The sequence below is a fragment of the Humulus lupulus genome, chromosome 2 (genome assembly GCF_963169125.1).
Source record: "Humulus lupulus chromosome 2, drHumLupu1.1, whole genome shotgun sequence".
Lineage (NCBI taxonomy): Eukaryota > Viridiplantae > Streptophyta > Magnoliopsida > Rosales > Cannabaceae > Humulus > Humulus lupulus.
Genome location: NC_084794.1, coordinates 193,039,545 through 193,111,633, shown reverse-complemented (window position 1 = coordinate 193,111,633; position 72,089 = coordinate 193,039,545). Strand labels below are relative to the sequence as shown.

Sequence of the window (72,089 nt, the reverse complement as noted above, 5' to 3'; positions counted from 1 at the left end):
GGGATTCAGAATTAATGGTTGCCTACAGAAAAACTGATAACCTGAAGGAATAACTCATACTTTGAGTATTTTACTTCATATATGTGAGTTTTGGGACCTTGAGGTAAATACGGTCCTTGGAGTGGATTGTCACGGTGGTGAGTGTCGGTCGACAGCTAGAGTGGCTCTGAGTAAGATATTGTGAGATATTGAACGAGAAGTACCTATTATGGGAAAATGAAACCAAAGACAAGAAATATCCTGGTTCATAATTTGCTCGGAGGACTTGTGAAATTATTAAGGATCATTAGGGCAGGAGTGTCTGCGTTATTGAAAGGACATAAAAGTTTGCAAATCTAAATACGGGAACATGAAGTTCCAGGATTGGAGACCTTGCATTTTTCTGAGTATTATGAGCTAACAAGGATACGATGGTTCAAAAAGGATATAGAAGTTTTACTCTGGATTTGATATATTTGTGAGATCCTAATAAGGATTAGGCCAGGGGCCTATAGATTAACCTTACCCCAGCATGGGTAGAGGCTTATAAGGTGTTACTGGTGCCAATGTTAAGAAAATGGGTGTCGAGTATGACCCCTGATTGGGTGAGGAGACCCTAGAAATTCAGTGAAACTTACTATGTAAAAAAACACCTGTGGAAATTTTTGATAAAGAGATAAAGTCATACAGAATAGGACTATCCTTCTTGTGAAGGTGTTACAAAAAAGTGGCAAGGTAAAGGACCTGACTCTGGAGTTACAGTCAGGTTTGCATAAATAATATCTCGAGATGTTTGAATAAATTTTGAGGATGAAATTTCAATAAGGAGGGGATAGTTGTAACGTCTCGAATTTTCTATTAAGGCTGAGTGCCTAGGTTACTGTGCCAGGAGGGCATAATCAGGCTTATCTGTGGAATTAATTTAATATATGTATGATTATGCGGTATAAAAAATTTATATGGTAATGTAATATATATGCACGTTTAGGTGAATTAAATATGGCATGTTTGTAATTTTGGCCCATTGAGGGCATAAATGTAATTATATATGTGTTATGAGTGAGACCATAGTGTTAGGGGGATATATTTGAGATGTGTGGTCCAAGACAATCCTAGTGGGCGGATTAGCAAAATAATCACGATGAGGTCAAATACCCGGCTTGGGGTGAACCCAGGGGTATTTTGGGAGTGTAGTATGTATTCGAGGTTGAACGGGTAATGGGTAATTATTTAATGATTATTTATGTCAGGATTAATTGGGAATTTATATGACTACTTGAGGATAAACGAGATATGTGGTGAATGACAAAACTTCCCTTGAGGGGCTTTGAGAGAGAAATTTAGCCCTAGGGGCATTTAGGTCATTTTGTACCAAATGTAGTGACTTAGTCACTCTTTCCTTCAGCTGTAGGAAACCTAAAAAATAGAGTAAACCAAAGGAAATCAGTTCTTTCTCTCTCTCTCTCTCTCTCATTCACTCGGTTCTATCTCTCTTAGTATATTGAGGTGTTTTGGAATTTTGAGGAGAAAAGGATCAAAATTTGAAGGATTGAAGTTAGAACTTGGGCATAGGCAGCTTGGGGTTTGTAGCTTGATAGAATAAAGGTAAGAATCCTCTGTGTTTCCCTGTAATTCTTTATGTTTTTGAGGTGTTTTTGAGTTTTGAAGCTCAAGTTGATTTTGAGTTTTTCTTAGAGTTTTGAGTGAGTTTAGGGTCGGGTTTTGATGGTATTATTGTACTGATAATGTTCCGGGATTGAATTTTGATGTTGGGTTATGTTTGGGATGGTTTTTAGTAAGGTTTTGGCTGAGGAAAAAATAGGGAAATCGGGGTTCGAAGGGTTGCATCGCGGCCCTGTTCTTGGGGAGCCGCAACTTGTGTGATCCCAGGGCCTAGGTGGGGTTCTGTTTCGGAGGTGCGCCGCGACTCTCTGGGGCAAGTCGCATCTCATGTATTGAATTCCACATAGGGAGCTTTCTGTCTAGGAGGTGCTACGACCCTTAGGTTTAAGTTGTGGCTCGCCTTGGCAACTTTAGCCAGGAGGGCTTTTAAGCCCGAGAACCCAAACTTAAGGGCTCGGGAAGGATTATACTACTCGGTTTAGTAGAATTCGAGGTTCCGGAGGCTAGTATATTATTTTGAAGCTTTTAATTTATTTAGATTGTGATAACTATTTATCATTATGTTGTGACTAGGTTTTACCGCTCAGGCTCGGGATTAGGGATCGTGCTCGGGATCGCTTTGGGTTGTCAACTCGGGACACAAGGTAAGAAAACTGTTTGTGCCTGTAGAGATATATTGTGCTTAGGGTTATGTGTATTATTTGTAACCATTACGTCATATATGTGTTCATGACGGGAGCGACAAAGGCTGGGAGCGGCAAAGGCCAAAATCGGCAGAGGTCGAGAACGAAAAAGTTCGAGAACGGTGAAGGCCGAGAGTGACAAAGGTCTGAATCGACATTAAGAATGCTGAATGCAGGTCGCCAGGGGAGGCCCTCTAAGGGTGTTTTACACACCCGCTTGGTTAAGACCGTGAACTTGGTGCTTGGTAATGCACCCTAATCGACGTAGGCTGTTGTTGTGAATTCCAATAGGAATTTGTAAATTATTTATTTTGTTTGATTAAATATGTATTTGTTGGAATAAATTATTGTATGCTATGCTGTGAATTTTTCTTGCTGGGCCTCGACTCACGGGTGCTCTATGGTGCAGGAAAGGGCAAGGGAAAGGCCGATCAATCATGAGTTGGAGGGCATGGAGCGGCACGTACATGTTTGGCCTACCTGGCCGCCACGGCTGGGGTTGTTTTGATGGACACGTTGTGAACATTTGATTTTGTTGTTTAGGTCGTCTGTACTCTAACTTTTGAATTGTAAATATATTTTGGGATCCCGATGTATCACTCTTATAACTTTATTGGATGTCCAAACCTTATTATACTTAATTTTCACTCCATGGGTCTTTATTCTAATTTATTCACACTTTTAAGTCTAAAACCTCGATTAGAGAGCTATTGGCACATCTTCAAATCACATGGTAACGACTCTAAGGTAGTAGGATGTTACAATTTAAGTCATTTTGTACCAATTTAGTGACTTATTCAATCTTACTATTAGCTGAAGGAAACCAAAAAGGAACAGAGCAGCTCTCACTCTCTTTCTCTTCTCGATCATTCTTCTGCTCTCTCTCTCTCTTGGCTTGGTTTTGGGGCATGGATAGAGGAATTCTTAAGCTTGGATTGGAGGTTTAGCTTGATTGGCTGCAGGTAAGAGGATTAAATTCACAGCTGAGGTAAGGTTGTAAAGTTATGCTTTTATTTTATTCTGCTTTGGTTTTGTAGTTCTTGAGCATGAAAGTTAAAGGTTTTGGATTTGAGTTTTGGTGGTGTTTTAAGTGTGTTTAAGCATGGTTTTGATGATGTATTAGTGTAAATGTTGTGTTGTGGTTGAAGTGTGATTTTGGGATTGTTTGTGACGAATTTTGGTGAGTTTTTGGCTGAGGAAAATAGGGAAATTCTAGGTTCGTGGGGTTGCGCTGCGACCCGTGTGAACCTAAGGCCTAGGAGGGGTCTCTGTTTTAGAGGCGCACTGCAACTATTAGGCGCAGATCGCGACCCGTGTATTCTTTCCAGATAGGGAAGATTTCTGTCTGGGAGATACGCCGCGACACTTAGGGTCAAGTCGCGGCCCGCCTGGGCAGCTTTAGCCACCTTAGGTTTTAATGATGGGAATTCAAACCTAAGGGCTCGTGATCGATTCTACTACCCGGTTTAGTAGAATTTGAGGTTTCGAAGACTAGGACATGGTCCAGAATCCTTTATTCGCTCGTTATTGAAGGGATTCTATATTTGGTTGTAACTAGGTTATTGCTAGGGGCTCAAAATCACGGTCGTGCTTGAGGGTCATTCTTATTTTACATTACAATTAGACTTGAGGTAAGAAAACTACACCCAATATGTGATGTACGTGATTAGGGCTTGGCCCGAATGTTGAATATAATCTTGATTGGGCGTGGGCCCCTGTAAATGTGCATGGTTATGATTATGCCTGTGAATAATTGATTAAGCATGTTGAATGCTCTGTATATGGATATTTGTTTTATGATGAATGTATTTTAGCATTATATAATTGAGAAAGGCTTGACTTATAAGTCAAGGATGGCAATAGCACTGAGTGCTTGTCGAAAAACATTGGCTTATAAGTCAAGGATGACAATAGCATGGAGCCCTGGTCGAAAAGCATTGACTTATGAGTCAAGGGCGGCAATAGCGCACTGAACGCTAGTCGTTTTAGTTAGATCAAGTCAGGAGTGCATCATATTGTTCGACCTAATGGTCATGGAAAACTAAAGCGCTAGGTACACTGGATCAGTTCCATGGCTCGTTATACAAAGGATAGGGCAATGGTCCCAGAGGTGAGTTATTAGTCCCATATCCTAGGGCTGGGCCCCCAGTATGATTTACTAATCATGTAACTTGGGCAATGGGCCTTGATATGATTCAGTTAATCATTCAATTAGGGCATTTGGCCCCATATGATGTTGTAGTCATTTATATGAATGATATGCATGCATGAGTAGGGTTATTACTGCTAGGTATGCTTGCTATAATTTGGTAATGTGTTAATAACTGTTTAGGAGCATGTTTAAGTTTTCTTGCTAGGCCTTGGCTCACGGGTGCTATGTGGTCCAAATAAGGGTAAAGGAAAGCTGGACTAGCCATGAGTTGGAGAGTTGAGGTGGCGACGTGTACATATGCGGTCGCTTGACCACCACAGCCAAGGTTGTTCAGAGGAACTAGGGTTAAACCCTATTTTTGTCACTTGGGTTGGCGGGTTGTTACTTTTAATGTTGTAATTACCTTCTAGAACTGTAAACAACTTTGTAAACGTTTATTATGGGATCCCATGTACAACTTAACGTTCTAATGAAATATCTATTCCTTTTAACCAAAATTTTTAACACTGGACCATTAATCACATTTAGTTGCACGTTTATGGCCAAATTACTCATTTAGCGAGTTTAGCACTATTTAAAATACATAGTGTAACGATCTTGGCTAATCATGTAACGCCCTACTCCCTTAGAGCCGTTACCAAGTAAGTTTTTAAAAGAAACTTAGTGCAAAGAACTCGTTACCGAGGTTTTTAAAACCAAAGTGTGACTAAGCAAAAGTTAAGGCTGTAATCTTTTGAAAATGCTATACTTTATTGAAAACTTCAAGTTTGAAAACTATTTACAACTTAAAATAAGTTTACAGTTGATTAGTTATTAAAATCACAGATTATTACAGCCATTTTTCGTAAATACCCCCAACCAAAGCAGTCGGGCAGGCCAAACATGTACGCGTCGCTTCATGCTCTTCGTACTCATGGCTGGTCGACTCATTCTATGCCCTTACCTGCAACACAGAGCACCCGTGAGCCGAAGCCCAGCAAGAAAACTCATACAGTTCATGACGTGTGCAAATTAAACAGTTAACATATCCAGTAATCCACAGATAAACAGGTCAGCCATCAACTAAGCAAACACGGCCATGCCGCCCCAGAAGCCTTACCAAAGCCTGGGGTTTCGGTCCTCACCGTAAGGATATCCCATTTATCCACTGGGTCCTACCCTGACTATAAGCATCCCATGTGCTAAGTGTTACTTCCGGCCCCGCTGCCGTTCTCGGCTCATTAGCCGTTCTCGGCACCTTTGCCGTTCTCGCTACTATAATCACATATAGTATAATTCAAATAACATTCAAACGTATATCAATTCAATCAAAACTATACCATAACATATAATACAGTTTAGGGCCGCGCCTTGCATTAATACTATGGGTCCAAGCCCTGCCTACGAGTGCTACAGTTTTCTTACCTGTATCCCGAGCTTCACAGTGCACCAAAGTCACGAGCGAGGTCCTCTAGCACGAACCTCACCGAAATCCTAGTCACAACACACATAAAACACTTTTAATACTAACCAACCCAAAACCACCTCCCGGGACCAATCTCGTACTTTCGGGACTCCCAAATTCCTAAAACAATTCATTGGAAACATCCTCTGAGCCCCCGGAACAAATGCCCAAAATTGCAAAATTTCCCATCCTGAAAAAGGCGTAGCGCCGCGGCGCCCAGCGAAGTCAGAAAGTTCCCCTGACTGTAAAAAGCCTCGCGCCGCGGCGCCCAAGAACAGGGCCGCGGCGCTCCTTCGCGAACCCAGAAATCTGGGTTTTCTCTTGCATTTTTCCCGAGCTAAATCCCTCCAAATCATCCCAAACAATTACCTAAACCCCAAGATCAATTTAAAACTCCAAATAGACCATTCAACAACCCATAAACATCAAAACCCAACTCAATAACACAATCACACTCAAAATCCACCCAGTTGATTTCAACTTCAGAAATTTAAACCCATAAACCAAAGCTTGAAAAACTTAAACCATGCTTCAAATTTCCTAAACCACAACAGAAACAAATCTTAAAATTGCATAGAATCCTTACCTTAAGTGGAGAATTCACCCTTTGCTTCCTTGATTCATCTCCAAGTCTCCAAATTTCAGCTCCTTCTCATCTTCTTCTTCTTCTTGCCCTAGCTTTTCTTCTTCTAGTTTTTTTCTTTTCTTCTCTTCTAATTTTATCAAAACCAAACAATGACAAGCCTAAACCAAGTACCCCATATAACCCAGCTACAATTTGTCTAAACCCCTTGCCAAATGACCATTTTACCCCTCCTTACCTATCCTTTCCTAACTAGACCTCAAGGGCTTACTTGTCATTTCCTATCCATTACAATTCTACCATTTCTCCATCTAAACCTGTTACTCTCTATGGTTACTAACAGTTACATAAGTTACCATATTACCAGTTACCATAATCTCTCAAGAACTAAGTTACAAAATCCCCGAAATACCCCTAGGCTCCTCCCGAGCTGGGTATAAAATCCCGTTGTGACTTTTGAGTTAACTAGCTCTCCAGGACCGTCTCGGCATGTGCATCACAGTAATAACACCACTCTCACATGGTACAAATCACATAATACAGTTATCACATATATGCCATCAGCGGGCTAAAATTACCAATTTACCCCTATCATACAAACGGGGTCCACATGCATATTTATTTCACCTAAACATGCATGCTAACCACATATTCATTAAATTCACATAAATTAATGCAATATAACAATTATTGCCCTCCAGGCACAATAATCAAGGCTCCAAGCCTTATTAGCAAATTTAGGTCGTTACAAATCAGGGGTTACAACTTGGTATCATAGCGTTCCAAGGTCAAAGGTCCCGAAAGACAGGCTGGGCATGTACACTCGCCACTAAAGACAAGCTCGACTCAGGGTTTGGTAACTATTTATGTTGTTATGTGTTTAACTGTTTAAATAGGATATAAATGCCTTATTAGGTAGCATGAGATATACTGATAGGGCTTAGCGTTTGACTGCTGCATGATTTAAAAGGATGTGCTTATTAGCACTGACATTGCTTGTGAATGCAAAGTAAATGCTTATTAGCATTCTTATATGGAAATGTAGGTCAGGACACACTCATTAGCATTGTCATAGATACATGTATTCCAAAAAATGTTTATTAACATTGTTATTTGGTTATAAATGCTAGTAAATGCTTATAAGCACTGCTTAATGTTAAAGAAATGCTTATTAGCATAACTTTTTATTATGAATAACAGAACGTGCTTATTAGCACCATACTTGGATATGAACATGAATCGACATGCTTATTAGCATGAATGTTTAATGTGAATGATTATTTGCTTGGTCTTGGACCGTGAGGCGGCAAGATGTTTAGTTATCACTACCTAACTGCCTCAATTGATTATTGCAACAAGGTATAAGCTTGGAAGTATGCTTCCAATGTAGATAGAGTCATCAGCTAGCCAGGAAGATAAGGGCCAGAATGACAGACAGACTTAGAATAATGACAATCAGGGTTAGACCCCTACGCCAGCTCCTGAGAACTGGCAAGAAGTGCTTGTTGATTTGCAAGCCAGGTTATTGAGGCAGGAAGAAGAGATCCACCTCCTGCGACAACAACATGTTCTTGCAGGGAACATTTTTCCAGAGGCACCACCTATGTTGGTGCCAACAATTGAGCAGCCGCCAGAGGTTGGGAATAGATGAGAACCTCTTTATGAAAGATTTTGGAAACAACACCCTCCAGTCTTTGACGTTAGTGAAGATCCGGCTAAGGTCGAACAATGGATGAGCATGGTTACCACCATCATAGATTTCATGAGGGTGGTTTGTAATGATAGGGTGGCCTATGCGACATATATGTTTCGGGAGGATGCACGAATTTGGAGGGAGGTCATATCCCAGACCAGAAACGTTAATGCCCTGGATTGGGAAGAGTTTAGAACTTGGCTTAATGAAAAATATTATAATGATGCCACCAGGGCTGCAAAAGATGAAAAGTTCAGCAAGTTACTTCAGGGCAACACATCAGTGACTGAGAATGCCTTGAAGTTTGACAAATTGGTAAAGTTTGCCGCGGAATAGGTGCCCATTGTGGGACCAAAAGGGAGAGGTTTCCTTCAGGGGCTACAACCTATGATAGTCTGAGATGTTCGTGTCAATACTGCGCTAGGAGTAACTACCTATGCAAAGGTTGTTGAGAAGATGCTCACAGCTGAGAGTGTAGAGAACAAAATCTAGCGCGAGAACGCGACCCGAAGAGACATTAGGAGGATGGGACCTTCATTTGTGAGCTCAAGTAGGGGCAAGGGAACCAGTGATAAGAAAAGGAAGGCTCCTGATGCCTTTCCAGCTCCAAGCCCTGATAGAGACCACGTTGTAACACCGTACTACCTTAGAGCCGTTACTAAGTGAGTTTAAAATGTGCAACTAACTCGCTAATCGAGGTTTTAGGACAAAAGTGTAATTAAAACATAATCAGAGTCATAAACTTGAGAATAAACCTTTTATTGAAAAGTTATAAAACATTTAACATTTGGGATCCCAAAACATTGTTTAGAAGTATTTACAACTCAAAATATAACCAAAGTCGACTAAACGACAAAATTCAGGTTTTGTACAAACATCACCCAAAAACACCCCTAGCTGTGGCAGCCAGACAGACCAGACATGTACGCGCCGCTCATCCCGCTCGCCATACTCAAGGTTGATCGACTCTCACTTTTCCTTTACCTACACCATAGAGCACCCGTGAGCCGAAGCCCAGCAAGAAAACTCTCACAAACTGATGATAAACGCATATCAAACACTTAAGATAAAATCAATACAACACTAGGTCATACAAGTACAGTCATGCCATCCCAGGCGCTTTACCAGGCCCTGGGTTCGCGGTCTAAACCGTAAGGATATCCCAGGTATCCCTTGGGGTCTCACCCTGGCAACTCGCACTCTGAGTGCTAAATGCTGTTCCCGGCCCCTTGTCGTTCTCGGCCTTCCCCGTTCCCGGCCATCGCCGCTCCATCATTAATATATACACATTATATACTAAACAGATATTAAAACACACATAAATCTAGTCAAAGGGCCATGCCCCTGCAACACAATAACATAGGGCCGAGCCTTGCAACACAAGCTCTACGGGAACAATAGTTTTCTTACCTGTGTCCCGAGCTTTCTAAGAACCGATATCCCGAGCACAGTTCCCTAGTCCGAGCCTCGTCGAAACCCTAGTCACAACGCATTAACAATTTAATCCATCAAGTTCTAATCCACTATATAACATCGAGCCATAATTCTAATCTCCAGGACCTTGAATTCTATCAGTCCGGGTGACAAAATCCACTCCGAGCCTTCGCAATTAAGTTCCCAAGTCAAAACCCACAAAACTCCCTGCACCTTGAACTAGGGCCGCGACCTACTCCACAAGCACAGTGGATAGCCTAAAAACAGAGGCTAGACACCATCCTGGAAACACACACGGGCCGTGCCATGCTTGGCCAAGCGCCGCGGTGCGCCTCGAACTCCATGGGCCGCGGCATGCCCCTCCTAGGCCCGCGACCCTCGCCTCCAAACCCAGGAAAACACCACTTTCCTTGCACTTCCTTCGAGCCAAACCCCACATATCTCAACCAAAATCACCCCCAACCTCAGAATTAAACCCAGAATTCTTACTCAAGCAACCTAAACATACCAAAAAACTCAAGAGTTAATTCCAACACCCATCAAACAATCAAAACCAATCCTAGAATCCAAACCATGCATGTCTAAGTCCTACCACCCAATATCAACAGAATTCAGCTGTAATCAACATAACTCAACATATTAGAAAGCTTACCTTATACATATTTGAATCCTGAACTCATTTCCCTAAGTTCCAAGCCTTAGATTTCTGGTTAGAGTCTCCCAAACTCAGCTCCAACTCCTTAGTTCTTTACTGGTTTTTCCTCCAAAATACCACTATGTCTTCAAGTGTAGAAGAGAAAACAGAGTGAGGGAAGAGAGAGTGGGTCGGTTTAGAGGAAATCTAGGGGTTTCCTTCATTTTGTTTTATTTAACTTAAATCTATGTGGTTACCTCAAGGCTCGGGGTACCAAAAATGTCCCCGAGGGCAAAATGGTAAATTTTCCCAATATTCCTTCCTAGACATTCTAACCTCAAATATATCTCCAAATATCTCAAATAGTCTCGGATTGTGCTACACAGATATATCATAAACATATCACATTAATCACATATTCACATAAATTCACATATTATAACAATAATTCACTTATTGCCCTCCAGGCACACTAATCAAGGCCCTAAGCCTTATTAGCAAATTTGGGTCGTTACACACGTGGTGTCTAGATAGGTCGCCAGGGTAGCAGTGAGGGCTTAAGGACTTTTCCATAGTGCGCTAGATGTAAGAGGTGCCATATAGGGGAGTGTTGGGCAAAGGCCTGCTTTTTATGCGGGATAGTGGGACACTTAAAGAAAGATTACCCAAAGGCAAGAAAGAAAAGTGGATAGCTCGACCCCAGCTCGAGTGTTCGCGTTGACATAGGAAGAAGCTAAGGCTTGTACCTCAGTGGTCATAGGCCAGCATTTTAGTGCTGGAACCCCGTGTACTATTTTTATTGCTACACATTCTTTTGTTGCTAGTAGAATTATTGATAGATTGTGTAAACCATGTGATTATTATGTTGTGGGGTTCATGACCTAATTGCCCACTGGGAGTTAGTAGTATCCAGGAGATGGGTCAGATCATTGCCAGTGATAGTGGAGGGTAGAGAATTGTCAGTAGATTTGATAGAGTTGGTTATGACTGACTTTGACATGATTCTGGGTATTGACTGGTTAGTGAAGTATAGGGCAACCATAGACTGCAGAAGGAAGATGGTAACCTTTGAGCCTGAGGGTGAGGACCCTTTTGTATTTGTTGGCACTGTGCACAGACGTCGTGTACCATTGATATATGTATTGAGGGCTAGGGATCTAGTGTATGGTGGTTGCATAGGATTCCTAGCCAGTGTGGTAGATACCTCTTAGGTTGTGCTAGTGGGACCAAAGGAGACTAGATTAGTTTGTGAGTTTCTGGATGTGTTTCCAAAGGATTTGCGAGGGTTGCTGCCACACAGAGAGATAGAGTTTGTTATTGAACTGGCACCATGGATAGAGTCAGTGTCTAGGGAACCATACAAATGGCCCCAACAAAGTTAAAAGAACTAAAGGTACAATTACATGAGTTGTTAGAATTAGGTTTTATTAGACCCAGTTTCTCACCATGGGGTGCACCAGTCCTATTTATAAAGAAGAAGGATGATTCTTTGAGGATGTGTATTGACTACAGAGAACTGAACAAGTTAACAATTAAGAACAAGTATCCTCTGCCAAGGATAGATGACCTGTTTGATCAATTGCAGGGTAAGATGGTATTCTCAAAGATAGATCTTCGATCTGGTTATCACTAGTTGAGGATCTAGGAGGGAGATATACCAAAGATTACTTTTCGCACTAGATGTGGGCATTATGAGTTTTTAGTCATGTCCTTTTGGTTGACTAATGCCCTAGCTGCTTTTATGGATTTGATGAACAGGGTGTTCAAAGATTATTTTGATCGGTTTATGATTGTCTTCATTGACGATATTCTGGTTTATTCTCAGTCATAGTCAGAACATGAGCAACATCTCAGTTTGGTTCTACAGAGACTAAGGGAACATAGACTATTTGCAAAGTTAAAAAAATGTGAGTTCTGGTTACCTCAGGTAACTTTCCTTGGTCATATTTTCAGTAGGGATGGGATCAAGGTGGACCCAGCCAAGATTGAGGTAGTCAGAGATGGGCCAAGGCCAAGGAATGCCTCAGAGAATAGGAGCTTCTTTGGATTGGCAGGGTATTACATGTGTTTTGTGGAAGGGTTCTCAAGGATTGCTACTTCATTGACTGAACTAACACACAAGAATCATAAGTTTGGGTGGTCAGATAAGTGTAAGAAAAACTTCCAGGAACTGAAGCAACAGTTGATTACAACTCCAGTTCTGAGTCTTTTGACAAATTAGAAGAATTTTGTGATATAGTGTGATGCCTCACAATAGGGTTTGGGTTGTGCTCTTATGCAGTTGGGGAAAGTGATTGCCTATGCATCACGTTAGTTGAAAGAGTATGAACAAAAATACCCCACTCATGATCTAGAGTTGGCAGCAATGGTCTTTGCATTAAAGGTATGGAGACATTACCTTTATGGGGAGAAGTCTGAGATATACACTAACCATAAGAGCTTGAAGTACTTTTTCACACAAAAAGACCTGAACATGAGACAGAGGCGATGGCTGGAGTTGGTGAAGGATTATGATTGTGAAATCTTGTATCACCTAGGAAAGGCCAACGTGGTGGCAGATGCCTTAAGCCGGAAGGGTTCAGGATAGATTTACAGTGGGAGACAAATATCCAGAGAGTTGGTAGAGGATATGATCATAGCTGAAATAGAGTTGTTGGTGGGCTAGTTGGCCAACATTACACTACAGTCTACACTGTTGGAAAGAATAAAGGAAAGTTAGTTGGGTGATCCACAACTAATAAAGATCAGAGGGGACGTTCTAGCTTGAGTGGCCAGAGACTATACAATGTCAAATATGGGCTTGTTGAGATATAAGGGTCAGATCTGTGTTCCGATGGACACTGTTATTAGACAGAAGATTCTGGATGAATCTCACACTACCCCTTACTCTTTGCACTGAGGCACCACAAAGATGTACCAGGATGTGAGATTGCTATATTGGTGGCTTGGGATGAAGAGGGATGTGACAAAATATGTGGCTAAGTGCTTGACATGTCAACAGGTCAAGGCTGAGCATCAGAGACCAGCAAGGCTATTACAGCCTCTGGACATCCAAAAGTGGAAATGGGAGGACATCACTATTTCGTGGTGGGGTTACCCAGGACCATGGGTCAACATGATTCAGCATGGGTTATCATGGATCGATACACCAAATTAGCTCTCTTCTTACCACTGAGGATGACATATATAGTTGAAAAGTATGCAGATCTCTATGTGAGAGAGATAGTGCACCTTCATGGGGCTTTGAGGTCAGTCGTGTCAGATCGGGACTCCACATTTACTTCCAAGTTTTGGGGAAGTTTTCATAAGGCTATGGGTATGCAACTAAAGTTCAGTACTGCTTATCATCCTTAGACAGATGGAAAATCTGAGAGGATGATTCAGATATTAGAGGACATGCTGCGAGCATGTGTGCTGGACTTTGAAGGGTCCTGGAGTAAGTATTTGACTTTGATAGAGTTTTCCTACAATAATAGCTATCCGTTGACCATTGCATTGGTTCCTTATGAGATGTTGTACGGTAGGAAATGTAGATCTCCCATTCATTGGGATGAGACAGGAGAAAGGAAGTACTTAGGTACTGAGGCAGTTCAGAGGACCAATGAGGCTAATAAGAAGAATAGAGCTCAAATGCTCACTTCTCAAAGCAGGTAGAAAAGTTATGCTGATCCCAAACGTAGAAACGTGGAGTTCCAAGTGGGAGACTATGTCTTCCTTAGAGTCTCACCATGGAAAGGGGTGAGGAAATTTGGTAAAAAGGGCAAATTGAGCCCTAAATTTGAGGACCATTTGAGATCCTAGAGAGGATTGGTCAAGTGGCCTATAGGTTGGCCTTACATTTGGCATTGTTATCCGTACACAATATATTTCATATTTTGGCCCTTAAAAAATATGTGTCAGACGTGACTCATGTATTGAGTTACGAGGATTTAGAGCTTGAGGCAGATCTATCCTATGAGGAACAACTAGTCCAGATACTAGACAGGAAGGACAAGGTCTTGAGAAACAAGACTATACCTTTGCTTAAGGTATTATGGAGGAACAACAAGGTCAAGGAAGCAACCTGGGAGCTTGAGTCAGACATGTAGAATCAGTATCCTGAACAGTTCTGATAAAATTATGAGGATGAAATTCCTGTAAGCAGGGGATAGTTATAACGTCCCAAATTCCCTAATTGGCTTAGTGCCATGACTAGGAGGCCAGGAGGGAAATAAATGGTTTATTGTATTATTATGTGATTATATGCATGGTTTTGCGAGTTATATTATTATATGACTGAATTAGCATGCAAGTGGGCCTGTTTCTTATTAGAAGGGCATTTTAGTAATTTTGGCCCGTTGAGGGCATAATTGTATATATATTCATATATGTGATATATGTGTAAGACTATGTTATTATGAAGATATAATTGAGATACTCGGCATGAGGTGATCCTAGGAAGCAAGTTAGTAGTTTAGTCATAACAGGGTCAAATATTAGGCTAGGGGTGATCCTAAGAATAATTTGGTAACTTAGTACATTACCAGGATTTAGCGGGTAATGGGAAATTATTTGGTAATTATTTGAGGATATTGGAAGTAACAAGAATTGTTAGACATTAATTATGATTAACAAAAGACTAAGTTTCCTTTGAAGGGCTTTGAGTGAGGATTTTGACCTTAGGGTCATTTAAGTCTTTTTGTACCAATTTAGTGACTTAGTCACTCTTACCCTTAGGTGTAGGAAACCAAAAAGGAACAGAGCAACTCTCACTCTCTTTCTCTTCTCGATCATTCTTCCTCTCTCTCTCTCTCTATCTATCTCTTGGCTTGATGTTGGGGCAAGGCTCGAGGAATACTTATGCTTGGATTGGAGGTTTAGCTTGATTAGTTGTAGATAAGGGGATTGAATTCACAGCTGAGGTAAGGTTGTAAAGTTCTATTTTAATTTTATTCTCCTTTTGTTTTGTAGTTCATGAGCTTGAAAGTTCAAGGTTTTGGTGGTGTTTTGAGTGTTTTTAAGCTTGGGTTTTGCTGCTGGATTAGTGTTAATGTTGTGCTGTGGTTGAGGTGTGATTTTGGGAATGTTTGGGAAAGATTTTGATGAGTTTTTGGCTAAGGAAAAAAGGAGAATTTTAGGTTCGTAGGGTCACGCCGCGACCTTGTTCTTGGGCGCTGTAACACGTGTGAACCCAAGGCCCAAGAGGGGTCTCTATTTCGGAGGCGCGCCACGCTCTCAGGGGCAAGTTGTGAGCCATGTCTTCTTTCCAGATATGGGGCTTTCTGTCTGGGAGGCGCCCCGCAAATCATAGGGTCAAGTCTCAGCCCGCCTGGGAAGCTTTAACCACCTTAGGTTTTAATGACAGGAATTCAAACCTAAGGGCTCGAGATCAATTCTACTACCTATTTTAGTAGAATTCGAGGTCACAGAGTCTAGGACTTGGCCCGAAAGCCTTTATTTGCTCATTATTGATGGGATTCTATATTTGGTTGTGACTAGGTTACTGCTAGGGGATCAGACTCAGGATCGTGCTTGAGGGTCGTTCTTATCTTACATTACACTCAGACCTGGGGTAAGAAAACTTCACCCAATACGTGATGTACATTATTAAGGCTTGGCCCGAACGTTGAATATAATCTTGATTGGGCATGGGCCCCTGTAAATGTGCATGATTATGATTATGTCTGTGAATGATTGATTAAGCATGTTGAATGCTCTGTATATGGATATTTGTTATATGATGAGTTCCTCTTAGCATTATATAATTGAGAAAGGCTTGACTTATGAGTCAAGAACGGCAATAGCGTTGAGCGTTTGTCAAAAAATATTGGCTTATGTGTCAAGGACGGCAGTAGCGCAGAGTGCTGGTCGAAAAGCATTGAATTATGAGTCAAGGGGAGAAATAGCGTGCTAAGCGTTGGTCGTTTTGGTTAAATCTAATCAGAAGCGCATCATACACTTGTCCGACCCAATGGTCTTGGAATACTAAAGCGCCAGGTAAGCTGGGCCAGCTCCAAGGTTGGTTATATAGAGGATAGGGCAATGTGCCTCGGGGTGACTTATTGTCCCATATCCTAGGGATGGGCCCTAGTGTGATTTATTAATCATGTAACTTGGGCAACAGGCCCTGATATAATTTAACGTATCATTTAATTAGGGCATCTGGCCCCATATGATGCTGTAGTCATTTATATGAATGGTATGCATGCATGAGTAGGGTTGCAACTGTTAGGCACGCTTGTTATGATTTGGTAATGTGTCAATAGCTACTTAGGAGCATGCTTAAATTTTCTTGCTGGGCCTTGGCTCATGTGTGCTATGTGGTGCAGGTAAGGGGAGAGGAGAGCTGGACCAGCCATGAGTTGGAGAGCTTAGGTGGCGACGTGTACATATGCAGCCTCTTGACCACCATGACAGAGATTGTTCAGAGGAATTAGGGTTAAATCCTATTTTTGCCGCTTCGGTCGGTGAGTTGTAACTTTTGATGTTGTAATTACCTTTTGGAACTGTAAACAACTTTGTAAATGTTTATTATGAGATCCTATGTACAACTTAACGTTTTGATGAAATATCTATTCCTTTTAACCGAAATATTTAACCCTGGACCATTAATCACATTTAGTTGCACTTTTATGGCCAAATGACTCGTTTAGCGAGTTTAGCACTATTTAAAATACACAGTGTAACAATCTTGGCTAATTAGAGTATTACATTTAATAATTATATTCATATGAATTCAAATATTATAAAATGTTATTATTATAATAATATATAATACACAATCCTAATTTTTATAAAATTTTGGTAGAACAAAAATTTAGTAATTATAGTAATATAAATTAAAATATTATTATTATTATTATAATAATAATAAAATTTAATACAAGTTGATATCATTTAAAAAATATTCACCACCCCTATCACTTCTATGCAATTCTATTTTCCTTTCCAATTATTTTTTAACTTTCACTTTTTATGCTTTTATTGTACCCTGAAAATAGCACGAGTTCAATTACTCAGCTCAGATACAGCTGGCAAATGAATATGTGGTAAAATAGCCAAGTAGGATATTTGGTTAACAATGATGTGAGCAGCTCAAGACTCAATCCAGTTCGTACACGGTATAGAGTTTATTATCAGAATGCCTCTTAAGATAATAATCAAGTTAGAGATTTACAATGACCAGATCTGACTTTGGGGCTCTGAGCTTACTAAGAGCTAGGGTTCAGATAGTCCTTGAACACGAGCTCGGGTGAGACATTCAGCCCGTGGAAACTTGGACAGAATGCATACTAAAGGATCCCATGAGATTCGAAGGCTCCTTATATGCTCATTACTGCCCAGGCTGTATCACATATTTATCATTTAATATTAGAGATAACAGGGGTATATTCCAATTTGTTATCAAATCATATCTCAATGTAAATGAGAATAATATGTATTAAATGTATACCTTATTTATTCACGCGGTTACCCAAACCTATCCAGGAAATTCCTCTATAAATATCAGGAATAAAGGACAGGGAAAGGGGCAACCATTTTTGTAATACTAAAACTCTACATAAATTGAGAGAAAAAAGCAATAACATTGTCTCGTGGACTAGGTTGATTTTAACCACCGAGTCACATAAAAGTTGTGTGTGTTCGAGAGGGCTTTAATTATTTCATTACAGTTTATAATTTAACACTAATCTACCTATTTGATTTCTTTATCTACTGTTGGCAAAAAACCGCGTCAACAGATTGATGCTTTCATTGAGAGGAAATTAATGCTTTGCAAGTTTCACTCGACATTTGTCATCGTGTGCACTCGATCGATGCTTGACATTGACATGGAGCAGCCTAGTGGGTAGGAGGCCCATCATACCGTTGTTCTGGTTGAAAGGGGCCTATATGTTCAACAATGTCCCGGAAAGCAACCGGTGGGTTAGGACGACGCCGGGAGTTCAACATCACTACCACCAAATCCTAATCCGGGGTATTTGACCACCGTCAAGATGGAAAATTCCTAATTAAGAAGCCATCCCGCTAGGGAAAACATGCAAATCGAGAAGGTCTTGGCTCGGTTACCCGCTCTTCCAGCCGATATTAATGTCGGAAAGAGGAAAAGTGGGTCTCATAAGTCCCACAGGAATAATCGGTCTAACCCTAGTCGCTCTTTCAGAACTGCCACTCCGAGCTCTATGCCCTTAGAGCGAAACCACTGGAGTGATCAGCCCAGTAGTCGTCACAGGGGTCATCACTAACATGTCAGTTGGTCGGTCAGGACTGCGACCCCCAGCTCCGTGCCTTCTTCGCAGATTCCCAGGAATGCCCACAACAACCCACCAGGGCAGGCTAGGAAAAGTTCACGAAGGCAAAATTCTCCAGCAAAATCCTCCTGTGCCACAACCAGAACCCCAAGCATAGAGAACTTAGGACATCGGAGAAGATCTGAGGTGGGCTAGTTTGGTTCGTCCTGATGGAACAAGGATAGACATCCTACATCACCTCACCCACAATGAGATGCTTCAGCTTGTGGGAACAGTAGGAGAAATCCTCCCCCCTTGGTAGATACTTACACCCCACGGGCACATGCTGAGAATCCAGGTCCTCGATCTTAATTGCGGGATGTAAGTTTTGCAAATTTGAAAGTGACTTGAGGAATCATTCGAGCTCAGCACAAAGTACGCAATATGATCCACAGCCCAACCTGCGTGATCATTTGAACTCACAAAGAAGGTATCCAACTCGGAATGAGGATGTTAGTTACACTCGACATGAGGGAGGTCCATCTATCGTATGTGACAATGGGAATGTCCCACCTAACCAAGCTCGAACTTGGAGGGACAATAACCCACCAAATGCATATAATAGGATGAGAGCTATTGAACAGCCCCCAACTAACCTAGAGACCAAGGATCTAATCCCTGAGCGACTGGCCTTGATGGAGGAACATATGAAGAGGCTCTTATCTAGAAAATGAGCGGATGATTGTGACTCAGATGAAGAGCTCAAACCTTTCTCTCCAAACATTTTCGTAGTTACGTATTCTATTGGCTTTAGGATGTCGAACATGCTGACATTTGATGGAAATACATATCCATCTAATCACCTCAGGATGTTCAACCTAAGATGTATCCTGTTCCCCATGACTCAACCTAAGATGTATCCTGTTCCCCACGACTCTGGTCGAACCTGCCAGGCAGTGGTTTAAAAAATATAAGAAGCATTCGATAAGCTCGTGGAAGAAATTTTCTTTCATGTTTAAGAAAGCATTCCAAGCTTCACAGGCAGCTCCTGTAGAGGTTGACTCATTGGCCAACGTAAAACAACAACCTAGTGAGTCAATGAAGACATACCTGAGCATATTCACCAATGTTGCTGCACGAGCTAGGGATGCTGATGATAGCCCCAAGCTCAGGGCGATGAGAACAAGAATCTTGGTGGGAGGCAATCTATGGCAAGAACTCTAGCGATAATGAGTTAAAAGGGTAGATGAATTCTTACCCTGAGCCCAGGAGTGGATAAACCTGGAAGAGGCGCGATCTGCTATCACAGGAACCAGCCAAGCCCCTATCCAACCTGCTTGAGAGGTGGTAAAAGTTGCAGCCAAGGCTTAACTTGTTACCCAGAATAACCAAGCGGGAAACAACAAGAGGAAGGGAAATGGTGAGGGCGACCAGAATGACACGAAGAAGAACAAGTTTGTGGAGAAATTCAAGCCCGTTTATGCCACCTACATTGACCTAATAGACACCCGGGAACATATCTTCCTAGCAAATTTTAATGGACTCCCGTGGAAGAAGCCAGAACATTTAAGGACCAGAGAGCAAAGAGACACCCCTCAAAGTTTTATCAATTCCACAATGACATTGGTCATAACACAGATGATTGTCGATAGCTAAAGGATGAGATTACGACTCTCTCCCAATCAAACTACCGGGCAGAATCCTCAGCTAGTTTAGGAAGCCCCGATGAGTCATCATGGAGCCGCCCCTGATAGTAGGAGGAAATATAACTACTATTGCTGAAGGACCTCATTTGGCAGGCACGAGTAGCGGAGCCCAAAAGAGGTATATTAATGAGTTAAAAAATCATAACGGTGTGGAGTTTGTCCCGGAGGAGTGGTTATCGAAACAACAATGGTTGGAAAAACAACCAATCATTTTCACGGAAGGGGATGCTAGCCACATTCAATTCCCGTACAACGGCCCGCTGGTGGTAACCGTGCAGCTCGCTAACCGTACGAAGGATACTGGTGGAAAATAAAAGTTCCATAAATGTACTTTTTAGGTCCGCCCTAGAAAAGATGGGATTGTCCATAACTCATTTGAAGGTGACCTCAATGACTCTGTACGAGTTTTCGGGTGAAGGAACGACGACCATAGGGACGATCGAGCTAGTGGTGAAATTTGGAGAAGAGTCACGAACTGTCTCTGAAATACTTGAGTTCATGGTAATCGATTCTTCGGCTGCATATAACGCGATTTTGGGAAGACTTGCGCTGATGGCTTTCGAAGCCATCATATCGATCCGAGACCTGGCAATGAAGTTCCCCTCGACCTCAGGAATATGCACAATAAGAGGAGATCAGCTCGCCACCAGAGAATACTACAACATTTCTATGAAGGGAAAATCACAACCCAATCAGTAGGCGATGGTTATAGGTGAAGGAAATGAGGAGTTACGGGAAATAGAAGTTACCCGTAGGATGGAAGAACCTCGAGAAGGGGATGATGAGGTTGCCCAATGGGACGATATTGATCCATGGATAGGTGAAAACAGGTCTGAGCTTAAAGTAGTAGAAGAGCTCGAGGAAAAAAACATCGACCCAGAAGAACCTTCAAGAGTTGTCAAAATTGGAAAAAATCTTGAAGTCAAAAGGAAGAAGGAGTTGGTCTAGTTTCTAAGGAAGAACCAGGATTTTTTTGCCTGGTCGCACGAGGATATGGTGGGAATCAGTCTGAGTATAATAATACACACTTTAAACTTGGACAAGAATGTGCCTAAGAAGTCCCAAAAATGGAGGCTTTTGGGTACAGTACAATCTGAAGAGTTAGAAGAAGAAGTAACTCGCCTACTTAAATGCAGGTTTATCAGGGAAGAAAAATACCCAATCTGGGTTGCTAACCCCGTGCTGTTCCTGAAGCCAAATGGGAAGTGGAGAAATTGTATCGATTTCTCCAACCTCAACAAGGCTAGTCCGAAGGATTGTATCCCATTACCAAGAATTGATCAGTTGGTAGACGCTATGGCTAGTCACGAGCTCATGTCTTTCATGGACGCGTACTCTGGATATAACCAGATTGCGATGAACCTTGCAGACCAAGAGCATACTAGTTTCATGACTAAGCATAACGTATATTGCTACAATGTTATGCCATTCGGGCTGAAAAATGCCAGAGCTACATACCAATGGTTGGTCAACAAAATTTTCACTAACCAGATCGGGAGAAACATTGAAGTGTATGTCGATGATATGCTCGTCAAGTCAAAGACTGCCAATAACCATGTATCCAACCTGGAAGAATGTTTTGGCCTATTGAAGAAGTACGACATGAAGCTGAATCCCCAGAAGTGCACTTTAAGAGTTGCGTCAGGAAAGTTTATGGGGTTTATAGTCAACACAAGGGGGATAGAGGCGAATTTGGAAAAAAATCAGGTCATTGTTAGAAATGCCTTCGCCCGGGTCGCGTAAGGAAGTACAAAGCCTAACTGGAAAGGTGGCAGCCTTAAACCACTTCGTTTCAAAATCCATTGACAAGTGTCTAGCATTCTACAGCTTGCTTAGGGGAAACAAGAAATTTGAATGGACTGAAGAATGCAAACATGCATTTCGTGACCTGAAAATGCACCTAGATGAACCCCCCGTACTATCAAAACCAATGTTTGGAGAATGTCTGTCTCTTTACCTGGCCATGACAGAAAACACATTCAGTGCTATGTTAGTTAGAGAAGAAAACCGGGCACAGAAACCCATATATTATGTCAGTAAGAGTTTTCTTGGAGCTAAATCATAGTACCCATTGATAGAAAAGCTTGTGTTCTATCTCATTTTGGCTTCAAGGAAGCTCAGGCCATACTTCCAGTCCCATTCTATTCACGTCTTAACTGACCAACCATTAAGGAAAGTTTTACTAAAACTTGAAACGTCGTGTCGTCTATTAAAATGGGCCATCGAACCAAGCCAATTCAAAATATTGTACATGCCACAAACTGCAATCTAGAGCCAAGCCCTTGCTGATTTTATTGCTGAGTGCACATGCTTTCAGGACGAGTTGATAAGGGAGTTGGTGCAAGAATTATGGAAAATCTTCGTTGACGGATCATCTAGCGAAAATGAATCGGGAGCTGGGAAATTCTTAATCTTACCTGAAGGACATCTGTTCCATACAACTCTCAGGTTCGAGTTTGAAGCATCCAACAATGAAGCGGAGTATGAGGCCTTATTGGCAGGGTGGCGAAATAGCTGAAGGTAAAAGGCATCCAATGTTATAGTGATTCTTAGCTTGTGGTAAATCAGGTATTGCGGGAATACCAAGCTCGAGGCATCAAGATGGAAGCCTACCTGGATAAGGTAAAGGGTGAGTTGTCTGAGTTTGAGTTTAGCTCCGTTGAGTAAGTACCCTGTGAACATAATTCCAATGCTGATGCTTTGGCTCGACTCGCTACCACCAAAGAGGCAGATACATTGAATGTAGTCCCGGTGGAGTTCTTGGAAAACTCGAGTATAACGGCAGGGATGGTGGAGGTGGAATGATTGACATAAAACTGACTTGGATGACTCCTATAGTGGGGTACCTCACAACCAAAAGGCTACCTGATGATAGGAAGGATGCGAGAAAGTTGCTGCATCAAGCTCTGTGTTATGTTATTATTGAGGGGATCCTATATCGGCAAGGGCATTCGTTGCCCCTCTTTCGATGTGTTCTGCCAAAGGAAGCACATACTATTTTGCAAGAAATATACGAAGGCTTTTGCAGAGACCATGCTGGGGGGCAAAACCTAGCGCTAAAGGTACTGAGACAGGGCTATTTTTTGCCCACTTTAATAAGGGACTCGATCTTGTATGTACAAAAGTGTGACAAATGCCAACGCTTCACCATAGTTGCTTGAGCTGCTCTAGCAGAGCTAACCATGATCACATCCCCTTGGCCATTTACAGCATGGGGAATTGATTTAATTGGTTTCCTGCCAACGGAAAAAGGAGGAGTTCATTATGCAGTAGTCACAATCGATTATTTCACGAAGTGGGTAGAGGCTGGACCTTTGGCAATCATCACCTCAAAGTGAGTCCTGGATTTTGTTGTAAATAATATCGTATGTTGATTCTGACTCCTTAAAAAGATCGTGTTAGAAAACAGAACTCAATTCGATAGTGATCTCTTCATAGACTTTTGTGAAAAATATGGCACAGCCAAGAATTTTTCGTCGGTAGCATACAGACAAGCCAATGGCTGGTCAAAGTTGTAAATAAAACCTTAAAGGAAAACTTGAAGAAAAGACTAGATGAAGCCAAGGGATTGTGGCTCGAGCAGCTCCCATAAGTACTTTGGGCCTACCGGACCTCACATAGAACCTCCATGGGACATACCCCTTTTTCCCTAACCGTTGGAAGCGAGGCTATGCTCCCAATTGAGGCAATGGTAATGACTCACAGACAAAAAACATTTGATCAAGATCATAACCACGAGCTACATAGGGCATCCCTCGATCTCATCGAAGAAAAATGAGAGACATCGCAATTACAACTCGCCCATTATCAGCAGAAGATCACTCGTTATTTCAATTCAAATGTTAAGGGACACAAACTCATATTAGGCGATTTGGTTCTCCAAAGGGTCTTTTTGGCAAGTAAAGATCCCAAAAATGATGTGTTAGGGCCAAATTGGGAAGGACTGTATCAGATCATAGAGGTCATGCACAAAGGAACTTTCAAGCTAGCTCGGCTAAGTGGGGAAGTAGTCCCACGGACCCGGAATGCCCTGCACTTAAAAAAGTATTATCAATAGTTTTGCTGTCTTTAATGATTTAAGAGTTACCATTTATGTAAGGCTTATTTATAAAATCCATTTCAGTTTAATAACAATTCGATTATTAAATAACCAATTTTATTGTATTTGTTATCATGAGCTCGCGTTGTAAAAGCATCCAAGAATGTTTATATGTTTTGGTTGCTTGGGCAGCACATTACCGAAGAATTCCTAAGAGAGTTCAACTTATTCAGATAAGGATTAAAAAAACTTAGAGTTTGGAGAAGTTGGTTATTCAACAAATTTTCAAGGCTAGAATCTTCAATAAACCTAATGCGAACTAAGTTTGAGAAATCACCAAAACCCTGGATATAACCAGGTCCGAGGCCTGATTCCTAACAGGTATAATGCTTTAAGCTTATATAAAAAAAAAACCCTGGATATAACCAGGTCTGAGGCCTGATTCCTAATAGGTATAATGCTATTAAGCTTATATATATATATAGAAAACCCTAGACATAACCAGGTCCGAGGCCTGATTCTTAATAGGTATGGTGGAAATAAGCGAGAAAATCTTGGATACAACTAAGATATCGATAAAATCTATCTCGGTCTAAAAGTCATCCCCGAAGATTTCGAATGTACAAGTATCTAAGGATTCATAAACATGAGAAAATAATAGACTAAGGGAAACACATATAGATCACAAGTTAGATGTATATTAAAAATATATTGTCATCTCGAGGAGGAAAAACCTCAACCTAATCCCAGAGGCAATTTTTTTGGTCCCACCTCCACCTAAGCCCGGAGGCAATTGTTTTGGTCCCAAGGGACTTAGTTGCAAAAGTTTAAATAATAATAATAAAAAAAAGATGAAAATAAAAAATCACTGAGGTCCGTCAGCTCGCTCCAGAGAAGTCACCTCCTCACCATCCCCGTCAGCAGCTCCAGAAGCTTCGCCAGTCTTCGATGATTCCTTTGAGAACTGAATCTTGAACCAAGCAAGATATGGGTCCCACAGCTCGGGTTGCATGAAAGAGAAGTTCCCGTCGTGTTTGAAGGCCCAACAACGGTAAAGCATCGCCTCCATTTAAGTCTATGACTATACAGCTTCCTCCTTGGCCTTAGCCTTGACCTTGATAAGCTTCTTCTTGAGTTGTTCATTTTTGGCCTGAAGCTGATCCGTGCGACGGCTCGCCTCCACGACATGATCTTGGGAGGCGTTCAAGGTAGCTTTTGCAGACCGATTGCCCTCCTGAGAAGAAACTAGGGCAGCTTTGGTGACCTGTTCGCTCTCTTGAGCGGCACCCAGGCCAGCTCCGAGCTCCTCGTCCCTTACTTTAACTCGAGCTATTCCTCGAAATTGGGCCATGACAGACTGCAGAAGAATGAAGCAAGTCAAGAATAGTTAAAAGAAAAAACTAAAGATAAAGAAAAGGATAGGAGAGTGAGAAGGACTCACAGTGAGGTTCATCCCCATGGAAGATTTGAGGACATCCTCAGGACTGCGCTCCTCTATAGCCCTTAAATCTATGGCGCTAGCTCTGTAGGCGTGCTCGACCATGTGGCTTGCCATCTTGTACACAATACTCTGAAAAGCCTTAGGGATCTTATACATGTCATGTGGCTTGACTGGGATCTGAACAGTAAAAGCCTCGCCTTAGATCACTTGAGGATTTGAGGGAGGTATGTGTCGAGGAGGAGAAGGAGGAACTTGTTGAACCATAACTATTGTTATCGGAGCTAGGGGAAGTTCCTTTTGTGGCTGCTCTCGGGCGAAGTTGGCACCCTTTTCCTTAGCCGAAGATTTGGTGGTACCCCCTGTCTTCGGAGCTATTTTCTTTTTCACCCTAGGCCTCTTCACCACGGGACCAGCCTCGGTCCCACCAGCCTTAAAACAACCCCTCAAATTCGGGGCTTCTAGCATCTCCATCTCTTCACCTGAAAAAGAGCGAACAGAGGATTCTGTTTAAAGAAGTAATTATTTAAAAGTGTTATAAACACAAGAAGAAGAGAAAGAACCCCACCCTCCGAGCTAGGGGAGGAATCTATTACGATCAACTCGGGATTATTGACTAAGCTAGGCACAACCTCTAACTCTTTGATTAACAGAGGAAGGGGAGAATCTAAGATTATGACCTCCTGGTACAGAAGGCGACTCCTGTTGAAGGCGGACCTTGAACTTCTTGAGGAATGGCTCCGACACCTCAAGCACTAGGAAGGAGAAGTCGCCATCCTGGTTGAAGGCCCAACAGTGATAGAGCATGGCCTCCATGGAGGAGCTGGAAGACGCCCTCTCTACCACAGTGGCGGCCTCGGCCTCCAACTGCTTATCCTTGGCCTCCTCGAGCTCGGTCTTCGTAGCGGCCAAGGTGACCTATGCAGCCTTGGCCTCAAATTGCTTAGCCCTGACCGCCTCTAGTTCAGCCTTCGCAGCGGCCAAGGCGATCTGTGCGGCCTTTTCGCTTTCTTTGGCAGTCGTCAGGGCAACCTTGGCATTTTGCTCTTGCTGTTGTGCAGACGCGAGAGCGGCCTGAGCATTCTGGAACTCACCCCTGATCTCGTCAATCCTCGCCCTAGACCGAGCTATGCTACGGTGTAGAGCCAAAGCCACCTGCAAAGACATAGATAGAAAGGCATGTGCGGGAAAGAAAGCAAAGAAGCATGTGCTGGGAAGAAAACAAAGAAAGTTAACTAAATAAACTTACCGTGACGGTCATCCCCAGCGAAGACTCGATAACATTCTCGGGGCTCCTCATCTCAATCTCCCGCAAGTCCCTCGGGGTGGCATTGTAGTAATGATCCATCGTATAGCTCGCGGTCTCGTAAACCGTCCCTTAGAAGGCCTCGGGGATTTTCTCCAGGGCGTGGGTGTTAATCGGGATACGCACGGTGGGAGTGGGAGTTGGCGGGGTTCCAGCTGGTGCCTCCTATTCTCGAATAGGGATTGGACGTCGCGGAGGTGGTGGGGGCATGTTCTCTACGGATAAAGGGACCTAGCCCCTCCCCTTAGCGGGAGACTTGGAGGTGGTCCCAGGGGGAGTCTTCTTGGTCAGCCAGGGTTTCTTGACCAGTGGCCCGGATGATCAGGAGGGAGGATTCCCCCCCTGGAAGATGGACTGCAGGACATTGTCTCTGGGTTGGGCCATCTCTTCGCCTGAAACAGAAAAGAAGGGAGCGTTAGTATACATGTAAGGTTACTTCATTACAAGAAAAGTCTAAAGGTGTATTGAAAAGGTCCTACCTTCCGAGCTAGAGGAGGAATCTATTGCCACGACCTCCGGCCTCGGAGCTTCTATGGGGGAGTCTAAGTTTATAACTTCGCGAAGAAGAGGGGGCTCTAGGTCCGGATCTTCCTTAGGACTGGACTCCTCTACATACTACCTAAGCCCTGGAGCAACTACACCCTCCAGAAGGGAGGGCCATGACCTAAGGTTGGTCTCGTACTCCTAAAAAAAGGCCGACCTAAAATCCAGGGTGTTGTCTACTACAACAGTACCCCTAGGGCGGCCCGTATCATGGTGCAACACTAGTTGATCTACACACTGAAGTAGGGTTATGTTAAGGTCTGGGTCATCTCGATGACGATGTACGAGCTGGCTTGGGTTAAACCTAACAAGCCTTAGGTCTGTGGCAGCCCTGTCTAAGTCCCTAAACAGGTATGGGGTACCTTGGCTGGAGGGGCCGGCTGCTGCCCCGGGCTGAATCCGATCTGTATCGAGGCCCTGAGCAGCCTCGAGGGCGCTTTTGTCGCACGAGTGGCACCTCATCTTCCCCGTTCGGCTCGTCACTATCCGCAGCATCCCCCTCGGGGGATAGGCACCAGCTCGTGAGCTACTGGAATAACCTGCGACCTCCTTAAGGCTAGAGTCTGGCCTAGAGAAATTAACTTATAGGCCAGCATCATCTCATCAGATACGAGCTGGTGGTAGTTTTTTTCACTTGGTGGGAGCCCTGCCAAGGTTTCGTATTGACCCTCGAGGGTCACCGATTTGGCCGTCCTCGCAAAAATGGCTGCACGATGATGTTCAAGTCAATACGCGTGAAAAGAAATAAAGCAATGTGGTGATTTTGCGAGATGAGAATAGAGAGAACTTATGGGGACGGTTGATGTAGTGGTATTCGTAGTTGCGAAACTCCGCCGACATGAAGAACTGGTCCTTGAAGTCATTGGGGTGGCTGGGCAACTCGATGAATGCAGGAGAGTTGGGAAAACGGGTCAAATAGTAGAACCTATCGCCTCGCCCCCGTTGATCTGGGTTGGCTTTGAGCTAGAAGAAGAAAAGGATGTCCGCTGGTGTAGGGACCTCCCACTCGTGCCTCAGGAAGAGGTACCTCAGCCCCGCTAGCAGACGGTAGGAGTTAGGGGGCAGTTGGAAGGGAGCCAGCTTCACGTAATTTAGAAAATCCGCAAAGTACTGGTCCAGAGGTAGGAAGGCCCTGGCCTTGAGGTGTTCATCGCTCCAAGCCGCGAACTCCTCGTTGAGAGGCGTGCAGCTCCTCTCGGCCTCGAGGGGAGGTCGAGCAACAAGAGCACCTGTCCCAATTTCGATGTTATGGGACAACAGGATCTTGTTGACCCTCCCTTGGGTCATAATCTTCGAGACTATCCTCTCTGCCTCGAAGAAAGCATCAGGTCCCACCTCGACCTCTTTTTCCACTGTGGGACCGAAGTGGGGGATGGGAGAATCCACAGCAATCCCTTTCCCCTTGCTGGCCTGCTGGGATGACGAGCTAGCCATGCTCTTCTTGGGTATGCTCTTCCTGGGCCCCATCTGGTCGCCTAATGAAAAAGAATGAAGAAAAGTTTAAATAGGCGACCTAAAAATAGAAGGGAATATAGTGCGAGAAATGATTTTCAAACATGGGTTGAGGTAATCTCAGCCCGCGGTGTGTGAAGCCACGCGTTGCCATGGTCACGCGCCCACGTTTCCAACGGATCCCCGATTGCTCAGGATCTATGTGTCAGGAGGGTCAGGATAATGCTTGCCTTGGAGGCAAAGTTTTAAAAAGCAAAATTGCCTTGGAAGTGTGACCCCTAAGCTACCCGGTTTTGCACCCTAGAATCCTCTCACATTCCCGTTTCCAAACAGGCATTCCCTAAAGCTACCTAGAATAATTACCCACAAATTATCTTGTCCTAAACATCACATTCCTAGACATGTTCTCATATAGTCGATATCCCTAGGATCAAAACCTATGCACCAGAAACCAGCCAAAAACAACCTACAGGGTGTGACTAAGAAAGAAGTTTAACTAACAGAGAAACGGAAAGACCAAAACATGCAACAGGCAGAGAACTTACAGTGTTTTTTCCGTGTGAAAGTCGAAAAAAGCGTAGGAATCGGAGTCCTGGTGGAGCCTTTGAAGTTGGACTAACGAAGAAACTCTTGTGGCAGGAGCGTAGGGATCTCTAGGATGATAATCGGAAGAAGAAAAACTTCTCAAATTAAAAAGGAGAGAAAATGAGGAAATTTTTTCAAATAAAGGATGGCTAATAAGGAAGATGGCCAACCTCATATATACGTAAGAGACAAAGGAACGAGGACCGTTCGATCAAATTAATGTGAGATATGAGGGTCATAACTTGGGAGGCAAAACGACGGCCGAAGGCAGGCTAGGCCATTTAATGCAATTCTCGGAAGCCGAACAGTCGCCAACCATGGCGCTCCACGTGTCCGGTACCCGCGCAGTGGGTGGGACATGAGGAGTCGAAAGGGAAACTTAAAAGCCTCGTTGTAAAGGTCACATATGACGTCTTGGGTCACAAGCAGGGGCTTGGGGGGGCAAATGTACGCCCTAAACATCCGCGCACTATTGGCGAGCTGGAAAAGGGCCTAATTCGATCCACCATGTGTAAATCGTCCACCCGGAGCTGTTGTTACGGGCTTCCATCTGTCCAGCCCGAGCTGATTAGAGAGTTAACTGCTACTTGGAGGTAGCGGGTCAGCAGTATGGATGTCACGAGCTGACACTACGATTGAGCTCATGATGCGACAGAGATCTGACACCCGAATCCTTGTAAAGTCAATCATGCAAAACAAATTATGCATATATCAGACATCACGTGTCTATTCCATTCCTGAATTCTCAAACGCGCAGTATAAACGTGTGTGTTCAGGCATCCCATGCCTGATTTGGGCCATGCGGCCCATTATCCCTCCTTACCTATTGATTAGACCACACTTCACTGTAAGGTTTTAGGAATTAATCATTAGTGTCACAGAGATGACGTGAAGGGCAAAGAGGTCACGGGATGACCCTATTGCCAACCCAGGTATCCTCTTCCTATAAATACCAAGATCCTGGGCAGTGCAAGGGGTTGGGATATTTTTGTAAAAAAATACTTTGTAAGAAATAGCCAAGATATATCAATAATATCGTCTAGTGGACTAGAGGGATTTTAACCTTCGAACCACCCAAAAAGAAAGGAGTTTTCACCTTCCCATGATATTAATTTCTCAAGTCTATAATTTAGCTATTTTCATATTACAGTTCACCAATTAGCACTAATCCATCCTACTTATTCGTATAATTACCTATTGGTGAAGGACCGCGTCAACACATGTGTGACAAAAAAAGTCTATTAAAAGTTTTCATTTAAAAATTACTATGTAGTATACTATATTATTTTTTATTAATAAGTTACATGGTAACTTATTATACTATATGACAACTCATTAGTTTCTGAAATAAAATTGATGATTACCAAAATGTATCTTAAATAATAAGATACCATAATACAACTTAAAAATAACTAATCGGTATATTAAGATGTCTACAAATATGTTTTGGAGGTAACCAAAAGGTATTTCAAATTATATGATCTAAAAATAAAGATTTTTATAAAAAAGTAACCAATAGGTATCTTATCGCTATCGTAAGCAATCAAAAAGTAACTTTTTACAACCAAGAAAACAAAAAACTTTTAGGAAGTAGGATTTTTCAATTTTTTTCAAATTTCGGTATACCCTGCTGACATGGGACGATATATGTGTAAATAAGTTGTTTTATGGTATTTTTGAAATTATTTTACATTTTTAAGGTATTTGTGCAAATTTATTTAGATATAAGCTAAGATATTTATTTTTATAAAGTCAATTTGTGTTATATCTCATTACTAGAGGTCTAGAATAATTTTGTAAAATTATTCGGCTATCATGGAATGTTTTTGAGGACTTTTGGACTATGATTTATTATGTTAGAGATGCACATTAAATCATATAAATATTTTGGACTATGATTTTATGTGTTGGAGATACACATAAATCATATAATATATATTGGATTATGGTCTTAGTGTGTGTGCTTAAATATGAAGGTCACTATTTAAGTTTAGTCTATAAGTTTAAGGTTAATTATTTAATGGTACATTAACACTCATTTTTGGACTAATGGGTGGATAAAGGATGATCATGGATGGTTATGGGGAGTTATTGGCTCTTGATGCCACTTTTGAGGAAATGAAGGAAAATGAGAATTATTTGAATTAAATGGCTGAATGGTTTGAAGAGATAAAGGTGAGAGAGGGTAGTTACCACTTTCATTTGCTCATCCCCATTTTTGAAAATTAAGAGAGAAAAAGAAGAGAGAAAGCTAAAGAGAAAAAAAGGAAGAGAAGAAGGAAACTTGGTGTTCACAAAGGTCTCGACTAGGATCAAGAGTCATTCAAGGTGAGTTTGGCTTGATCTATTTGGTTCATGAAGACTCTAGAATTCATACTTAGAATCATTTTTGATGGTGTAAAAATGGAAGATCAAAACATGAGATTTGAGATGGTAGTTTTGGCCTAGGAAAAGATCATCACATGGGTAAGTTTTGTGTCTTATTTCTTGATAATGTCGGTCATGGATGAGATTCTTAGAGATTGTTGTCATGATTTGTAGAGTTTGGAAACCAAGAGGAAGGAATGGAACACCAAGATTTGGCTTATGAGATTATTTTTTATTTTGATGGATGATCTTGATAATTAGAGATAGTATTGAGTTTAGTGTGCTCTAAGTTTTTAAGAAATACTGATTTTGGGTTATAGTGTTATGGAACTAAGACTTGATGAGAGCCATGGGGTAGTTTCTAGCATGAGAATGGGTGGCTACCCTTTTTTTAGGAATAACCGTCGGCTACCATGGTGAGAGGCCGACAGTAATGATGGTGCAAGGCTAGTAGTTTAGAAACCACTATTGAGAGAGAGTGAAACTACACCACCAATATAAGAAGAATTTACACAAAAAAATTTCATGACAGAGTCCAATAAAAGATTAGAGTAAAGAAGTGCAAACCCTAATTATAGAACAAACCCTTTGATCTTTTTGAAAACTTTAAGCGTCAATTTTTCTCTTCTATTCTTCTTCTCTTTGTATCTTTCTCATGTTTTGAGAATTGCCCACTCTAGTCTAGGTGATTCTAAGGATACTTTGGAAGGCTATGAAGAGAATTGAAGATCGGTTCAGTTTCTTGGTAATACTTTGTGACGGAAAGGATACAAGGGTTAGAGAAACTGAAGGAAAGACTCTATTATTCCACTGCGTATAATGTAATTATTCTTATCATTATTTCTCTTTAATTCAATTTTAGAAACATGTTCTAGGTTCTCTCATATTAATTTGTTGAATATTATATCTACATGAAAATAAATAAAGATCCTGTATAAGTTTTCCCAACATGACCTAATTGGTTCGTTGCCAACATGAAAGGGAGGAGTTCACTACGCATTTGTCGCAATCGACTATTTCACAAAGTGGGTTGAGGCTGTACCGCTGTCAACTATAACCTTGAAGAGAACAATGGATTTTGTGGTGGTATGGACTCCCATAGAAAATTGTGCTGGACAATGGAACTCAATTTGACAGCGACATGTTCACAAATTTATGCGAAAAATACGGCATAATTAAGAGCTTCTCTTCAGTTGCATACCCTCAGGCCAATGGCCAGGTCGAGGCAGTAAATAAATCCCTTAAGGAAAATCTAAAGAAACGACTAAAGGATTATAAAGGGCTATGGCTTGAAAGCTCCCACAAGTACTTTGGGCCTACATGACCTCATATCACCCTTTCGCTAGACACACTCCCTTCTCTCTAACTTTATGAAGCGAAGCAATGCTCCCAGTCGAGGCTTTGCTAACATCGCACATGGAAAAGACCTACGATAAGAATCAGAATCACGACCTAGTTAATGCCTCTCTGGTCTTAGTTGAAAAGCAGCGAGAAGAATCTAAGTTACAGATCGCCCATTACCAGCAAACAGTGACACACTACTTCAATTCAAAGGTCAAAGAACAAAGACTTGAACTAGGAGATTTTGTTCTCCTGAGAGTATTCCAAGCTAACAAAGACCATATAGATGGTGTACTAGGACCGAATTAGGAAGGGTCATATTAGATCGTAGAGACCTTACGGGAAGTGTAATGCCCTACTAATCGAAGACCGTTACATTGTGTGTTTTAAATAGTTCTTAACTCACTAAACGAGTCATTTGGACTTAAAATGTGTAATTAAAACTAACTCAATGTTCACGTACTAAAATTTTTTGGCGAACAGTAATCATTTCATTAAAATGGTTTAAGTCTGTACACAACATCCCAAAAAGAGTTTATAAACTGAAACAAAGAGAAAATAAACACAAAGGGCCAGCCTAAGTAGAAAATCAGGGTTCAAACCTAGTTCCAGCAAGTAATCTCGGTGATGGCGGTCGAGCAGGCTACATATGTACACTTCGCCCTTGAAGCTCTCCCACTCATGGTTGGTCCAACTTTTCTTTTCCCTTACCTACACCACGTTGCACCCATGAGCCATTGATTAGCAAGAATACATAGATATACTTATAAATAGTTGTTCAATAGATTACATATTATAAATAGCATGCTCAGCTAAGCTGCCATAGAGCCACACAGGTGCCCATCGCACTATTCCTTTAGAAATGGCTATAGAACCAGCCAAGCATGCGCCACACTCTATATTCCAAGCGGCTATAGATTCGTGCAAGTGTATATAACAACATGCGTTGTGCACACTAATGCGGACCACAACTTATACAACCAGATAAACATTTATCATTTAATACAGATATGCAAAGTGCAATTAAATTATGTTTAATCAAACATTTCAAGCATGGTTAGAACCATGTTCCATAACCGGGGCTGAAGACCTAATCACAACCCATGTGCAGTTTTCTTACCTCAAGTTCTAAGTACATGAATATAATGACCCTAAGTGTGATCCTTTCCTTCTGAGCCTAGCGGTACACCCTAGTCACAACCATAACAAGGGATATTTATCAAAAATTGAATCGACAAAGGCTTTTGGACCATGTCCTAGCCTCTAGGACCATGAATTCTTCTAAACTTGGTAGTAGAACCATTCCTGAACACTTTGATTTGGGTTCACATAAACAAAAACCTAATTTCTGGATTTTTCACAATTAGCGTCGCAGCGGCCACAACTTAGGGCCGTGACACTTGACTAGGAAGAGAGCCCACCAATTTCTTCCCCTGCATTAGTGCCACAGCACTACCCACTAAGGGTCACGATGCCAAGGCGGTCTGAGGCATCCCCTACCTCCAGAACATGCAAGCGGGCCACGACGCTCTTACCAAGCGCCGCGGCACCACCATGAAACCCAAAAAAAACAGCGATTTTCCAACATTGCTACTACCCAAATTGGACCCAAAACTCAGTTTTAATCTAAATTGACCATTAAAATGGTCCCAACAACACAAACACACAATAGCCAACCTTCCAAAACCCACTAAAACAACACAAAACCCAAAATTCAAACTCTCTCCATAAACTCAGAAAGAAAACTCTTTAAAGCTTCAAGAACTTAGCTTACCTCTGTGAAATAGAGCTTCCCAGCTTGTCCTCCTAATTTAACAGCAACTAGATTCTCCAAAAACATCTTCAATCCCACCAAGCTTTCTTCTAAACTCAAGAATTCAAGAGCTTTCCAAAGCCAAAGCTAACTTCCAAAAAGAAAGAGGGAGAGAGATAGAGCAACGTGAGAGAGTGAGAGACAATGTGTTCTGAGTTATTTAACTCAGTCTTGGCTCAACTAACATATTTTTTAAAAATGACTAAAATTACCCAACCCAAATAAGCCTCTCCCAAAGTCTAATAAGGGCAAAAAGTTCATTTGACACTACAATCCTGCTAAACCTCAAATTTCACTTATAATTCCCAATTAATTCCACCAATCACAAAATACCACTATTTTACCCCAAATATGACTCATACCCCAATGAGTCCCGCTAGCTCACCAAATTATAAAAATACTCCTTGGCTCACCCCGAGCTGGGTATTTATACCCTGTTGGGACTTTACCACTACTTCGCTAAAATAGGACCAACTCCTGTTGAATATTTTAAATATATCCACATAATAATGTGGTCTCAATCATATAATACACATATAATAACAATAACACCCTCATTGGGTTAATATTACAAATATGCCCCCTTTTAACAAAAGCGGGCCTTTAAGCACATTTAATGCACTTAAACATGCCTAACGAGTCATATTATAATATAACTCATGCAATTCACATAATCCCATAAATATCCAATAATATCACATATAATCAAATAAAATTCCAATAGTCCCCTCTCGACACCCTAATCAAGGCACTAAGCCTTTTTAGGAAATTTGGGACGTTACAAGAAGGAGGCTTCAAACAAGCTCTGTTAAACGGAGAGATGGTTCCACGAACTTGGAACGCCTTACTTCTCAAGAATTATTACCAGTAATAGGAAGTTTTGTTACTCTTATGTAATTCATCCTTTTTAAGGCTTAAATATAAAAGCCATGCTTTCTATTATTTGAATTTGAATAGTATATGGTTTCTGTGTAATTTAAACATGGTACAAGAATTTTTCAATTTATCCTTATTATTTAGCACGTATTGATTATGTAAAAGCAATATATAATATTTATAAATTCTTATCACTTCGGGGGCACATAACCCTCTCGACGGTCTTTGAAATATTCTGCAAAATTAAGAAAAATATTTGCAACATAGAATTTGGAAATTTGGAATGTTTACGACTTGTTAAAGCTTGAGTTTTCAAAGTAATTTCAAATACGAACTAAGTTAAGAAAATTTAAACCAAAATTAAAATCCTAGAATTTAACTAGGTACAAAAATCCTAGAGCTAAACCAAGTTTGAGGCCTGAATCTTAACAGGTATGCGCAAATAGGCGGTCAAACCCCTGGATACAACCAGGTCCATGACTTGAAATTAAATGGTCTAGCCATCAGGCATATGCCTCAATCTAAAAAAACGCTCCCTATAACTATGCAAGTGTATAACAACTTTGAAAGTTTAAAAACACGCTCATAATTAATAGTTGGGAGATAGCATAAAGATTGTGCATAAAATAAACATATAAAAAATATATGTAAATTGTAAATAAGGACAATTAACCTCGAACAAGTATAAAAATATACAAGAAAGAGCCTGTCAACCCTGAGCTCCAGCAACATGTCCTTGGGATGAGTCCTCATCTTCCCCACCATCTTCATCAGCTCCAGATGCTGGGTCAACCGTTTCTGTGGGCTCCCTTACTAACTGGTCCTAGAACTTGGCGAGGAAACACTCCCAGACCTCAGCATCAATGATGGAGAAATCCTTGTCTTGATTATAGGCCCAAAATAGGTAGAACATCTCCTCCAAGGTGCTCTCAATCTAAGACTTATGGCCCTTCACTTGATCTCAAGTTCCGTGATCTGAGTAGCATCCTCCTAAGCCTTGGACAGGGAGCTCGCCTCGACCTCCGTAATCTTCAGCTTAAGGTCCTTGACCTCCTTCAGAAGTTGATCAAGGCTCTGGATCACCTCCCAGGCTTGAGCCTTAGCAATATTTTCATTGTTCTGGGAGGTTTCCACCTCAGCTTAGATCTGAACAATACCACAGATCTTAGCCATGCAAGACTGCAACCAATGATTAAAGAGGGGTTAATTTGTGAAAACATAGAACTGAAGAACGAGGATACGAATAAGACTTATGGTCAGAGTCCTCCCCAACGCAGAGTCGAGGACGATCGTTGAGAGTCTCGCCTTTTTGGCCTGTGTCTTTTTTTTGTGTTGACCAAGTTTGCAAGCTTTATCATACGTTTCACGATCTCTTTGAGGTTTTGGGTGTTTCCCCATCTTGATAGGAGGACTTGGGATCGCGGTAGTTGGGGGTTCGGCTTGGACGACCAACGGGACGTATGAAGGATCACAAGGTAGTGGAGGAGAGACATCTTGGGTTGTAACCATGGAAGGTTGGAGCTGCGTCTGGGTTGAACTGGTCCCCTTGGATTTTTTTGGAGAACCAGCAGCAGCTCCAGTTCCAAAAGTGGTTTTCTTCAAAACCCTTGCCCACTTGATGGAAAGCCTAGTGGCAAAGATGTCCTTGAGGTTCATTTCTTCTCCTGCAAGGGCAAACATAAAAGTTAGAACAATGTTTTATAATTCTAACTATGTAAACAATAAAAAGTAAGAGAACAAGAACCCTACCCACAGAACTAGAGGAGGAAACTTCTATAATTGGTTCCAGATTATGGATCGGGCTGGACATAACCTCTAACTCTTGCATTAGTGGGGGAGGGAGAGATTCTAGCATTACTATTTCACGAGACCTACTAGGTTCGGGCTCCTCATCTGGACTACGCTCATATTCAACTTGCCTAATAATCAGGGTAAAGGAACCTTAATGCAAGGAATTCCATGACAAGAGGTTTGTGCCATACTGTTAAAAAATGGTGCACCTAAAATCTAAAGTATTATCTATTACTACAGTTTATTTAGGGTTAAAGAAATCATGGCGAACTACTAGTTGGTCGACAGACTTATGTAAAGTCACATTCAAGTCAGAGTCATCAGGATGTCAGCTTACAAGCTGCCTCAGATTGAATCATACTAGTCTAAAACTGGCAGCAACAAGGCTTATTTCCCTATCTTGATTACATTGGTCGGAGGTGCCGACCACTGCCCTTGACTTAGCACGACCTTGGTAAGAATTATGCCCGCCTTCAGTGATCTTTCTTCTACGTACTAGTGGTGCGACCTCCTCCTCTTCCTCGACCTCCTCAACCTCCTCAATGATTGGAGGTATCTCCTTGGGAGAACCTTGAGGCTTGATGGCCAGCAGTGCGATCTTCCCTGATCAGCTTGCAGATCACCATGGTGGCGTCATTCACCACCACCCTAAAATCCATCTCCTTTGCAGGAGCGTTGGCCAGAGACTTGTATTGACCCCCAAGGGTCTCAGACTGCTTCGTTCTGTTGTAAATATCTGCACAAGATAACAACTCGATCGTTATTAGTAAAACTTAGCAAAAGTAAGGAATTTAGAGTAAGAGTTTAAAAGTAAAGGTACTTATGAGGTCAGTTGAAATATCGATTGTCGCAGTTCTGGAATCTGTTTGACCTGAAGAATTGGTCTTTGATGTTTCTCTGATAGCTCGGGAGGTCGATGATGCTGGTATGTTTGGAAAACCGGGTGAAGTAGTATAAACCATCACCTCAGGTTTTAGTGTTTGGATTGGCCTTTAGACAGAAAAAATGTAAAATTTCCTCTAGTGTGGGGACCTCCCACTCATTCTTGAGGAATATATATTATGACACTGCGAGGAGGTGAAAGGAATTTTGCGGGAGTTGGAATAGGGCGAGCTTCATGTAATCCAGGATGTGCACAAAATACTAGTCTAGGGGAGGAAGGCAATTGCCTTCAAGTGTTCATCACTCCATGCCCCGAAGTCGTCCTCCAAAGGGGTGCAGCTCCACACACCTTCCAATTGAAGTCAAGCATAGAAGTTGGGATTCATCTCAATTCCATGTCTTAGAATTATTTTTGTTTACCTTGGATTGAGAAGTAATTCGAGACATGATCCTCTCGGCCTCAAACATTTTTTCAGGTCCTACCACGATCTCCTTATCCACCACCGGACCGAAGTGGGTCTCAGGGGCAACCTACTTAACCTTGCCTCGAGAAGAGGAGCCTGTCACAATATTTTTCTTTCGAGAGGCCATGAAAATTGTTTTAGTTCATCTAGTTACAAAATGACTCATTAGAGGCGACCTAGGTATGTAACCTAGTTCTAATAATGGAAGAAATGGTGACCTAAAATTCTCAGGCTTTACTACTAGACCTAAAGCATATACGAGTTAAGTGCAGGCTTAATATCCTGATGCGTGGTCCCACGTGCATATCTACATCACGCGCATGAATCTCGGGAAGGTGCTGAAATGTTGGCATTTGTGTGTTAGACACACTGGTTTCAAAAATTGGTTTAATGCAAAACCACCCTAATAACGTGTCCCTTAAGCTACCTGGGTTTGAGCTAAATCCCTTCACCTTTAACAACAAAAACTCGCACAATTAACCTCTAAACCCTGAAAAAACCCAGAAAATTACCTGTTTTTATGCACTAAATTTAACCGTTTCTAGTCATATTTGTTTTGGCCTAGTATAACCCAAACAGAACATGTATAGAATAAAAATAAGGCAACACATGAAAATATCATGAACCTGCAAGAAAAAATGAGTGAAAAAGAAATTTAAACCAGAGTGAAGATGTACTTACAGAATGATTATTGATCAGGGTTGTAAAAGAGGCAAAGAACGACGAAGGTTGCAAAATTAGTAGGTAACCATTAGAGGGATTTATGAAAGGGAAGAAACTTGGAAGGGTTACTCTAAATTTTTGGAGAGTAGCAAGAAAGGAAATTCAAATGCAAAAGGTGGTGAATGACAAGTATTGTTCTCCTATTTATACATTAAATTTGGGGATAAATCTAAGCAACACAATTATATCCAGTAAAGATTAGAAGGTCATAATTAAATACACCAAACGATGGCAAAATTTTTACAAGACAACTGTCATAGTACTTGAAACCCGAACAGACACCTATAACAGGCAGACACGTGTCCCGTACTTGAGTGAGTGGGTGGGCACGTTTTCTCATGACAGAAGGAAAAAAGCCTCTACTGTGCATGCAATAATTGATGTCATACATGAGCAGGGACTTGGGGGGCAAATGTTGTACCCTAAAAACACGAGCTATACTATCTAGCTCAGGGTACCGCTGGCACGTAATAAATAAAACTTGCAAGAATTTGAAGATGTTTCGTTAACTCCAGACCAAACAACTTGAGGTTGTGTCAGTGTGTCCAGGACAGCCTAGGATCCTCCAGACTGTTAGAGATGCAAGAAAAAGAGATCGAGGTACCCAGTGTCTAGATCGTCTGTATCAAGACCGAGCATTATCTAACTCAATGCGTGTTGCTCCAGTAACATCCAGTTCGAGGATGGCATCTAGCTCGAGGTAGTTCAACAATGCACATGGATGAAACCCTTCTAACTCAGATGATCGATATGTGCAATAAATGAATATAATCGTTATCCACATTTATTAACTGATGTAAATGGAAAAAGGCTTAATTAGGATAATTACATGTCTATTAATTTTGGAAGTTACCCAACATTGTATGTTACTATGGATGCCAAAAATCTACCAAGGAAAAATTGTCGGACCCCTTTGCTGTGTTGATTGGAAATAAGTGATTTATATGTGCAATCCGGTTCGTGCGTATAGGCCTCACACAATCCATAGCCTTGGAAAACACTCCTAAGGGCTCTGCAAGGTTCTTACCTCGTTGATGGAAAGGAAAAGGGGCTCAGGACACTCCTAGCTGCAACGCAAGACCCCACCTTGCTGGAGGTTCAAGTTCCTCGAGCCAAAGCAATGTGCAATTGGATGCCTGAGCACCTCATGCAAAGGCACCAAGCACCCTTGACCCTCGCAAGACCCATCATCTCACACGCTATGAACCCATGCACCTTGCGAGACCCATCATCTCGCGTGCCTTGCACCCATGCTCCTCGAGAGACCCATCATATCGTGCCTGCCTCCTATCGTCGCACCCAGTGAGGTCACGTCTTGCAGAAGAGCCCCTCCCGAGACAATCGTCTTCTGCCCGCCTCCTTTCAGCACACCTAGCAAGGCCACGTGTCGTGCAAGAGCCCCTCGCAAGGCCATTGTCTCGTGCTTGCCTCCTCTCAGCGGATCCAGTGAGGTCTCACCTCGCTCCTTCATGCCTCGGCCGTGATGGGTTACACAGGGCCCCATATCTCTTCATATGTGATTCAGGCCCCATTGAAGAGGCCTTATCTTCCACTCTATCTCAAGTGCTACAAACGGGGAACATCATCATTAGCGGGTCTAACACGGGACAAAGTGCAGGACCTCCTGAGCGTTTGTGCGAGGATAACAAGAAAAGTTCCCACTGTGGAAACTACTAAGCAAGTTGGCCATGATCACCATTAAAGATTTCGATACTTAGAAATTGTAGGAACAAGCATATTGGAAGGGTGAGAACGTCCATATCGCCCGGAGATGCTCGTACAAGTACGGAAGGCACCTGAGAAGAGTCAGGATACATGGCATGGCCTCCTCCAGCATGTATCTGACATTCATATAAGACAAGTGGTAGAGGTATGGCATGGTACCATGACATAATTATTTTCTAGACCCCTAGCATGTACTAGAGCTGTCCACCACTCTCAAAGCACCACTACCACCTATAGTCTACATGTGCTGGGCCTTATCTCCTCGGGACCACCATGAAGAATGAGACTGTAATGCTCTTCTATAAATATGACCTCCCTTCACATGAGAAGCCGGTAAAATTTTTTAGCATTGTAACCAAATATTTTTTAGCAATACACATATTTTTTACATTCTCTCCATTTTCATTCTAATATTTAAGTTTTAAGTTCTTTGAGATATCAGAATGTTTGTTTTAAGATCGATCAATTTAAGTTCATTTACCTTACAACTCACAAAATCCTTAATCTAACTTAGTTGACGAGTTCCTACGATAAAAAATTTGGCGCTATCTATGGGAACGATAAGTGTCAAGCCACTGTTCTTCCATTGATTCTGGAAGGGAAAGATGCCAAGACATTCTAAGTGTTTGAGATAACCATAAGAAGTTGAAGTCCACCTGGACGGAGATCATCTAAGAGCTTCCATGAGGAACCCTCCACCTCCCAAAAATGTGGGTACACTAGAGGAGCCCATGGCACCTGAAGATGAAAGGGAGGCTTCATCCCTAGTTGTATAGCCTTATGGAGACCATCCGTGACCAGCAGCCACCCCTAAGGGTGGCGAGGGAGCGTTCCCTCTCCCAAGGCCACCATCAGTGCCGAGCTCAGGCTAACGGGATCCGGATCCTTCAACGCGCAAGCTCGGAAAGAGTCCCCAAGTACATTTCGTAAGCTCATGTTCTAGGATGAGATTCTATGAGGACAAGATGCGCGAGTTACACAAAAATAACCAAAGGCTAGAAACCACCTTAGAAAACATGCAAGCGGTGTTAAGTGGCCTGTTACAGGGAAAATCAAGCATGCCTCTTCCTAAATGAAAGGAGAGATGGCATAAGAGGGGAGAGACCACAGTCCTTGTGGATGACGGGACGACTCGACTCTCCACTAGAAATACCCCTCGGCTAAAGTAGCATAAGGGTCCTGGGCAGGAGAAGCAACCTAAGGGGAGAGAGCGGAGGAACGACGCTAACTATTAGAATAAAGTTGAGGTCACTTCTAGGTAAACACCCCCAGACTTGAAGGAGGAGCTCAACAAGAGAAGGTTGGGCGTGAGGACCACGCCTCAGTGGCTCCCCTAGAAGACAAAGGGAAATGAAAAGCCAACCCATCCGATTTGAGGGACACCTTTAACAAAAGGAGAAAAGAGTTGACATGAGGAGCCTACGGAGAAGGATAATCACTGCGTCTAGGGGCCACACTGTTGACGATGAATTTGATTACGAGTCACTCTTTACTATAGAAATCCAAGCTGTGTGGTTCCCAGCCAACTTCAGAAAGCCCCACATGACCCCCTACGAGGGAAATACAGATACAAAGTACCATCTTGATGCATTCAATGACCTAATGAAGTTAAGGGGAATTAATAACAGAGCCAGGTGCCACTTCTTCGTTGTCACGTTGAAGGGAGTTGCATAAAAGTGGTTCAAGAGACTTAGGCTAGGGTCCATCAAGTCTTGGCAACAATTTTCCAACTTGTTTCTCCAACAACATCATGCAGTGCATGATTACACCATGCCAGGCACCAACCTCACTAATATACAACAAGGGGATGATGAGAGCGTAAAAAGCTATATCCATAGGTTCAATATGGAAGCAGCCAAGGTAGGAAGCTTGACCCGAGGGGAGTTAAAAATGGCCATTACAGCTGAGTGCGCCCGGACAGAAAGTTGTGGGATAACATCCTAAAAAGGGAGGTCACTGACTTAGATGACTTCTATGAACATGCACAAAAAAACATCTGTGTTGAGGATGGTCACGACAGTCTTAAGGTTGGAAAGAACGAACCTTCCCTAAAACACTCAACCCATGAAGGACTAAATAACGCAAAGAAAAAGAGGGCCTACGAAGATTAGAGACACAATCATCCGAGGAAACCCAAACGTGTAGGTGAACACATGCAGACCCCATACACCTTTTATACAGACCTAACACATACTAGGGATCACATCTTTGTCACGAATGAGAATCAGGTCCCCTTCAGGAGACCCCTGCGAATGAGGAGAGATCAATCAAAGAGAGATCCCAATAAGTATTGTTAGTATCATAAGGACATTTGCCACACCACGACGGAATGCACTCATTTAAAGGTGGAAATTGAAGAACTCATATGCATGGGGCACTTGGGTAGATACATCCAATGAGAAACTCAAAGATCAGAAGACAGACCAGCCTCACCACGGCCACGAGTTGTAGCCCCAGAAGTGCAAGGAAAGGTGAGGACCATCTTCGGAGGACTAGGATTCGGAGGAGAATCGAGCAAGGGGCGAGAAAGATATGCCTGGGAGGCCCAATGAAGTCCATCCCCATGCATCCCGAGTTTGGAACAACAACCCCCAAACATCTTTAAGGGAGAAAACAAGTCAATACCCTTCACTGAGGAGGACACACGGCGTGTGCATTTTCCACACAACGACCCCTTGGTACTGACAGTAAAGCTGGCTAAAATGATGGTGATCGGGTCTTTATAGACAATGGGAGCTTCGTAGACATCCTGTATCGCCCCCCTTAGAGAATATGGGACTAGGCATCAGGAACCTAAAGTCCTACAATACCTCCATGTATGGGTTTACTGGGGACTCAATATAGCCCCTAAGGACAATCGAGTTGGACCTCATCATGGGACAACAACCCAGACAAACCACTGTAATGACAAAAATTCTAGTAGTAGACTGTGCCTCAGCCTTCAATGAGGTATTAGGGAGACCCTCCCTAAGAGAATTGAAGGTGATAACCTTAATATACCACTTGGCCATAAAATTCCCAACTCCTGGGGGGATAGCGAGTGTGAAAGGAGAACAGAAGGAAGCGAGGGAATGTTATAACACATCCCTCCGCACATCCACGAAACCACCAATACCCATTGAAATGGTAGTGTGTGGAAGCGCCAACCTGCATAAGTTAGATCCATGAGTTGTAGAAGAACCCAGGGCCGAGCCAGTAGAAGAATTGGAAGAATTCACAGTTATGAATGAGTCAATGAGGAAGTTGAAGGTAGGAAAAAACCTTCAGGATAACGCAAAAGAGAAGTTGATGGAATCTCTGAAAGACAACCTTGATGTATTTTCCTGGAGTCACGAGGACATGGTGGGGACAGATCCATTGGTCATATGTCATCATTTGAACATCGACCCCAAAGCAAGACCCATGAGGTAGAAAAGGAGGGCACTAGACCCAAAAAGATATGTAGCCTTAAAGGAATAAGTCGACAAGTTGAAGGCAAATGGATTCATTCGAGAAGCATTCTACCCTATATGGGTATCGAACTCTGTCCAAGTCCCAAAGCCTAATGGGAAGTGGAAGACTTGTGTGGACTTTATTAACCACAATAAAGTCTGCCCCAAGGATAGCTTCCCGCTTGCTAGGATATTTCAATTAGTACACGCAACGGTTGGACATAAGCTACTTGGCTTCATGGATGCCTATTTTGGGTACAACCAAATACTTATGAACCCAGCTGAGGAGGAGTACTTCATTTATAACGGACAACGGGCTCTATTGCTATAACGTAATGCCTTTTGGGTTAAAGAATTCAGGCACTGCTTATCAAAGGTTGATAAACAGGATATTTGCAAATCAGATAGGAAGAAATATGTAGGTATATGTGGATGATATGTTGGTGAAGACTAAGAGGGCATAAAAGCTTACAAATGAACTTTGTGAAATGTTTGACACCCTCCGAAAATTCAGAATGAATTTGAACCCGCTCAAGTGCACCTTTGGAGTTTCGTCAAGAAAATTCCTCGGTTTTATGGTAAACTCCTAGGGCATTGAGGCCAATCCTGTTATATTAGAGCATTATTGGAGATGAGCCCACCAAGAAACAAAAAGGAGGTGCTATGTTTTACAGGGAGGGTAGCAGCACTCAACAGGTTCATTTAAAGATCCACCGACAAGTGTCTCCCCTTCTTCAATATCCTAAAAGGGAGCAAAAAGTTCGCTTAGGATGAAGATTATCAGGAGGCCTTTGCTAAGCTAAAGGAACACCTCGGAAAACTGCCCCTTCTAGCTAAGCCCGAAAAGGGGGAAAGGTTGTACCTATACATAGCAGTGTTGGAACACGCCATTAGTGTCGCCTTATTCAAAGGGGAAAATAAGTATCAACAGCCTGTATACTATGTCAGCAAGCGATTGGTAGATGTAGAAACCCCTTTACGCTTTGGTAGTGGCCTTGTGGAAGGTAAGGCCCTATTTTCACGCTCATGCTATTGAAGTGCTCACAAACACCCCTTTATGACAAGTCTTGCATAAACCGGAGAATTCAGGAAGGTTGCTGAAATGGTCGATTGAATTAAGTCAGTTTGATATCACCTATACCCCAAGAGTCTCAATCAATGAGCAGGTACTTGCAGACTTTACAGTTGAGTTTGCCTATCGACCCCATGAGGAAGGAGAAATAGAAGAAAACGAACCGACTTACAAGGCAGAAGAAAAGCAACCTGAAGAATGGGGCCTCCATGTGGATGGAGTCACTACACCAAAATCTACTTTCCACAACACATAATTATAAGTCTTTTGAAAATGTATTATTATATATACTATGTAAAAAGTGGTAAAGTAATAGAAATAAAATATAAAAAATAAAACAGCCTACCCCCCGATACCTTTTTTCCCATTCTCCTTCTCGTCTCTTTCTCTTCCCTTCTCCCTAGCCGCCACTCCCATAACCACCATCATCCTCAGCTCCGACCACCTAACCACCATCCTCATAACCAAATCTCAGGCACCCATGAACCCAACCCCCCAAACCAAGTGACTCCAGGTTCGAGCCCACCTCTGCGTGCCTTCGACCAAGTGCGACTTCCATTGGTGGGCCACCACCAGGCATCATTCTACACCCGTTCCGCTGTTGAGCCCCGAGTGTGCACCAAGCGAGGGCCTAGATTTCACAAGCTCAGGCGTGAAGAGTGAGAGAGCCACAAGAATGGCGAAATTAGAGGGCTTTCAAGGATTTCCAACTCCATCTCTACCAGGGATTCCAAATGGACAACATAAACGCAAAAATTTATGGGGTTTCATTTTCTTTCTTGATTTCCTTTTCAATCAAAATCGACTTAGGAAATTAATGGGTTTCAATCTGTAGAGAACATTTGTTTGATTTTGGCTTCCTTGAGTCTCAAAATGGTACTCTACTCTCACAATTAACTTCATTCTAAATTTTTATAATTTAGCAAAATGTGTTATTGAAATTTGTTGAATTTAGCGTCTCATGTGGTAACAGTTCAAGCTTCTATATCTTCATACATTATAATTAGTTGTATTATTATTATTCATGTTGATCGACGTTGAGAACTTTGTCAAATGGTTCTGTTTTCGAATATGAAAATCTTTGTTGAGACTTTCATTTGTTTTATTGAAACTATTTTCATGAATATACATTTTCATATAGTTGATACAATTTATTTTCTCATGTACTAATAATTCAATAAGGATATTTAATTATATTCTTCAGTTCATTATAAAATTATATTTGAACTTTTACCTGCTATAGGGCTTGCCGATTAATATTATTGTTGGTTCTCATGTTTGGGTTGGAGATCCAAAATTAGTCTGGGTTGATGGACAAGTTTCAAACATTGATGGAGAGGAAGATGAGATTCAAACTATCAATGGAAAGATGGGCCTATATTTTTGTCATACTTACAGTATAATAAAAGGCCATGTGACCTTTGTCAAAAAAAAAAGTATGATAAAAGGTAAATAATAATATTAAATTTTGATTATGTAGCTTTCAAAATATGATTTATGCACTTACAAGTAGGCTCATATTTCAAAACACATTTACTTGTCTTGTGATATGAAATTTTAAATCTATGGTCACCAGTGTGTGAGCCTCTCAAAGGTAGGAATGCGATGTGAATTTTGTGTAGTGTATTAAGCTCATTCATTATTGAGAGGATGTTTTTCTTTTAATAAATAAAAAAGGGTACGATGAGACCATTTGTTTTTGTTTCATTTTTTTTTTGTCTTGAAGATTCAGTACTTTGTAATGGTGTCTGTGTTGTTAAAGTTTAAGCATTATGTTTTCTAATATTCTTTTTTTTTATCACTTTATAACTTTTAGATTGGCAATGATCTTTCTCAATTTGTGGGGCCTCTTATCCTGAATCAACTTCTACAGGTTGGTTGGTTCTCCTTTCTTTAAATTAGTACTTTGCAAGAGATGTGTCCTAAATGCTTCAGGTTTTTCATTTTATTTTTAGTTTTGAGATGCTTTTTGTTATTGTGACATCTACTTGTTCATGGTGGGGAGAATAGGGTAATCATAAGTTTTTAATTCTAATTTATAAGTCCAAAACATAAATCATTACTGCATTGTTGTTGTTGTGATTATTTATTTTTCTGAGGGGAAGAGGTTTGTATCACTACACCAAAAACCTATTTCCATAATACATCATTATAAGACTATAGAAAAAGTATTATAATAAATATTAGAAAAAGCGCTAAAGTGAACTAAGTGAAAACAAATGGCGGTCTTGAAATTTTTAAGCGGCAAATTTATAATTTTCCATTATCTAGTTTTCCTTTGGTCAGAAAAAAATAACTTAACCCATGCTTGTTCTCTACATATTATTCTTTCCCTTTTTTTATTCTTCTCTTCCCATGGAAGGTTTCGTAGCTTTGGCTTTGGCTTTATTAAGGTTGTAAAGCTTTGAATTTAACTAATCCTCTTATATAAATTTGACTTTATGATATTTGCCATCACAGTTAGAAGATGTTGTTGTGGATGAGTTAATGAGGAAGTTCTTCAAAAATTATACAAACTGGTGCAAATTCTTGCCAAGAAAAAGCAACATTCGGTAAAATACATTTCCATTGGTCTTCTGATTTTGTTATCCTTTATGGTGTACTCTTATTTACGCTACATTAGAAAGAAAAAATATTAAGAAGAAGAGAAGTCTCCCTGATAGAATTGGCTACCATTTATAGGTTAGAAGCACCTATTAGTGAGGATAATTTTGAAGTGGCATCAAATAGAGGTCTGTTATGCAATGACAAATAGGCCCCATATATTTGGAGGTGAAAGATTTGTACTTGGTGTAAACTGTTGCTTTCAGTTTTTCTAGACAATATTTGTTGCTGGATGATAGAATAGCTTTGCTTTTTAGGTACAAATAGGTCAATGTTTATCAGAATTGATTTGATCAACCATTCAGCCTAGCCACAAGCGAAGTGGGTAAAAAATGTAGATCAGTTCAGTTCTTTGCAAAGTCAATTCCTTTCTAGTCTTACTATCTAGAGTCAAGAATTTTAAGTCCTGACAATGGTAGTTCTTATTTTAACTTGCCAACAATGAGATCAGGCTCGTTTAGATGCTATGTATTGCATGTTTACTTTTTAAAATAAATGCTCTTCCTCTCATATAAATATATAATATAATTATTTATTATAAAAGTGATAGAATCTAATGGGAAGCCATCTTCGTGTTTTTTGCATTATATTCAGCTTGAATTCAGAGGCTGAAGCATCAGTTGATTTTTTGCTGAATGGTGCCGATGAGGCTTTGATTATTGCTTTTCTGGTGTTACTGAGAGCCAAAGGAGAGACTTTCGAGGAAGTAAGGTTCCTTTATTCATATCAATGTGAATTTATTTATACTAGATAACTTAGTTTGTCCAGCTAGGATTTTAGACTATTGAAAGTCTTATTACCATGATGTTTGGATAGAAAAAATTGTTATCAATGCAATTGTTTATTTTCAAAGAAATTTTGATAGGTTGTAGGTTCTTTATTGAAGAATTTTTGGGGGTATGTTTCAATGAAATAAGTAAAGAAATGACTTATGGATTTTAGTGGCTAAACAGATTGTGGGGATTGTGAGGGCGATGATCAAGCATAGTTTAGAAGTAGAGGGCTTACTTGATGCAGTGGACATTGTTGGAATAGATGGTGATGGAGGAAACACAGTTAACATTTCAACTAGAGCTTCAATACTTGCTGCAGCTTGTGGTGCCAAAATTGCAAAGGTGGCATCAATTTTATTGATTACTTGACATGAATGTGATCCCACATTAAAAACCGTTCAAGTTCTTCAGCATGTGGAAGTGTTGATGTATTAGAAGAGTTGGGGATAGTTATCGACCTGGAACCTAAGGTTGGTTCTGTAAAATTTCTGTTTTAGATGAATAAGCTGATAGATTAATAAGATGCTAAACCAATTTCAAATTTGTCAATGTCTTTGTCAGCAATAGCTTCTCATCTTGTAAGAGTGTAACTGGACTAATTATCATGTGGTCAATTTATCTCCTGATAACAGGGAGTTTCAAGCTGAGTGAAAGAAGTAGGCATTGGATTTATGATGGGTCCAACATATCATCCAGCAATGAAGCTTGTCCGCTCAGTCAGGAAAAAGCTGAAAGTAAAAACAGTATTTAATATATTGGGCCCTATGTGAAACCCAGCAAGAGTACCGTATGCTGTTATGGGTGTCTATGCAGAAGATTTGGTGAGCTTTTTGTCAGATTTTTATAATTTTAAACTTTACTTCTACCTGTTTTTTTGAATTGTGGTCTACATATGATGTTCATGGTGACTAGCAAATCTAAGGCTTTTACATTGATGATGAAACCGTTTGTAAAACAAAAAAGATAAAGTCCACATAGGAATAAACAATAAATATCTGAATGCCTTTTTCATTTGTGACTTGTGATACTCTTTATCATCTAGTTTAGTCTTCTGTAATTTTAGTGTAAATCGTAAGGACCCATCTAGCTGCGTGGAACCAGTTTAACTAATGAAAACAAGGTGTTTATTTTATTTTATAATGTCTATCCTTTAATGCAAATAGATTTAATGGCTTATAAATTCTATATCACTATCCTTTGCATGTAATTCACATTAAACAACTCTTTAACAAGCATAATCTGTTAATACCTTGTTTCAAGTTTCTGTGGTTCATTGAATAGGTTTTGAAGATGGCTAAAGCATTGTAGTGATTTGGCATGAAACGGGCATTAGTTGTTCACTCAGAGGGCCTGGATGAGATGAGCCCCCTTGGTAATGCGTCTAGTAGTTGGAAAGTTTTGACTTCCATAAGCTAATTTTTTTTATATACAAGTTTCAGCGTAAATAATCTTCAAAACTACTCATAAGTTATTTGACGCAGGACCTGGGCTAATCCTTGTTGTTACACCAGAAAAGATTGAGAATTTCTCATTTGATCCATGTGAGAAACTTGTCACTAGTTTTTAATTTTGTTTTCTTTTCGGTTCAAGGAAATATGCCATTTAGGCTACCAAGATGGAATTTCAGATGTTATACTGCCACTTCAATCTGCTAACAAATCGCTGATTATGCAGTGGTATTTGGGATTCCTTGGTGTACCCTGGATGACTTGCGAGGTGGAGGCCCAGAGTATAATGCCGAGGCACTAAAGTGTGTATTGTCATGGGAGAAAAGTTCAATTGCAGATGCATTTGTAAGTATCTCTTTAATTCTTATGACAAAGCACTAGTGCCTTAAGTTTTTTTGAGAACATAATTCATGCCAAAAACATTGGATCAGATCTTAAATGTAGCAGCAACGCTCTTGGTTAGTGGCAATGTGAACTCTTTGGATGAAGGGATCGCTCTAGCTCGCGAGACTCAACTATCAGGCAAAGCTATCAAGACACTTGATCAGTGGATAGATGTGTCCAATGCAGTTTGAATCTCATTGTTGCCATCTCACATGCTGAACAGAGAGAAGTAGATACCTGACACTTCATGTAAACAACCCCTTGGCTGGGTTTACTTCCCAGTCCAGATGGGCAAGTATGACATTATCAAGATGGTGGAGATAGTCCAATTTTCAGTCTCTTTAAATCAGTCATCGCTGCAATATTATCTAAGCCAGGGTGCTCAAATCCAACCTCTTTCAGCACCCTATCAAAACAAGCAGAAGATGCAGGGCAAGTTTTGCTTCCTAAATTGATATGTGAATCTTGCTTTTATTTTTATAGTTCATTTAAAATATTGAAGTGTCTTCCAATTGCAGATCTTTTATACAAGGAAAATATGAATACTGGAAGTGCTCTTCAATATGCCCTTACCTTTACATGTCCAGCATTGGATAAGTATTGCAGTAAATGGAGTGCTATTCCCAAAACAGGATTTGTTGACATTACAACTTCAAAGGATTTCTACCGAACATACTGTGGGCTTCAAATTGAAAGGAAAATTTCTAAGTGATTATTTTTATTTATTTATTTATTTTTATAATGGCATATTTCTTAAATTCTGAGTGTATATGTTGCCTCATTTTAGTGCGATTTCTTTTGAGATCGCCAAGAAATTATTTTGAAAGCCAAACTACAGATGTGAAAACATATTGCTTTTTAGTATATGGCTAGTCTCAAAGCTGTTGCTTTAAGTTTTCTTGATCTTTTTGAAATCCTCTACATTTCAAACTTATGGAAGGTTATATTTAGGTCTAGCTCCGCAATTTGGCCGAATGCAAAGTTGAGGAGACTAACAACTTTGATACAGATCCCTGAGATAATGTCAATCAATAGCCACCACATTCATTTTAGTGCTAGAAAGTATATTACAATAATGTGCATGTAAGGACACATACATATGCGTAAGCAAGTTTTGACTTAGAATATTCTTTGGGAGTCCATATTAGAATGGCGGTGATTGGGCTTTGGTAGGCCAATATTATGGTAAACTTGAATACCGTATATCCCGTATTCTTGTTAATATGTCATAATCCTTGAATTGTAGGGATATCTGGAAGAACCTGAGCAAGTCTCTTCAAACAATCATGAACTGCTGGGTGATTCAGTAGCGTGGGGTGGTTGCACCATGATATATTTGCTTAGGCAGCAGATACATTTTGAGCTTTTCAATTTTTTACATCAAGTCCACAATGTCGCAAAAGTAGAGACTCTGTCATCTGAATAATCACCCAGGATCCTCACTTTTCCCAGGTATGCAAGATTGCCTTCTATTTCTTTTAAAAAAGCCATCCATCTATTTTAAGCTTATAGTATTAAGATTTCAAAATCAATAATCAGGCTCATTCATGTATGTTAGTATTGTCTGCATTATCTGCATTTAAATTGCTGTTCTGATTTTTCTATTGAATGAGCTTTCTAGATAATTGATTTCTTACTATTAATTAATCAAGCTTTGTGTGCATACAGTAGAGAAAAATAGTACTTGTGAAACAATTATATCATCAATGTTGCTTAGTTTATTCTTTATAAAAGGGATTTGATTTCTGTGTTCAATTAAATTGGGTCCTTGACTTTTTTGAGTTTGGAAATACATTATAAAGTTTGATAGAAAATTTTCTTTTTCTGGAAAAGAGAAATCAGAGGGATTTCCATTGCTTTTGTATTCACATTTGTGATTTTCCTTGGCTTTGCATTTGTGATTGTCTTTTGTTTATTTTTTTTGTTACATATTGTTTTTAAGTTGCTAAAATATTGTTTATTTTAGTTTTTTAGTAGCTGAATTTAAGACAGAATGAGCGGAAATGATGATCATTTTGAAAATGATGATTTTTTCGGACATTTGAGTTGGAATATGTTTATTTATGTTAAGTTTGAACAATTAATGAATATAGTTTATGATTTTAAGACTCGTAATAAGTAATTTCATGAATTTTATGGTTTTATTTAATCATTTAATTTAAATTTTGTATTAATATTTTAGTTATTGATTATATTCTTTAGGTTGTGGATCGAATTGGCGAGGAGCATTGGAAAATATTTTATGTTTTATTTACCAAATTCAACAAGTCAAGTGCAAAAGAAAATCTGATATGGAAGGCTTTGGTGTGTTGACATTTGGAAGATCATGAATTCCTACCTTTATTTTTGAATATGCAACTGTTTAAGAATATTTTGTTGACTATTGTGAGAATGTTTTATTTATGTTAATTAGGCAGTGTTGAATATCTTTAAGACTTTTGGATTATTTTTTAGATAATCTTGAATGTATTTTGACACAATTATTTGGTTATATGTGTTATGAACCATATAATTGGTACTCAAAAATATATTTGTACAAAGTTAAGGGTGTCTTAAGTATATTAAATGAAGCGGGTTTGAATTAAGAAAATAAAAAATAATTATATTGTACAAGTTTATATAATAATAATTCAAGCTTATCCAAATATTAGAATAATACAAAAAAATGTGTTATTGTATCTTTTACAATAACACTAGTTTATAAGCATAAAATTATGTTATACAAACTATTTTCTATAGTGCAGAAAGTGTGTTATTATAAAGTGTATCATAACACTACTTTATAAGTACAAAATAGAGTTATATAATCTACTTATAAATAGCATAATGAAATACTTATCTAACTATTAAAATAACACAACAAAAGTGTTATCGTAGGCTATACCATAACACATGTCTATAACTATGGAAAAGAGTTATGCAAAGTGCTCCGACCTACTATAACACCGCTTTCCTTAACACATCAAAAAGTGTTATGGTATATATTTGATAATACTTTTTCGGTGTTATTGAAAATATTTTTTCTTGTAGTGAGTGTTTAACGAAGGAGGGACTAGAGCAGGCATAGTAATGACGGGTCCTGGGGGGCACAAAATGTATTGCACAATAAGATTTGGATTTGAGGTTTCAAACAACGAAGTGGTGTATGAAGCACTCCTGCCCGGCCTGCTACTAGCCAAGGAGCTGAAGGTAACACATTTGCATGTTTTTAGCGACTCATAACAGCTGGAATTCTAGTGGAAGGTGAATATCAGGAAAGAGGTCCAAATATGGCTACATACCCGACAAAGGTAAAGGGGTATTTGGACCAGTTGGAACAATATACCATAGAACAAATCCTAAGAGAGCAAAACATGAATGCCAATGCTCTCGCAAAGTTGGCCTCCATCGAAGATGAAGATATGCTTGAGTCCATCCCCGTGGAATACCTGTCCAAACAAAGTATCGCAAAGGGAGAAGTTCACATGGTCAGCATCCCCGAGGATTCGTGGACCAACTCCATTGTAAGGTAATTAATTGATGGAACGTTGCCTTTGGAGAAAAAGGATGCACTCAAATTGGTTTACAGAGCCGCCCGATACACCCTAGTGGATGGATTCTTGTATAAAAGAGGCTTGCCCACCCCACTTCTCTGATGTATTAACAAGGTGGAAGTTGTGAAGGTTCTACAAGAGATACACGAAGGAGAATGTGGAAATCATGCTGGGGGGCAATCCATGGCAAAGAAGGCCATGCGACATGGCTATTATTGGCCTACCATGGAAAAGGACGTGAGTGACTTTGTGAGAAGATGCAACAAGTGCCAATGACATGAAAAGTACCTCAGACAGTCACCAAATGAGCAGGTGAGCATGACTAGTCCATGGCCCTTTGCTGTGCGGGGGATCGACTTGATTGGCGCATTACCCGCAGGTAGAGGAGGTTCAAAGTATGTGGTTGTAGCAGTGGATTACTTTACCAAATGGGTTGAAGCAGAGCCTCTGGTCAATATAATGGCAAAACAAATCACTTCCTTTATCAACAAGTCTATCATCTATAGATATGGGGTACCCTACAAGATAATCTCCGGCAACGGTACCTAGTTTGAAGGAGAGTTATTCGAAGAATATTGCAGAGAAAGGGGGATTGAAAGGAGCTTTTCTTCTGTAGTACACCCACAAGCCAATGGAGAAGTGGAAGCCATCAATAAGATCCTCAAGAAGAATCTGAAAAAGAAATTGGAAAAGCTAAAGGGAGCTTGGGTTGAAGAACTTCCTAATGTGCTTTGGCCTATAGGAACCCCCCCTCCCCCCATTCTACTATTGGAGAAACACCTTTCGCCTTAGCCTATGGGTGTGAGGCTTTTCTTCAAATAGAGATGAAAGTTAATTCTTTCTAAGTACAAGCATACGATGATCATGCTAACCACACAGCGATGTCTAAAAATTTGGACATGTTGGAGGGAAGAAGAGAAAAGGTTGGCAACGTACTAATAACGGGTGGCAAGGTACTATAACTCCAAGGTGCTATATGAGGCATTAAGGGTAGGAGACCACATTTTGAGGAAAGTCCTGCCAAAAACTTGCAACCCAGGAGCAGGTGTGTTGGGAACAAACTGGGAGGGACCCTACTAGGTCTCCTTGGTGGTGCCCCCTAACACCTACAAGTTGGCTCATTTGGATGATACCATTGTACCCCGAGCGTGGAGCACAGAACACCTAAAAAAATACTATCAGTAAGAACTCCATATCCTAGGCAAGAATGTCTTAACTATGTTTGTTTATGCTATGTCGAGTTAAGTTATTAAAAATCAAAGAGGTTGTCTCAAAAGCCTTAGTAGATGCAATACTGCCATGGGCGCTTTATAATCTACCTATCATTAATTAAAATATTTCATTTTCATGTTGTTACATTCTTTTCCCATGAAAGCACTCATATAACAAATATGCACACATTGTGGGAATAGAACGACCAACGTGCTGAATGAGATAAATCCCACCAAAAACATGGGGGTAGGGTGTATAGCAGAAAAAAATGATAAAGAACCTTGCAAGGCATTCCTTGAATTCATATGGATTAGCTACCCTTATGGATATCAAGGGATTCGTAAGGAAGGTCTACAACAGAAAAGAAAGTCTTGTAGGGCATCTCTTGAATTCATGAGGATTAGCTACTCTTATGAATATCAGGAGAGCCAAGAGGTTCTATAGGGGTAACTTTGCAACAAAGACCTCCACGAAGAACAAGGTCTCAATGAAGATACCCTGTAACAAGCCAAGAGCATTCCCTGAATTCATGAGGAGTAATTACCCTTGTAGATGATAAGGGAGCCAAGCGGATAGACAGAGACAACCTCCTATAAAAGGCTAATACCTCCTAGAAAAGGCTAATACCTCCATGAGGGGTAGGGCCTCAAGGAGAACTTCCATCAATAAGTCTAGAGCGGCAATCAAGCCGTCTAGCCAAAAAGGGTCCTAAAGGAGACCCTTGCAAAAATAGTACTATGCATAATGACGAGAAGGACGCTTCTTGAAAAATAACAAGCGCACAAACAAAAAGATAAAAGGATATTAAATAACCCAAGAGGTTAACACATCCTTACAAATACACTCAAGGTTCACCGAAGAGACTATCACTAGCGATCTGGATAAGACATCAGCAATTTATTTAAAAAAAGAGAACTAACGAACTCGTTTTGCTCCAGCATACGGGAGCGGGCTCAAAAGGACCTCAAACATAAAGAAACGATAACAAAAGATCACATATACATAATAAAAAAGAGAGGCTTGATAATGTGCCAGAATAAAACAAGCAATAACCATAATAGGACTTATAAATGTTCCTAAAGGAAAAAGCAAAAGACCTGGAGAACCCTCTCAGGCATAATAACGTTTCGATAATAATACAACCAAATCGAAGTAGAAAAATAAAAGTTGTAGATAGAAAATTCCAGGGCCTCCCGCCTCGAGCACTCCACTTGGCTGCCTTGGCAACAGCATGATCACCAAAGGAGGAGAATTTGAAACCATGATTTAGCCTCCACATTCCATACAAGGTGTGCTCCATAGACTTATATTCATCCTCTGCCAGGTCGGCCTCCGAAAGAGTGATCCTCTCCCGCAACACTTCAGCTCGAGCTTCTGCTCTCTTCTTCCTTTTGGCTGAAGATGAGGCCTTTTCCATGGCTGTCTCCAGCTTGAGATTAGCATCAGCAAGTTGTTCCTCAAGCTCCTGAATTCTGGTCGGAAGACGATCCCTTTCTACATTGGGCGAGGATAGGTCTTGTGTCGAGTTTATCAAATGTTGAGGTACCAGAGAAGTCTGCAAAGGAAAGAAGAGTGAGCAAATAAGGAATCCAAACAAAAGAATGACCAATGCAAAACACATGAAATCACCCAAGTAGTGGAGTGCATGAGGGTCTCCCCAAGTTCCGCCATGTTAAAACTCTCGATACCTCTCCACTTGGTCTCGGGTATGTCCTCGGCAACCCAAGTATACCTCTGCACATAAGGAGCTGATGTGCGACTCACCCATGACATCCCCCCCCCCCCCAAGTCGGGAGAGTCAGGGTGAGCAGGAGCAGATGACCTGCTCATCGAGCGAGGAGGTGGCATGGGAGCATTAAGCAGAGGATATCTAGAGTAGCCATGACAAGAAGGGACATAAGGAGGATTTTTGAACTCATTGTAACTAGGAAAAACAAAGCACCCTTGCATAGGCTGTGAAGCGTGGGAATGATAGGTTGCGTCATGGTCCATAGGAGAAGAATAAGTGTGTCCCCTGGAGGTGGTGGACGGGTGGGCTGGACGTTTTGCTTTAGGAGAAGTCTTCTCAAGCAGCCATTCAATGTCACCATCATCTGAGTCAGGTTCCACTGGAGCCATTTTTTTCTTTCGCTAAAAAATATTCCATATTAGGTCGGGCTCCAAAACCTTTGGTAAACTATAACGGTTAAGGTTGGCTGCGGTTAAAAGATGGGCAGCCATTTTCGTCAAAAGTTTTGAATCAAGGAAGGCATCCACTGGTCCCGCCTCCAACTCAGGGACTTCAGGGATTGTAAAATGCTCTGAACAATCAGCTAAGCTATCAACACAAATACAAGGTCCACCATAGTAAGCTCAATGTAAAAGAATAGACTTGAGGTACTTAGTTGGAGTGGATCATTAGCCCGATATTTATTAGAAGGTAAATATAATTTGTACCCCTTTCCAATGTGGTACTTCTTTGCCAACTCGGGCAGCCTATTCTCCGACACATTGGACACAATGGTGGCCGCCAATAGAGGATAAGAATCCAGCTTCTCAGGAGAAACTTGTTGCTCACTCTCGTCGACATATCTGCAAAACCAAAGGAAAAAGGTGAGGTCAAAATAGGGTACTTTACCCTCCATTTTCTCCTCCATGTGGGAGTTTTCCATCTAGACATCGAGCGTGGGAGCATCAAACAAGGGTTGAGGGGAACCGGGAGTGACATCAAGACGGTTAAGAACCGGGAGTGAAGAGGGGGGTTACCCTCTATGAACTCTAGATCCATTTGTAGGACAAGAAGGCTCACTCTATGGCTGGAAATATAGTCATCATGATCAAAGGAGAAATGGGCTCATCATCCTAAATAATCGAGTCTATCTCATTTTCGACAACCCAGATTTTTTTCATAAGCTTAGTTATGCATTCTAAGTGACACATAGATCCCCTCCTTAAGGTGTCATATCTTTGGTAGGGGCTATTTTTGAAGGACCCCGAGTCTGAGGACAACTCTACAAATTCGACTTGTGAAGGAATGCTACTCGACCTCTCAAATTCCATAGAGTCGTGCCTCGTTAGAAACATAGGTACAAATGTATATGGAAAGCATGGTATACTACATGACACAAAGGAATAAACTCAAAACTCCTAGACACGCGTGCCCAAAAAAACCAACTACGGGGTACAATGAAGGGTATACATGCTAATGGATGCAAATGCATAATCTAGCTCACAAGGTTCTCCGGCCAAGGAAACTTTTCCAAAACGCTAATTTAGACCCATTGAACATCAGAAAGGGTGAAGGTATACCTTGGATAGGTGAAGCTACACGCCACCGTGACTGTAGCTTGATACCTAGCATCAAAAGTGCACGCAATCTCCACTACTAGCTTGATACCGTACGCCTTGCACCAACAAACATGCAAGGACGAGGGGGCGAAATGTTATTAGAACCTACCTAGATATGCATAGGTTTTTTTTTTAAAAAAAAAGAGGGAAAAAAAATAAATGTATATAGTGAATTCACCAAGGATTGAACCTTTATCCTCTTCAAATTTTGAAGAGCAAACTTACACTAGGCTAGAAAGTGAGGAGTGAAGGGAAAGGCTTCAACATGAAGGCCTATTTATAGGAAGCTTAAAAAAATCCTTGCCCTTAGATGTAAAACTTGACCAATGGTCAAGAAGGAGGCTTGACACTCACCTTGGGATTCATGAAACATACTGATAGGCTCACATTCACTCTCAAAATCTCATAAGAATCCTCAACTCCAAAGTGTGTTTCTCCCTAATACCAAAATGAAGAAGTAAACTAATACCTTGCATTCATCCCAAAAGCACCGCACAATGAAGTCTACCAGAGAGCCTGAAAACCCTCTCATAGATAAGGGGGCAAGTGTGGATGCCAAAAATATGCCAAGGAAAAAATGTTTAACCCCTTTGTTGTGTTGATTGGAAATAAGTTATTTATTCGTGCAATCGAGTTCATGGGTAAAGGCCTCACACAATCCATAGCCTTGGGAAACACTCCCAGGAACCCCACAAAGTCCTAAACTCATTGCGGGAAAGGAAAAAGGGGCTCACGAAAATCCTAGTTGCAATACAAAACCCCACCTCGTTGGAGGTTCGAGTGCCTCAAGCTGAAGCACTGTGCAACTGGAGGTATGAGCGCCTCATGCAAAGGCACCAAGCACCCATGCACCTCGCGTGCTATGAACACATGCACCTCACAAGACCCATCGTCTCATGCGCTTTGCACCCATGTGCCTTGAGAGATCCATCGTCTCGCGCCTGCCTCCTCTCCGTGCACCCAGCGAGGCCACGTTTCACGCAAGAGTCCCTTGCGAGACCATTGTCTTGTGCCTGCCTCCTCTCAGCACACCCAGTGAGGTCATGTCTCCCATATCGAGGCCATTGTCTTGTGCTTTCCTCCTCTCGGCGTACCCAGGGAGGCCACACCTCGCTTGTTCACACCTCGACCATGATGGGTTACATAGGGACCCATAGCTCTTCATATGTGATTCAGGCCCCGTTGAAGGGGCCTTATCTTCCTCTCTAGGACAAGTGCTACCAACGGGGCACATCATCATTAGCGGGTCTAACACGAGACAAAGTGGAGGACGTCCTTAGCATTTGTGCGAGGATAACTAGAAAAGATCCCACAGTGGAAACTACTAAGCAAGCTGGCCATGATCACCATTAAAGATTTTGATACTTAGAACTTGCAGGAACAAGGCATATTGGAAGGGCGAGAATGTTTATATGGCCCAGAGATGCTCGTATAAGTATGGAAGGCACCTGCAAACTAAGAAGAGTCAGAGTACGAACACATTATCACACCAGACAAATAGTGGCAGTACAAGGAGGGTACATGGCAGGGCCTCCTCTAGCATGTATTTGACATTCGTACAAGACAAGTGGTGGAGGAATGGCATGGTACCATGATAGAATGCTTTTCCAAACTCCTGGCATGTACTAGAGATGACCACCATTTTCCACGCACCACTACCACCTGTAGTCTACACGTGCAGGGCCTTATATCCTCGGGAACACCATGTACAATGAGCCAGTAGTGCTCTTCTATAAATATGACTTCCCTTCACCTTAGTAGGGGATCGAATTTTTGAGCATTATAACCATACATTTTTTAGCAATACACATATTTTATGCATTCTCTCCATTTCCATTATAACATTCAAGTTTTAAGTTCTTTGAGATATCAGAAAGTTAGTTTTAAGATCAGTCAATTTAAGTTCATTTCCCTTACAACTCAAAAAATCATTAATCTAACTTAGTTCACGACTTATTAACGTCAACAGTTACCATTTATAGCACGGTTACCTAGGGACAAACATCTTCTATGCCAATGTTTTGTTGAAATTGTCATAAATAATTTCTTCAAGAGTTCCAAAGAAAAATAAGAGTGACTCATGGACTAGGTGGATTTTAACCATTTAACCATGAAAAGTTTTGTGAGTTTATATTTACAATTTATTATCAAGCTTAATCTCTCTAATCAGATTTCTTAATCCCCTGTTGGCAAAAAACTACGTCAACACCTAGGAAAAACATAGTTTAGAATTAATTTGTAAGTGTTTGTAATTATTCTAAATTTGGTAATCTTAGAATTTTAAGAGTTAAAATTTGGATTGCATAAGTGATTTAGGTTTAACAGGTAAATTTTTGTAATAATAACTTAGTATTTAGATTATGAGATATTTTAATAGAAACCATTTTATTTCTAATATAGTTAGTGGGAGAAGGTTATAAGGTACTATAACCTACGGTCTCTACTATTGGTTGAAAAGCATTGGTCTAGTCAGGGCCTCGAGATGGATTGCTTTCGTCCTCCCTATCAGAAGGTGTTTCGGCTTAGATTTTAATAGGTAGACCTCTTTGTGATAGGGTTTTAAGATGTATTCAATGTTTAACCTATCCTATTGACGACACTCGTTAGTTAAGTTAAGGAACCTGAAATAGTAGGTTACACTCACGAAAAATATATCTACCCTAGTTGGATATATATATATTTTTCACTAAAATTAATAATGGAAACATTTATTATAAAGATATATTTTGATATAATAAAAATTGAGAGCGTCTCATTTTAAATAGCATGTATTTGATCTATCCTATTGACAACACTTACTTGTGTTGGTTATCTCATCGTTGTACTTATATGAATAGGTTTTTGTAAGCATGCATCATGATTTAGTATGTATGAGTGTATGGTTGTATTTATTATTATTTTTTGTTTAATTTTCGCAATACAGTGTGTGGATGCCAAAAATCCACCAAGTAAGAAAAACAAAAGAAGTTTCTAGTCCCTTAAAGAAGTAAACAGCTAAGGGGCACCAAAGGCGCCAAGTACGCGATGAAGGCAGAAGGTTATTATAGGCCATCAAAGTGTTAAACACTCGCAGGGCTCTAGGCCTCACGAGGTCATTCCAGGCCCCCAAGCCGCATCACCTTGTTAGACGCCTTTGTCATGTACACATGGCCCTTATCCATGCCCCTCGAAGTTAAGGCCCCAGCCTCGCGAACACTACTCCAGCAGCACCCCGTTGCACCCCGCGCATGCCAACACCTCATGCGCCTAGCCTTGCCCCGAGGTGTCCCACATCAAGGACGTCACGCCAAGAAGACATTTCGCACCTAGGATGTATCCCATGTCTCACCAAGGCATGCGCCTCGCGCCCCGCGCGCAACAGGGGCCTCGCAACCGCGCGCACCAGGGACCTCGCGCCCGCGCGCACCAGGGACCTCGCGCCCGCGCGCACATGCGACTCGCGCCCCGCGCGCACCAGGGGCCTCGCGCCCCGCGCGCACATGGGCCTCGCGCCCCGCGTGCACCAGGGGCCTCGCGCCCGCGCGCACATGCGCCTCGCGCCCGCGCGCACATGCGCCTCGCGCCCCGCGCGCACCAGGGGCCTCGCGCCCCGCGCGCACCAGGGGCCTCGCGCCCGCGCGCACATGCGCCTCGCGCCCCGCGCGCACATGGGCCTCGCGCCCGCGCGCACCAGGGGCCTCGCGCACCGCGCGCACAGGGGCCTCGCGCCCCGCGCGCACCAGGGGCCTCGCGCCCGCGCGCACATGCGCCTCGCGCCCGCGCGCACCAGGGGCCTCGCGCCACGCGCGCACAGGGGCCTCGCGCCCCGCGCGCACCAGGGGCCTCGCGCCCCGCGCGCACCAGGGGCCTCGCGCCCCACGCGCACATGGGCCTCGCGCCCGCGCGCACCAAGGGCTCGCAGTGAGGTCACCTCACCTCGCCCCCAAAGGCTTCGCCCAAGGGTCACGCATGCCTAGAGGCCACGCCCTCAAGGGTCTCGCCCAAGAATCACGCGTGTATATAGCGGCCTCGTCCCCAAAGGCTTCGTCCAAGGGCCACGTGTACCTCGCTTCGCTCACCGGCCACGTCAAAGGCCTCAAGAGACATAGCCTCCACTAAACACCCTTCGGCCATATATCAGGAGCCTCGTAGTATGGGGGATGCAAAGTGATGGTTTCACAAGATAAGCCCCTCATCTCATTTGTAGGCGTCATGACTCATCACACACGCAGCAGGCCCCGTTGAAGAAGCCTTATCTCTCTTCCTGAGCTTCCCTACACTTAGTAGGACGTGGAATAACCATTGGGTACATAGGACCCGTACGTGTACGGGTGCATGACGTACAACCGTGGGGAGGACAGAAGCATGACCCTGACACCTGTACCACACAGGTAGTGGAGGTACGGATCAGTCCAGAGAGTGGAGGCACTATATGCACGCCTCTGACTATGTACCAGGCTGACACTATGATCCTCTGCTCCACCACTCTTCCCACACCACCGCCACCTGTGCTATTACCCTGACAGTGTACTTTTGTACTATTTTGTCTCACGGGACCACCATGTATAAGGGGCCATTAGAGCCCAGCTATAAAAGGGGCTTGACCCCTCAGAATGAGGGGTTGGAAAATTCATGGTAAGGAGAGGCTATTGAGAAATATACCAGGACTTGCTCCATCATTTATCTGTGTTCACTTTTCCTTAAAGTTTATTCTTAGTTCTTATATAAACATCACCTAACTTACCTTTGAGTTTTCCGATCTAATTTCGTTGACGAGATTTAACCGTCAACAGTTTGGCGCCGTCTGTGGGAAGAACAAGCATCAAGCCAGTGTTCTTCCATCACTTCCAAAAAAGAAAGATGCTAAGACGTTCAAAACGCCTACGGCAAATACTAGAGGTTGAGGCTCACCAAGACGAAGTAGAGCGAAGGGCCTCCAAGAAAGACTCCCCTCCGCCCGGGCATGGAGGTGGGCTGGAAGAACCTCTTCCCCCAGGGGAGGAGAGGGAAGCATCGTCCCCAGCTATCCAGCCCGACGGAGGTCATTCAGAGTCACTAGTGTATTCACTTCACCAACCCCCGGTAGCACCACGCTCAGGCCACCAAGACCCAGGTCCATCAACGCACGGGCCAAGCAAGAGTCCCGGGGTACGCTCGATAAGTTTAAGCTCAAGGACTCGCCTCTACAAGGATGAGATTCAAGAGTTACATAAAAAGACTCGAAGGCTGGAAACCCAGATAGAGAACATGCAAGAGGTTTTAAACGACCTACTGCGAGGAAAGTCAAGCACACCCCCTCCTGTGCGTAAAGGGAAGGAGCATGAAAAAGGGGAAAGCACTGTCCCCGTAGATGATGGGGGAACCCAAATTTCCACCAGTAAAACCCCCCAGAAAAAGTATCAGGGGGGATCTAGGCCAACAAAAGGTCCCCAGGAGCAAAGGCGGAGGGAAGGTGATGGTCGTAAGAACGAGGCCGAAGTCCCCTCAAAAAAGGCACCCCCTGGCCTAAGAAATGAGCTCCATGGGGAGAGGTCAGAAGTAAGAGATGTACCCCCCGCGGTTCCACCGAGGGACACAACCAAGGCAGGGGATCAGCTCAAGACCCCGCAAGACTCCTTATGCAATAAGAGGAAGGGGCTAGGCACCAAAATGCGAAGCCCTCGGGGCAAGATCACCATAGCACTTGGGGGGCGCATGGATGACGGAGAATTCGACCGTGATTCACCCTTCACAAGGGAGATTCAGGCTGAACAAATGCCCATTGGCTTCAGAGAGCCTCGCATGACTCCGTACGAGGGTACTACAGACCCAAAGTATCACTTAGACTCCTTCAATAACTTGATGAGGTTAAGAGGGGTCAATAGCAGAGCAAAGTGTCATTGCTTCATTGTTACGCTTAAAGGAGTGGCGTACAAGTGGTTCAGGAGGTTAAGACCAGGAACAATCAAATCATGGCAACAATTCTCTAATGAATTTCTTCAGCAACACCATACAGCATGTGACTACATCATGCCGATTACCAGCCTCGCTAACATCAAACAAGGCGAGAATGAAAGTTTGAAGGACTACATCCATAGGTTCGGTATAGAAGCAACAAAGGTGGGAGATTTAACCAAATCAGAGCTCAAGATGGCTATTACAGCCGGAGTTCGTCCAGGAAGCAAGTTATGGAGTAACATGCTCAAAAGAGAAGTTTTGAATTTGGACGACTTCTTCGAGAGAGCACAGAAGTACATACGTGTGGAAGAGGGCCATAAGAACTTCCATGTCGAAGAAAGCGAACCTTCCTCCAGTGGCCATACTACCACTATGTCTGAGGATTCCATATAGAAGGGGGGCATCGCGCTAGAGGGGTCGCTGACCATGTTCGAGATCGAACGAAGACCCTCTAGCCATGAAAGTCCCCATTCGAGGGGAAATCACCTCCAAAGTAAACGCCTCCAAAAAGGGCCTCCAAAGTAGATGCTTCCAAAAAGGGTCTCCGAAGTAGACACCTCCAAAAAGGGTCTCCAAAGTAGACGCCTCCAAAAAGGGTCTCCAAAGTAGACGCCTCCGAAAAGGGTCTCCAAAGTAGACGCCTCCGAAAAGGGTCTCCAAAGTAGACGCTATCAAAAAGGGTCTCAAAGTAGACGCTTCCGAAAAGGGTCTCAAAGAAGATGCTTGCAAAAAGGGTCTCAAAGAAGACGCTTGCAAAAATAGTACTATGCCTAATGACGAGAAGGACGCTTCTCGCAAGATATAATAAGCGCGCGCGAAGATATATAAAAGGATAACTAGAACCCAAGGGGTCAATATATCCTTACAGGTGCAACTAAGGCGCACCACAGAGAGGCCTACCGAACCCCCTTTTCACGTGGGTTCCAAAGGACCTCGAACGTGATAAAAAAAAAAAAAGAAGAAAAAGAAGAATAAGAGAATAATAAAAAGGAACGGAAGAGTCTACAAGAACGCCTAAAGGCCTCCCTATAGACTGAGGGGCAAGTGTGGATGCCAAAAATTCACCAAGTAAGAAAAAAAAAGAAGTTTCTAGTCCCTTAAAGAAGTAAACAGCTAAGGGGCACCAAAGGCGCCAAGTGAGCGATGAAGGCAGAAGGTTATTATAGGCCATCAAAGTGTTAAACACTCGCAGGGCTCTAGGCCTCACGAGGTCATTCCAGGCCCCCAAGCCGCATCACCTTGTTAGACGCCTTTGTCATGTACACATGGCCCTTATCCATGCCCCTCGAAGTTAAGGCCCCAGCCTCGCGAACACTACTCCAGCAGCACCCCGTTGCACCCCGCGCATGCCAACACCTCATGCGCCTAGCCTTGCCCCGAGGTGTCCCACATCAAGGACCTCACGCCAAGAAGACATTTCGCACCTAGGATGTATCCCATGTCTCACCAAGGCATGCGCCTCGTGCCCCGCACGCAACAGGGGCCTCGCGCCCGCGCGCACCAGGGACCTCGCGCCCGCGCGCACATGCGCCTCGCGCCCCGCGCGCACCAGGGGCCTCGCGCCCCGCGCGCACATGGGCCTCGCGCCCCGCGTGCACCAGGGGCCTCGCGCCCGCGCGCACATGCGCCTCGCGCCTCGCGCCCCGCGCGCACCAGGGGCCTCGCGCCCCGCGCGCACCAGGGGCCTCGCGCCCCGCGCGCACCAGGGGCCTCGCGTCCGCGCGCACATGCGCCTCGCGCCCCGCGCGCACATGGGCCTCGCGCCCGCGCGCACCAGGGGTCTCGTGCACCGCGAGCACAGGGGCCTCTTGCCCCGCGCGCACCAGGGGCCTCGCGTCCGCGCGCACATGCGCCTCGCGCCCGCGCGCACCAGGGGCCTCGCGCCCCGTGCGCACCAGGGGCCTCACGCCCCGCGCGCACATGGGCCTCGCGCCCGCGCGCACCAAGGGCTCGCAGTGAGGTCACCTCACCTCGCCCCCAAAGGCTTCGCCCAAGGGTCACGCATGCCTAGCGGCCACACCCTCAAGGGTCTCACCCAAGAATCACGCATGTATATAGCGGCCTCGTCCCCAAAGGCTTCGTCCAAGGGCCACGTGTGCCTCGCTTCGCTCACCGGCCCCGTCAAAGGCCTCAAGATACATAGCCTCCACTAAACACCCTTCGGCCATATATCAGGAGCCTCGTAGTATGGGGGATGCAAAGTGATGGTTTCACAAGATAAGCCCCTCATCTCATTTGTAGGCGTCATGACTCATCACACACGCAGCAGGCCCCGTTGAAGAAGCCTTATCTCTCTTCCTGAGCTTCCCTACACTTAGTAGGACGTGGAATAACCATTGGGTACATAGTACCCGTACGTGTACGGGTGCATGACGTACAACCGTGGGGAGGACAGAAGCATGACCCTGACACCTGTACCACACAGGTAGTGGAGGTACGGATCAGTTCAGAGAGTGGAGGCACTATATGCACGCCTCTGACTATGTACCAGGCTGACACTATGATCCTCTGCTCCACCACTCTTCCCACACCACTGCCACCTGTGCTATTACCCTGACAGTGTACTTTTGTACTATTTTGTCTCACGGGACCACCATGTATAAGGGGCCATTAGAGCCCAGCTATAAAAGGGGCTTGACCCCTCAGAATGAGGGGTTGGAAAATTCATGGTAAGGAGAGGCTATTGAGAAATATACCAGGACTTGCTCCATCATTTATCTGTGTTCACTTTTCCTTAAAGTTTATTCTTAGTTCTTATATAAACATCACCTAACTTACCTTTGAGTTTTCCGATCTAATTTCGTTGACGAGATTTAACCGTCAACACAGTGATAGGAGGAAACTCTCATATGCCTATTTTGTTAATGACAAATTAACTGGTAATATTAAAAGGTGGAAAAGTAACAAGAATCTATTGCAAATGACCGAGCACACAACTCAGAAGCCTAACATTAACAAAGGCAAGGGCAAAGAAGTTTCCCACTCCAACTACAATGGGAATCATTCCCACTGCCATACAGATGTGTATAGCAAGAGGTATTGTAAAAGGAAATTCAAGGAGTTGAAGAACAAAAAAGAAAGTAGATCCGATTTACTAGACACTGAAGCCTGCTTAGTGGAAAATAATTGTTATACCTGCATAGTTGATTCAGGAGCCACTAATCATGTTTGTTCTGATTTGCAAATACTTAGCTCTTGGAGAGATGTCCAAGAAGAGGAGTTCACACTGAGATTTGGGAGAAGGGCTTTTGTTTCAGCCAGACTAGTGGGAGAAGCGAAAATTTATTTTACGAAAAAAAAGTTTTTATCTCTAAAAGGCATCTATTTTATTCTTGGTTTCAAGAGGAATTTAATTTTTGTTTCAAAATGTTTAGAACAATGCTATTCTATTTCTTTTAATAATAATTCTGTTATTACTTAGTGAAGGGAGCCAAGGAGGAGTTGCCTCGCGTCACGGGTAGTACCTCACACTCGGGTGGCGCCTCGCACCTAGGGTAGCACCTTGCACCCAGGTGGCACCTCGCACCTAGGGTAGCATCTCGCACCCGGGTGGTGCCTCACGCCAGCAAGAAGCCTCGAACCTAGGAGGCACCACGCGCTAACAGGGGGCCTCGCACCTAAGAAGCACCTCGCGCCTGCAGAAGGTACCTCGCACCCACAAAGTGCCTCACGCCCAGGGAGTGCTTCATGCTTGTAGGAGGCACCTCGACTAGGAGGGCGACTCACACCTGGGGTGGCTTTAAAACTTATGGTGCCTCATGCCTAAGCGGTTATGACCTAACCACACCAAGTCCTTTGCACCTTGCACCCATAAACCAACTTGCAAGGTGATAATTTTTAAACCTTTTGGGATCATGCACCTCGTGTATGGGGCTCTGCCCTCTTTCCTAGGGTAGGTGCCCCTAGCAGGGCACAATACAAGTAGTGTGATAGTTAGCAAAACATTAAGAAGTTTAAGGCACATGAACATCGTGGATAAGTGAAACATCCACTGGTCACGTGGTACACGTGTAGGTACATAATGTACGTATCAACCTAAAGAATAAAAAGCACGAATATGGTGTCCACGCCAGACAAGTAGTGGCAATACAAGGATGGTGCATGGCAGAGCCTCCTCCAAAATGCTTTTGACGTTCGTACCAGAAAAGTGGTGGAGGTATGACATGGTATAATGCCATGAGTGATTTTGGAGGCCTCTGTTGTGTACTGGAGTGGACTACCACTCCTTCAGCACCATTTCCGCCTGCACCATGATCACTTGTAGCATGCATAGGCAGCTCTTTGTCCCTTTGGGACCACAATGTACTAAGAGCCAATAGTGCTCACCTATAAATAGGGCCTCACTTCACAAAGGAAGGGGTCAGAAAATTCAATTGTAAGTTGAGACTTCAAGGCAATATAAACATTTAATCTCTGTTTTTACTCAATAACTTTACTCCATGTTCTTTTAAGCTCTTCATTTTCTTATAAACTTACAAGTTTTCTGACTCAACTTCGTTGACGAGTTCTCACCATCAACAACAATCATTTTTTACTATGATATTCAGCAAATGGACATCAAAACGACTTTTTTGACTGGCCACCATGATGAAAGTATCTTTATGGTGCAACCAGTGGTTTTCATTGAACAAGGCGAAGATAGCAAACAACAAAGGTCCATTTATGGACTTAAGAAAGTGTCTAGATCATGGAACATAAGATTTTACCAAGCTGTTAAATTTTATTGTTTTGATAAAAATGTCAATGAGGGTTGTGTATACAAGCAAATTCACAAAGACAAACTGGTCTTTCTAGTTTTATACATAGATAATATATTATTTATTGGGAATGATGTAAAATAAATTCTCTGATGTAAAAGTATAGCTAGCCAACCAATTCCAATTGAAAGATTTAGGAGAGATAAGCTACGTTCTTCGGATATGATTAATTTGTCACCACTAGAAGAAGTTTTTGGCACTGACTCAAGCATCTTATATAGATAAAATACTTTCAAAGTATGAAATACAGAACTCCAAGAAGGGAAACGTCCCATCTCCTCATGGTGTTCACTTGTCCAAGAACTAATACCCTAAGACACCCTAAGAGGAAGAAGAAATGAGACGGATACCCTATTCATCCACAGTAGGAAGCTTATGCAATGTTATGTACCAGACCTAACATTTGCTACGTTTTGGGTATAGTCACTAGGAACAAGTCAGATCTACGATTCAATCACTAGACAGTAGTCAAGCACATTCTCAAGTATCTTAGGAGAACGAGAGACTATATGCTAGTATATTTCGGAGAGAATTTGATTCAATTTGATATACAAATTCTAACTTCCAATCCGACAAAGATTCTCAGAAAATTATGTTTGGATCTGTTTTCATACTTGGGGGTGGAGCAATTATATGGAGGAGTATAAAGTAGGATTGCATTGCTGACTCCATAATGAAAGCAGAATATGTAGCTGCAGGCAAAGCAGCTAAGGAGGTGTATGACAACAGCAGAGCAGTAGCCAACTCAAGAGAGCAAAGACGTCATAAGAGAGCCAAGCATATATATAGCGTAACTACCATCTCATAAGAAAGATACTACATAGATGGGATGTAATCATTCAGAAGATTGAATCAGCAAACAACCATGGTGATCATTTTACAAAGATGCTACCTACCACTAACTTTGATAGTCATATTTTAGATTTAGGATTACACGACATATCTCTTCTACTTTAGGCAAAAGTAGGAGATTGTTGGGATTTGTTACCTTAAACTGTATTTCTGTATGAACGATTACTGCTAATTAAATAAAGTTAATATTTTCCACTCATATTTGTATTTAATTATACATGAAATTTATCATGAAGATCCAATATTATTGATGATGTCTTTCATTAAGTATACGTATAGTGATATATATACAAGAGAATTTAATTCAAGATAGTAATATAATAAATAGACAGTAATTGCTAAAAAAAAAGTGGGAGCTTTATTTAATAAAGATTATGAGTACGATCTATCTTCTATTTAAGACATAGCAGTTTATCTAGATAGTTGAGTGTAGCGACATAAAGAGACAGAGGTACCATATACAATATAGATTGTATTAGATTGGGACACAATGAAAGAAAAAGCTTCTGATAATTTGTGTTAAAATATAGAAGTTCAACATTCAATAATCGATGGTCGTTTGAGACTTGACCTCAATCCTGAAGTGAGTAATAAATTTCTATTTGTACTTTTATGACTTTTGACTTATCGGGTAATGTTCAATATTCTTACGATCGAATTCTTGATACCTTGGAGTCATAGAACTACAAGTTGCTGGGAACATACTTCACATATATGGAATCTGCTTCTTACTTAAATGAGAGCATATTAGTTGTTTCTTTTAGTGTTGATTTGGGGCTTGAACATAGAGTGCTCAATTTATAGAATAATGTTCATTAAAGGATAAATGGAACTAATTGATAATGAAATAATTAGAGAGGTTAACGGACATTAAGACCTATCTCTCATGATGAACAACTAGCAGAGGTTCATAAGTGAGACCTTAAGTAAGAGGCAAACTCATAGTGGTGGCGTAGATGAAACAATTGGCCACATATATATATATATATATAAATTAAAATTAAAATTAAAGTGAAAGTACAAAAGAAAAGAAAGGAAATTTATTTCACGATGTTCCCACCAAGGATTGAACCTCCAATGTCTTAGAAATGGGGAATAGCTACCAACCACTAAGCCAAGTAAGAGTAAAATTGAAGTATGGGTAAAAGGTGAAAAAAAGAGGAGGTTTATATAGGGAAAGCCAATCACTCCCAACCGTTAGATCAAGATACAATCCAAGGGTACAAAGAGAGAGAGAGTATGCATACCTTTCTTGAAAAAGTGCATATGGATCTGCACCGCAGTATAAAGAACT

General features: G+C 42.1%; 1 long non-coding RNA gene and 1 pseudogene across 1 annotated transcript; both read left to right on the top strand.

Moving 5' to 3' along the window:
* Positions 1 to 47,272: 47,272 nt before the first annotated feature.
* On the top strand, positions 47,273 to 48,582 carry LOC133816473 (uncharacterized). Its single transcript, XR_009885269.1, has 3 exons — positions 47,273 to 47,437; positions 47,806 to 47,862; positions 48,450 to 48,582. It is a non-coding gene; the product is annotated as an uncharacterized LOC133816473 (long non-coding RNA).
* A 567-nt stretch (positions 48,583 to 49,149) lies between these two features.
* On the top strand, positions 49,150 to 53,802 carry LOC133815041 (anthranilate phosphoribosyltransferase, chloroplastic-like; annotated as a pseudogene).
* The last annotated feature ends 18,287 nt before the right edge of the window (positions 53,803 to 72,089 follow it).